General features: G+C 37.2%; 5 protein-coding genes across 5 annotated transcripts; 2 read left to right on the top strand and 3 right to left on the bottom strand.

The window, feature by feature from the left end:
• Nucleotides 1-15,374: 15,374 nt before the first annotated feature.
• OR10G7 (olfactory receptor, family 10, subfamily G, member 7) lies at nucleotides 15,375-16,310 on the top strand. The gene is given in 1 exon segment (NM_001194295.3): nucleotides 15,375-16,310. A coding segment is annotated over 1 exon segment (936 nt).
• Nucleotides 16,311-28,404: 12,094 nt separating this feature from the next.
• On the bottom strand, nucleotides 28,405-31,245 carry LOC709651 (olfactory receptor 10G8). Its single transcript, XM_028834115.2, has one exon. The coding sequence runs from the start codon at nucleotides 30,225-30,227 to the stop codon at nucleotides 29,292-29,294; it is 936 nt and encodes a 311-aa protein (XP_028689948.2). The 5' UTR covers nucleotides 30,228-31,245; the 3' UTR covers nucleotides 28,405-29,291.
• Nucleotides 31,246-36,228: 4,983 nt separating this feature from the next.
• OR10G9 (olfactory receptor, family 10, subfamily G, member 9) lies at nucleotides 36,229-37,164 on the bottom strand. Its single transcript, NM_001194430.2, is given in 1 exon segment — nucleotides 36,229-37,164. A coding segment is annotated over 1 exon segment (936 nt).
• A 21,207-nt stretch (nucleotides 37,165-58,371) lies between these two features.
• On the top strand, nucleotides 58,372-59,343 carry OR6T1 (olfactory receptor family 6 subfamily T member 1). The gene has a single exon (XM_015116158.3). The coding sequence runs from the start codon at nucleotides 58,372-58,374 to the stop codon at nucleotides 59,341-59,343; it is 972 nt and encodes a 323-aa protein (XP_014971644.3).
• A 2,254-nt stretch (nucleotides 59,344-61,597) lies between these two features.
• OR4D5 (olfactory receptor family 4 subfamily D member 5) lies at nucleotides 61,598-62,692 on the bottom strand. Its single transcript, NM_001194427.2, is given in 1 exon segment — nucleotides 61,598-62,692. A coding segment is annotated over 1 exon segment (957 nt). The 5' UTR covers nucleotides 62,619-62,692; the 3' UTR covers nucleotides 61,598-61,661.
• Between the last annotated feature and the right edge of the window lie 9,397 nt (nucleotides 62,693-72,089).

Below are 72,089 nucleotides of genomic sequence, written 5' to 3'. Positions count from 1 at the left end.
AAGAAAAAAAAAAGGAAACGGTGTGGAAAAGGTAGAAATAAGTCAGTTTATTCCTGTGGGACTACATAAGACAAAAGGACAAGCACTTCTCTCTTTCCTTCTCCATCACAAACCTTTCCTTGAGATTTAGCGTAAGTTTTATCAAACTGTATGTCACAGAATAGTCAGAATATCCTGTAGTTGGGAAATTCCCTTTATTCTGTTTTCTTTTGTTGAAAGTAAAACACGTGTCATGTTATTAATGCACAATTTCCTGGGCTAAAATTAATTTTGGGGACTTCCTGCCAAAGGAATTCAAGCCCCTTTCTATGGATGGGAAAAAAAAAAAAAAAAAACCCTCAAATTCCCTTCTCTGCTAGCTCAAAAGAGGAATGATGGGGGTATGGGCTGAAGCCGATCTGTTGGCCACATGCTTTAGCACCAAGTGGTTCTTGTGCAGTCCGTAAACATAGGCAGGGTCCTGTGACCTTTGCCAGCTGTATTTCCATCGAGACTTTCTCTATTCTTACCTGAAATACCTTGTCAACCCAATGGCTGCTTACACACAAAGAGCCGTGCATCTACTGACACCAATTTGTAAAAATTGTAGCAATTGACTGGTTATTTAACTGGCTATCTAGAAAGACTATAGCACAGGGTGGTGCCATCAGAAATCATAAGCATCACAGACCTCCCTAACACAGTTCTAATAATCATTTCAACCATTCTTTGTCATATTGATTCAACTCCAGGGTCTTTATTGCAAGCCACTGGTTAGTGAAGAGGAGTCTGGTTGTCAGTGCCCCAATAGTGCCATCTGCCGGCCAATATTAGGTATTTCACTTTAATTCGGAGTCCTGTTTCAAGGGTGGAATTTCAAAATCAAGAGTACTACTGGAAATGGAAATCATTGCCCTACCAAAATCAGAAATTAGAAGACCTCTGGACGCTTTTCCCCCCCAAAGTCATAAGGGTCTCCCTCTAAATGAAAATTCCTATAATGGTACACAATTTGTAGATGTGAAAGAATCGTCTAAAATGATCTAATTAAACCTCTTCATTTTATAAATGTTAGAACTAAAGCCATAGGGACAAAATAATTTATTCAGGACCACACGGGCTATTATTAGTGGAACCACTGTTAGAACTCTGGTATTTTGCTGATTCACACATAAGTGCTTTTTAACATACTGTAAGCAGGAAAGATATTTCTAGCTTTTCCCACTTCCTCATCTCAGGCCACTATGAAAGAACACTATTACTATTACTTTCCTACGCTTCCACCATGGGACCAGTCACACACACACACACACACACACACACACACACACACACGCTCATAGTCACAAAAGGATATTCTACTTATAATCAGAAATCCTCCTGAAACAAGAATTAATATTCTAAAATGTGAAAACCTACAAAAATAAAATTATTAAAAATAATTATAGTCTTTTGTTAAACTTTATTCTGACAAGAGCATTCCAAAACCTTCAGCAAACAGATATGTCAACAAGTAAACGGTTTTAAAAATGGAACTAGGCCAGGTGTGGTGGCTCACACCTGTAATCCAAGCACGTTGGGAGGCCAAGGCAGGAGGATCACTTGAGCCCAGGAGTTTGAGACCAGCCTGGGCAACTTGGTAAAACCTTGTCTCTACAGAAAATATAAAAACTTAGCTGGACATAGTGTCACATGTCTGTAGTTTCAGCTGCTCGAAGGCTGAGGTGGGAGGATCGATTGAGCCCAGAAGGTTGAGGCTGCAGTGAGCTAGGATTGTATCTCTGCAGTCTAGCCCGAGAGACAGAGCAAGACCCTCAAAAAAGTAACTGAACTTTATTTTTGTATAATTAAATACATTTGGTTAGGGCTCCATTTTATTCCATAACATGAAGTAGCGTGTGTGAATATGGTAACTGTGCACAAACTAGGCTGGCCATCTAAGACTTCTGCTCTACAGAAGGTAGCTAAATAGGCCTCAGGGACCAAACAGAGTGGGTTCTCCACTGGGAGAAAATGTGAACTGGATAACATTTAATGACCTTTTCACTATAAGTTTCATAATTCAATTTTTCTGCATAGTACTGATATGGGAGGGAGGCAAGGAAGGGCTGGGAGGAGAACGGCGGGCCCCTGGCGAGGGCTCCACCTCTGGACCTGTGCACATGGAACTAGGTGAGAACAGGCACTCCTGCCTTCAGGTCCAAATATTGCATTTCCCAAGACCACCCTGGCCCACCATGTCCCCATCCTGTGCCTATAAAAACCCTGAGACCCTAGTGGGCACAGACACAGCAGCTGGACATCGTGAGACACACATCAGCAGAAGACAGAAGCAGCTAGACAGCAAGAGGAACACTTCGGTTGAAGAGCACAACGACCGACCGGCACCTGCAGGCCATCGACCCGTGGAATGAAGCAGAGTTTAGCTGGAGCAGTCAGAGGAGAGTCACGCCGCTGAGAGTCACGCCGCTGAGCTGACTCCACGGGAAAACCACCTTCCCGCTCCCCTTCTGGCTTCCCACCCATCTACCGAGAGCTGCTTCCAACATTCAGTAAAACTTGGCGCTCATTCTCCAAGCCCACATGTGATCTGATTCTTCCGGTACACCAAGGCAAGAACCCCGGGATGCAGAAAGTCCTCTGCCCTTGCGATAAGGCAAGGTGTAATTGAGCGGACCAACACCAGCTGCCAACGGACGGCTAAACTGAAAGAGCACCCTGTAACACACGCCCACTGGGGCTTCAGCTGGAAACATCCACCCTTAGACGCTGCCTGAGGTCGGAGCCCCACAACCTGCCGGTCTGCACGCTTCCCCAAGAGGTTTGAGCGGCCGGGCGGGGCACCGAAGAAGCGAGACACACCCCCATCGCACGCCCTGCGAGGGGGCTAAGGGAACTTTTCCCACTTCAACACATAATCTACTTTGGATATAATTTAAATCAGTTCATTAAATGGGGAAGCAGGATCTGAACAAAGAGTGCCATATAGGAAGTCACAATAGATAGAATGAAATTGTTCCATGATGTTGTTATGCCCTGAAATATTTGATATCATTTCTGTAAGATTTTTATCAGTACGTCCACTCATTTCTCCTTTCCTCCTACTCAAAGCCGCCGTGTTATACCATCCTGTCTCACTGTGGAAATATTCCTTTTCTATGGCTTAATAAAAATTGATTTAGCACTCAACTTTCCATTCTTTTTGCCCACATTTCATTTCATAATTTTTCCTTATTAAGATAAGATTGGAAAGAATGAGTCAGAAAGTTAGACGCCGAGAATGGGTTGCTTACAACTCCTCCCTTTAAGTCCTTTATCTTTGCCTTTATTGTATTCTAACCACTCATCTCTTTGTCCTATATGCTAGAGATCCATAGCTCATTTCCTATGCCATGATTCCTGGTCTCCATGTTATTTCTCTTCTTGCAAACCATCAGATGATTCCCTTCTTCTCTGCTCCCAAATCAAATTAGATAGTCTGACATGTAGCTAGTTCTTTTAGCAGGTAGCCCCACCACCACTCAGGGTATCTGAGCTAGGGTCAAGGAATAGGGAAGAGCTACTCAACACAGCCTCAGATGATAGTGATGACACAGACCTAAATGTGTATGTGGGAACCAATGAGTTCTAGACCTGGAAATACAACCCTAGAATTGGGTGAATGTGGCTAGACAGGGTTTTCTTTGCTCCCACAGTTGCACGTAAAATCTAAGACCTTACTTAGTCTGTTAAAGGAATGAATTGTTTGAATGTATGTGTTGTGTAATTTGGCTCATTAAGCAATTCAATTTATTAAGTATAACACTGATGCTGAGATTATTGGACCTAAAAGATGTAAAATGAATTGAATGGTTATGTACAGAATTGAATGGTTATGTACAGAATTGAATGGTTATGTACAGACACAATGCATTTCACTTAATTAAAAAATGTACTTGGCAACCTAGATGCCTGAAATACAGAACTAATAATGCAGATTTCTGTCCACAGGAGTTCACAGTATGGTGTTTACGTGAATGTGGGCTGGGTAGGGTTACACGAACAAATTCCAAATCACTATTTTAAGCTAAATAATAATTATGTTCTAGACACAGTGATAGGAAACAAGAAGAAACCAGTGCAGTTAGGCTGGATTAGGGAGAATGTCCCAGAATAGGGGATAACAGAACTACGCTGGTAAGAATGGAATGATACAAAGTTGTCTTTTTCTGAGAGCCTATCACAGACCTGACAGTAAGACACTTTGTGCAAATTATCTCATTTAATTCTTATAACAACCAGAAGTCTATGAATTATTATAAATAATTCAACTGAGACTCTGATAATGATGAGATCAGAACAGTCACAGACTCTTGTCTCCAAAAATCATATGATTGTCCCACCATCATCTCTCAATGAGAGATTAGAAGAGAAAGTGAAGGATGCTTATGCAAAGATATAGAAACATGAATCATAAAATAGCTCTTTCAGCATTTTAGTGTTATGAAATGGCTGAAGTTTGACTGTGTATGAAAGGAGTGATGATGCATGAGAACAGATAAAAAGACAGGAGGCTGGTCTTTTAAGGACTTTGAACATGTTGTCTTAGGTCAGAGTTTCCTTTGTGCTAAGTGTGTGAATAGCCAGCATGGAGCATGCTCTAGAAAAACATTAGGCTGAGGACATGGAAGTGATGGGACTGGGCACCCATAAACCTATGCTTAATACATAGAAAGTAGAACCAAGGGTGTTACATATTCAAAGCTGAATAGAGAAGAAGGCAAAGCCAGTAGAAAACGGTGAAAAAATTGATGCAATTCTAATGAAGTGGAAGAGAAAGTCTAGTGAGAGAATGAAATGACAGACCTAAAAGTAAACATTATATTCAGAGTGAGATATTCATGTTTGAATGTTCAGAACTGGGCAGGTAAGGGTGAAGGCAGGATCCAAGAGATGGTCCTGGGTGGTGAATCTGAAATTAAATGAAGGTGAACCATATGCATGAGAGCTTTGAGACTTGGGTGATACATGGCTCATTGCCAAAGACTTTAAGCTCACCGAACGTTGTAGTAGGCTTGGGTTGCAGGAAAAATGTACCCTTTCTACCAAATATTTCAGTGAATATTCATGCATGATTGTAAGAATAGATGATTTAAAGTGACTAGGATAAGAGCTGCTTGGACTTCATCAGGAGAGAAGTTTTGGAAGACTAAAAGTAATGAACTAAAGAAGCTCGAACTTGGTTCTCTACAGGTGGGTTTTGGAAGATAGATTTACTTTTCCTATTAATTTCAATATTTTTAAAATGGTAAACTTACAAAAACATCTGCATTTCTGGGTTATTTGAAAAGTCAGAGGCATTATCAACAATTAACTTGACAACCAGTATGTAATAACATACCTAGTTTTTTGAACATACAGAATTTTAAGATGAAAAAAATACAAATTCTGTTTAAAGAAAAAACCTTTTTTTTTTTCAGTAAAGACAGAAAGTGGAAGTAACATTCTAAAAAGGTAAGGTTGTATGAATCTTTATTTACAACAAAATACAGGGAGAGTTATATTAGTCAGTATAGAATAGACTATGCCGTGATAACAAGTAAACCCAAAGCTGCAGTGAATAAACACAACAAAGATTTATTTCTCAGTCGTGAAAAGTTTTAGATGGAATGGGAGACTCCCTCAGTAGCTTTTGGAGTCCCCACGTCAGGGGGAGAGAGGACAGGAAGGTCACTCGGGTTGATTTTGTGAGTCATCCTCCAGAGTGATTTGCATCACTTCACCTTATATCCATATCCCTTTGGCCAGAACCCAGTAGTGTGATCCCAAAGCAACTATTAAGGAATCAAAAATACTCTATTTGTTTTCAGGGAAATAAAATAAAACATAATTTGGTTTACATATAGCATTGCCTTTGTCCAAGGGTTTTTACAAAAGACAATAGGAAGAGCTGGGAAATGGATCATCAGAGCATGGGAGAATCATTGTGGAAACAGCACAGAGCAGTTTGAGTGTGCAATTATGGAAGGTACAGAACTTAGGGATGGAGTTAGGGGAGGATTTCCGTCATTCACTCATGATGATGATTGAGAATAACCAGGACAAGAGCCATGGTAAAATTAAATAAAATTAAGGCTTTATGCAGATGCAAAAAGGTGATATTGGAGTCTTGGTAAGACTAGGAGAAAACAGCATGATCTGGGAAGTACTGAGATTAATAGAAGCTAAAAACATCTGCAGTATCTGATCTAGGTGATTCTAAAGGTAGAAACTTTCTATTTCATGCATAAATACTATGAGGTTTTGAATACTATTGGTTTCAGAACACTTACATGTTTTTATATTCAGCAACTGTTTTTGCTTATGATTATAAAAAAGGAAGAAAATAAGAAGAAACTTGCTATAATATGGCTGAAGGGTGACAAGCGGTGGAGGATGACACAGACAAACCTGTGTTTTAAATTTGTAGTATCTCACTCTTCACAGACACAAGGTAATTTAATATAACTAAAGTATGAAAGCCACTGATCTATATAAAATGGACTTTTTAATTAGAAACGTATTAATCACAAGAACAACCCAAGAAAAAAATTAAAATCTAAATAGATTAAGGCTCATGAAACAATTAAAAACCATTTTCCAAGAATTAAGTATAAAAATTATATTAGAATCAAATGACCTTGTAGTCTATTTCAAGAAACAGCTGTTCCTCCTGTGTTTTTCTTTCTAGAGCATAGAATGTTTATCCAATTCATTTTATAAGAGTAACAAATCTGAAACTAAAATTAATTCCAAAAACATGCCACTAAATCCTTAATTAAAATAGATGTGATCTCTGAAAAAAATTTCAAGCAAATGAAATATAAGAAACTAAATGCCCCATCCCAATGACTATTCAGTTTATTCTAGCAACCTACAGGTAATTTAATATTGGTAATGCATTAAATATTGAATAATGAAGTTGAGCATAGTGGCTCATGCCTTTAATCCCAGCACTTTGGGAAGGTGAGGTGGGAGGATCACTTCAGGCCAGGAGTTCAAGGTTACAGTGAGCTATGATCATGCTACTGCACTCCAGGCTGAACAACAGAGCAAGACCTTGTCTTTAAAATATAAAAAATTGAAAAAACGATAAAACAACAGTTTAGTTTTATGAGATAAGCAGAAATTACATTTCCACCTGTAATCCAGTAAATATCAGGTATATTAAAGAGTTTATTAAAACAAAAAAAACCTAAAACTCATTTTTTAAAATTATACTTTAATTTCTAGGGTACATATGCACAACGTGCAGGTTTGTCACATATACATACATGTGTCATGTTGGTATGCTGCACCCATTAACTCATCATTTACATTAGGTATATCTCCTAATGCTATCCCTTCCCCCTACCCCCTCCCCACAATAGGACCCGGTGTGTGATGCTCCCCTTCCTGTGTCCAAGTGATCTCATTGTTCAATTCCCACCTATGAGTCAGAACAGGTGGTGTTTGGTTTTCTGTTCCTGCGATAGTTTTCTGAGAATGATGGTTTCCAGCTGCATCCAAGTTTTATCAGGTTTGTCAAAGATCAGATGGCTGTAGATGTGTGGTATTATTTCTGAGGGCTCTGTTCTGTTCCATTGGTCTATATCTCTGTTTTGGTACCAGTACCATGCTGTTTTGGTTACTGTAGCCTTGTAGTATAGTTTGAAGTCAGGTAGCGTGATGCCCCCAGCTTTGTTCTTTTGACTTAGGATTGTCTTGGCAATGCGGTGTCTTTTTTCGTTCCATATGAACTTTAAAGCAGTTTTTTCCAATTCTGTGAAGAAAGTCATTGGTAGCTTAATGGGGATGGCATTGAATCTATAAATTACTTTGAGCAGTATGGCCATTTTCACAATATTGATTCTTCCTATCCATAAGCATGGTATGTTCTTCCATTTGTTTGCGTCCTCTTTTATTTCACTGAGCAGTGGTTTGTAGTTCTCCTTGAAGAGGTCCATTACATCCCTTGTAAGTTGGATTCCTAGGTATTTTATTCTCTTTGAAGCTATTGTGAATGGGAGTTCATTCATGATTTGGCTCTCTGTCCGTTACCGGTGTATAAGAATGCTTGTGATTTTTGCACATTGATTTTGTATCCTGAGACTTTGCTGAAGTTGCTTATCAGCTTAAGGAGATTTTGGGCTGGATAATGGGGTTTTCTAAATATACAATCATGTCATCAGCAAACAGGGACAATTTGACTTCTTCTTTTCCTAACTGAATACCCTTTATTTCTTTCTCTTGCCTGATTGCCCTAGCCAGAACTTCCAACACTGTGTTGAATAGGAGTGGTGAGAGAGGGCATCCCTGTCTTGTGCCAGTTTTCAAAGGAAATGCTTCCAGTTTTTGCCCATTCAGTATGATATTGGCTATGGGTTTGTCATAAATAGCTCTTATTATTTTGAGATACGTTCCATCAATACCGAATTTATTGAGAGTTTTTAGCATGAAGGGCTGTTGAATTTTGTCAAAGGCCTTTTCTGCATCTATTGAGATAATCATGTGGTTTTTGTCTTTGGTTCTGTTTATATGCTGGATTACGTTTATTGATTTGCATATGTTGAACCAGCCTTGCATCCCAGGGATGAAGCCCACTTGATCATGGTGGATAAGCTTTTTGATGTGCTGCTGGATTCGGTTTGCCAGTATTTTATTGAGGATTTTTGCATCGATGTTCATCAGGGATATTGGTCTAAAATTCTCTTTTTTGGTTGTATCTCTGTCAGGTTTTGGTATCAGGATGATGTTGGCCTCGTAAAGTGAGTTAGGGAGGATTCCCTCTTTTTCTATTGATTGGAATAGTTTCAGAAGGAATGGTACCAACTCCTCCTTGTACCTCTGGTAGAATTCGGCTGTGAATCTGTCAGGTCCTGGACTTTTTTTGGTTGGTAGGCTATTAATTATTGCCTCAATTTCAGAGCCTGCTATTGGTCTATTCAGGGATTCAACTTCTTCCTGGTTTAGTCTTTGGAGAGTGTAAGTGTCCAGGAAATTGTCCATTTCTTCTAGATTTTCTAGTTTATTTGCGTAGAGGTGTTTATAATATTCTCTGATGGTAGTTTGTGTTTCTGTGGGGTTGGTGGTGATATCCCCTTTATCATTTTTTATTGCATCTATTTGATTCTTCTCTCTTTTCTTCTTTATTAGTCTTGCTAGTGGTCTATCAATTTTGTTGATCTTTTCAAAAAAACAACTCCTGGATTCATTGATTTTTTGGAGGGTTTTTTTGTGTCTCTATCTCCTTCAGTTCTGCTCTGATCTTAGTTATTTCTTGCCTTCGGCTAGCTTTTGAATGTGTTTGCTCTTGCTTCTCTAGTTCTTTTAATTGTGATGTTAGGGTGTCAATTTTAGATCTTTCCAGCTTTCTCTTGTGGGCATTTAGTGCTATAAATTTCCCTGTACACACTGCTTTAAATGTGTCCCAGAGATTCTGATATGTTGTAATTTTATTCTCATTGGTTTCAAAGAACATCTTTATTTCTGCCTTCATTTCATTATGTTCCCAGTAGTCATTCAGGAGCAGGTTGTTCAGTTTCCATGTAGTTGAGTGGTTTTGATTGAGTTTCTTAGTTCTGAGTTCTAGTTTAATTGCACTGTGGTCTGAGAGACAGTTTGTTGTAATTTCTGTTCTTTTACATTTGCTGAGGAGTGCTTTACTTCCATCTATGTAGTCAATTTTGGAATAAGTACCATGTGGTGCTGAGAAGAATGTATATTCTGTTGATTTGGGTTGGAGAGTTTGTAGATGTCTATTAGGTTTGCTTGGTGCAGAGTTGAGTTCAATTCCTGGATAGCCTTGTTAACTTTCTGTCTCATTGATCTGTCTAATGTTGACAGTGGAGTGTTAAAGCCTCCTATTATTATTATATGGGAGTCTAAGTCTCTTTGTAAGTCTCTAAGGACTTGCTTTATGAATCTGGGTGCTCCTGTATTGGGTGCATATATATTTAGAATAGTTAGCTCTTCCTGATGAATTAATCCCTTTACCATTATGTAATGGCCTTCTTTGTCTCTTTTGATTTTGATGGTTTAAAGGCTGTTTTATCAAAGACTAGGATTGCAGCCCCTGCTTTTTTTTGTTTTCCATTGCATGGTAGATCTCCCTCCATCCCTTTATTTTAAGCCTATGTGTATCTCTGCATGTGAGATGGGTCTCCTGAATACAGCAGACTGATGGGTCTTGACTCTTTATCCAGTTTGCCAATCTGTGTCTTTTAATTGAACCATTTAGTCCCTTTACATTTAAGGTTAATATCGTTATGTGTGAACTTGATCCTGTCATTATGATATTAGCTGGTTATTTTGCTTGCTAGTTGATGCAGTTTCTTCCTAGCATCGATGGACTTTACATTTTGACATGTCTTTGCAATGGCTGGTACCTGTTGTTCCTTTCCATGTTTAGTGCTTCCTTCAGGATCTCTTGTAGGGCAGGCCTGGTGGTGACAAAATCTCTAAGCATTTGCTTGTCTGTAAAGGATTATATTTCTCCTTCACTTATGAAACTTAGTTTGGCTGGATATGAAATTCTGGGTTGAAAATTCTTTTCTTTAAGAATGTTGAATATTGGTCCCGACTCTCTTCTGGCTTGGAGAGTTTCTGCTGAGAGACCTGCTGTTAGTCTGATGTGCTTCCCTTTGTGTGTAACCCGACCTTTCTCTCTGGCTGCCCTTAACATTTTTTCCTTCATTTCAACTGTGGTGAATCTGACAATTATACGTCTTGGAGTTGAAGAGCTATCAATTTATATTCCTTATAAACAAATATATTAAAATTCTTAACAAAATTATACCAAATTGAATTTAACACATATGAAAAAGATGATTTGCATCATGATCAACCAGGTTGATTCCAGGAATGTAAGTATAGTTTAACATTCAGTACTCAAGCAATATAATTTGCCGTATTAACAAACTAAAAAAGAAAAACTATGTGATTGTCTCAATAGATGCAGAAAAGGCAATCTACAAATTGCAAAAGCCATTTCTGGTAAAAAAAAAAAAAAAAAAAAAAAATTCTCAGCTAACTAGGGGATAGAAGGAACCAATCTCACTTATTAAACAGAAAAACAAAACGAACACCATAAAACAACCCACTGCTGATGTCATGCTTAGCAGTAAAAAACTAGATATTTTTCCCTAAGATCAAGAACCTAGCATGTCTCCTGCCACCACTTCTATTCAACATTGAACTACAGTTTCTAGACAGAAAAATTAGCTAAGAGAAAGAAGTAAAAGGAATCTAGATTGTAAATGAGAAGTAAACTATCATGTTTGCACACAACATGGTCATCTATGTAGAAAATCTGATGGAATATCTAAAAAGGCTATAAGAACTAATAAGTGACTTTAGCTGAGTTGTATGATATAAGATTGATATGCAATAATTAATCAACTCTATATATTAACAACAAATAGTTGGAAGTTGAAATTTTAAAAGTACTATTTAAAATAGCATCAGAATAAAATATTCCTAGTGATAAATCTGACAAAATGTACTGGATATGAACACGGAAACTATACAACATTGTTCAGAGAAACAAAAGAGATCAACAGTATTTGTGATCAAACAATATGGAATTATTAAGATATCAATTCTCCCAAATTTATTGATAGATGGAATGCAATTCCAATCAAAATCACAGCAGGCTTTTGTGTGTGTAAATAAACATTTTTTTGTGTAAAATTTATATGGGCATGCAAAAGACTTTGAATAGCAAAAGTAATTGTGAAAAAAACAGAGAAATGGCTCAGTGGCAGAGGAGGCCCAATGATGAATATTGTTGGCAAACAGGAGTGCCTGGACTTCTACCCTTCTCTAGTCTTTGTTACAGTATCAAGAAGTGACCAGACTATGTGGGTGGATTCAGCTATGCCTTTTTCCATATGCAAAGAACTATCAATGAAGAATCCTTGATGGTGTTTAGAGGTTCTGGCTTGTTTATCATGTAGAATCCCCCTGGGTTTTAGTGAAACAACCAAAAATGATGGATAATTCCCTTTTTTTTCTTGAAGAAGTTAAAACTCAGTAAATGTTACTATTGACCTCCTCTTCCTGGAAAAAGGCACAGACAAGTCATCTAGCACTCACAACAGACCTAAGTAATTCCTAAACCATAGCTAGGTGGGCAACAATAGTGTTTTCTACCAATGCAGCAAGATAGAAAAGAAAGATAACAAATGTTTACTTTTGGAAAGAAAGACAAAAGTATCATTTTATAAAGATCATATAACTGTATACTGTATACCAAGAAAATTGATAAGTTAAACTGAAAACACAAGTTAATAGTATTCACAAAGGTAAGTACAGAAAATTGGATAGAAGTTTCAATTAACAAAAATTGATAGCATATATTTGATAAAGAGATTTTGAAATATAACTGGAGCTAAATTGTAAGTAATTACTAAAATAGTATTGTGATTTTACATTGATTAAATATGCCTTATACTATAAGTCAGAAAAATTGGTAATTTGGTAATTTAATTGGAAAAAATATTAATTCAGGGGACTTCAGTTCTTCAAATTCCATTCCATATAGGACTATATTTTCCATATGCAGATGAGAGCATTTCTATTAGCACAAAAAGCTCATGAAACTGCAATTGTCCTCCAAAACTAACAGTGTTTTGGGCATCTACGTTAAACCAGTTTTTCTTGTTGTTTTCATAAAAGCTTTTTCCTAATAACTAAGAAATATATTAATTATGGAAGAAAAGCATACCTTCATTCTCTTTAATTGTATTAATTAAAGCTAAAAAATAAAAGAAAGTTTCACAGAAAATTTAAATACATTTTAAAGTTTAGACGATATGAAAGTATAAAGACACAGTCTCTGAGAAGAACAGAAAGTCTCTGAACTAGCATCCATTCTCAGCCAGGAACTTGCACAGTAAGAGTCTGCCAAGCCCCAGAGAGAGGAAGTTTAATTAGGAAGATGTTTATCTACAGGGAGTAATACTCTGATCATCCCTGGAGCACAGAAAATCTGGAGCTTCTTTTTGTGACTCACCAGAAAGTTAAAGATTTATCAGAGAGACTATGCACCTCTTCAGATAATTATCTTCTTTATAACTAAAACCCATATTTTCTATTTTTAAATTTAAAGAAGAAATAGGAAAAAAATCATTTCCTGCACAAGAAGTTTTCAAATCCAGAGTGTCATAGTTATTAATTTTGGAAGTTGATTTTTGGCTAAATAAAAAGGCTTATTGAATGATGGCCATCAAATGCAGAATCAACTTTAACAGATGCATTTGGAAAAAATTCTAAGTGTTTAATCATTACATCAAAACATTATCTTCATTCATAAGGATTCTAGAGCCAAGAGTGTGTCTCCTAAGATATCAAACTCGTATTAAGTTCTATTTTAAAAGAGTTTCTTCTGTGGTTTCATCTTTGCAAGAAAAGAAAAATTATATTACTCATCAAGAACTGACATTTTCTTTAAATCTTGAATTTTGCTTCATGATCCAAAACCTAGTTGTAAAATTGGTAAGTAGCAAAAACTGGCAACACTTCAGCATTTTTCATTATTAGATACTTTTTGAGGGGAAGTAATTGCGATGTATTTATGGTCTTAGTTTTGTTTCTCTTCATTTTTCATCAACTTTGGCTAATGAAGCTAGATTATCTTAGTCATGACTTACAGAGCCAATTTTTTGTGGTTCTGTAGAAGACTAAAAATGTTGTGAAACCATAAATCAGTGAAGTGCTTTTTCTATAAACCTTAGCATTGCAACTCTGAGTTTCCAACTCAGTTTCAGCTGAATTCCATGATGGAAAAGTCTGCTTCCATCAGATCCCCCAAAATAAAAATGTATTGCTGATGTATGACAGAAGCATTTTAGAAATTAATGAAGAAATGCTTCTTTTCTCTTCTATCTAGAGGTCCAGGTCTCCAACCACGTTTCCCTACATTTCTTCATAAATTTTAATTTATTTTCTCTTGAAAATATAATGTCTGGGACATTGCGTCCATACGTTAAAGAAAAAAAGTAAAACTTTGAGTCTGAGCTTTGAAATAATAGAAATCCTAGAAATAATGGAAACAAAATAAACTTTTTTATTTTTAGAAGGTCAATTGTATTTTTATAATAACTGTATTATTATTTTAATTCAGTTCTGAAACTCAAACATCAGAGAAAGTTTAGTCTTTCTTACTACTCAAGCAGCTTCAATTCTTCTTGGCTATCTCAAAATGTATTGTGAGATTATTTGATCATACTTTAGAAAGAGAAGGCTTAATTGCCTGAAATTCTAGGGAAGTAAATAATAATAAAAACGTATAAATAGAAAGAGACATAGAATAAGGGAAGTTAAAGAAAATGACGGTACTGTTCATTATTGTGTTAGTTTGGGGGTCAAACTTTGTATATGACCAGGAAGGTATGATCTAGGGCAGCGGTACCCAACCTTTGTGGCACGAGGAACCAGTTTCTGGTTCAGAGGAAGACAATTTTTGCATGGACTGGGGTGGGGTCTGGGGTGGTGAGGGGGAGGATGTTAGATTCTCATAAGGACCACACAACCTAGATTCCTCACATGTGCGGTTCACAATAGGGTTCCCACTCCTATGAGAATCTAATGCCCCTGCTGATGTGACAGGAAGCTGGGCTCAGGTGGTGATGCTTGCTTGCTGGCAGCTCTCCTCATGCTGTGCGACTGGTTCCTAAAAGGCCACCGACCGGTACCAGTCCCTGACCTGGGGTTTGAGGACCCCTGATCTAGGGTAAGACAAAGGAACAGAAGAGTGGCTCCACATAATGCTAAACCACTGCTGGAATCCTGCCTTAGTTATGCAGCTGGCCAGAGAGCTCTGAGAAGGCGGTTTTCTCCCCTTCTCTCAGCCAGAATGAAGATTGCTTTAGAAATTTGTATTTGTAATAGAGATTCTCTAATGATCAAAGAGACTGAATCTGTATGTGTGAAAGTGTTTGTGTGTGTGTGTGTGTGTATGTGTTGACAGAGAGAATGTGTGTGCGCATGTATATCTATATATGTGTGTGTTTGAGAGAAAAAGAGAGAAGATGCTTGAATAAAGGCTTATCCCGGGAAAGAGCTTCCCAGCACCTAAGTGTTGCTAATTTGAGTATATCTTTTTCAATTCTACACAAAACAGGATACAAAATTTGTTATTCTTTTCAACATTTGGCTGATTTTATGTAAATCGCCTCCTCTTCTGTATAGCTTATTCTGGTACTGGAATAAGAAAGTGCTATTCCTGTTCAAAGACCCATACTGAAGCAAAAGGAATTTATAAAATATAAAAAATAATTTAACCCCAGTGTTCTCAATCAGAAAAATATAGTTGCCATATTTCATATAAAACATGCTCACAGTAAATGCTGCCTCCCTTCCTTTCTGTAAGAACAGAGCCTCATATATGAGAAGAAATGTCCAACAGCAGCCTCGTGACAGCGTTCATCCTCACGGGCCTTCCCCATGCCCCAACGCTGGACACCCCACTCTTTGGAATCTTCCTGGTCATTTATGTGCTCACTGTGCTGGGGAACCTCCTCATCCTGCTGGTGATCAGGGTAGATTCTCACCTCCACACCCCCATGTACTCCTTCCTCACCAACCTGTCCTTCATTGACATGTGGCTCTCCACTGTCACGGTGCCCAAAATGCTGATGACCTTGGCATCCCCAAGTGGCAGGGCTATCTCCTTCCACAGTTGCGTGGCTCAACTCTACTTTTTCCACTTTCTGGGGAGCACCGAGTGTTTCCTCTACACCGTCATGTCCTATGATCGCTACCTGGCCATCAGTTACCCGCTCAGGTACACCAGCATGATGAGTGGGCGCGCGTGTGCTCTCCTGGCCATCGGCACTTGGCTCAGTGGCTCCCTGCACTCCGCTGTCCAGACCATATTGACCTTCCATTTGCCCTACTGTGGACCCAACCGGATCCAGCACTACTTCTGTGACGCACCGCCCATCCTGAAACTGGCTTGTGCAGACACCTCAGCCAACGAGATGGTCATCTTTGTGAACATTGGAGTAGTGGCCTCGGGCTGCTTTCTCCTGATAGTGCTGTCCTATGTGTCCATCGTCTGTTCCATCCTGCGGATCCGCACCTCAGAGGGGAGACGCAGAGCCTTTCAGACCTGTGCCTCCCACGGTATCGTGGTCCTTTGCTTCTTTGGCCCTGGTCTTTTCATTTACCTGAGGCCAGGCTCCAGGGACGCCGTGGATGGGGTTGTGGCCATTTTCTACACCACGCTGACTCCTCTTTTCAACCCTGTTGTGTATACCCTGAGAAACAAGGAGGTAAAGAAAGCTCTGTTGAAGCTGAAAAATGGGTCAGTATTCTCTCAGGGTAAATAGTCAAGAAAAGTCAGATATAGCTAACTTTTCTTTTTTTATTTGTAAATAAATTAAACCTTCAATATGAGCATTACATTTGAATGGAGCATTGCAATTATCCAGTCTTAATTTTTAATCAGACAGTTAATTAATCTTTCATTTTTTTCTGCAGAGTGTTTGTTAGAATCCTAGTTAAAGCAGCCATTTCATGGTGATAATCTAAGAGAAAGGATAATAGTCTATTCTTTTCACGTTCCATTAAGTAATCAGAAAAGTAGTTTATTTTTCTTATATAAATATTTTCCACAATTGCTATTCAGTATAATGTTCTTACAGTTTATTTTGTGTAATTTAAGTCAAAGCCTTATGAAAATCTTTCATGTTTTAAATTTTCTATATTGAAAAATTCATTGTAACATTCATAAATAACTACATAATTTAATACCCATATTACAAACTTTTTACTTTAGAAAATACTAGACAAAAATGCTTGGTTCTCAAGAAGAATGGCTTTATTCACATTCGTGAACCAATAAAAAGCACATAACTCTTTAATATTTTTTTCTTACTTAGACCTGAAAGATCTCTGAGAGTAAATATTTGTCCATTTATGAACTTTATACACTGCACACATTGTATTGGTCGCTGATAACAACTGTCTAGACTTTCCTTCCATATTTGTGGAGCTGCCAATCTCTTATCCTCAATGCCAAGTTTCCATTTTTAGCAATTTTAAAATTATTTTTATAAGTTACCAGAGGATAAATAATAAATATACAAAAATGATCAAATAATCTTAGAGACAAAAATACGCAGTCAAAAAATTTGAGAGTATCCCTCAATTTAGAACAAAGTACTAGATAATATTTCCCATGTAATTAGACTATGTCTGTAAGTCACATCCATTTGACTTAAAGTATATGAAATGGACTCTGGACACTCTCTGGGTAGGTAAGTCTTGGACCATGAACCTTATAATCTGTCATCCAAATAAATACATATATTTAAAGTGTAAATAATTTTTCTCAAAATAAATGCTTAATTTAAATACCACAGGTATCCTGGTCATGCCAACTCTGCCTAGCATACCATGAAGAGAAAAACAAAACTAGAAGGCAGCTGCTAGAGCTGAAAAGCATTTCTCAAACTCCTCAGGTTTGCAGCAGCTGCATTTCAAAGATGCTTTAGCGAGAATGTTCCTTCAGTGCTAACTTTCCGTATCTTACTCTAAGTAAACTGTGCAGTGATATTGAGAAGAAAAACATACTGACTTGGTAAGCATAACCTATGTAAATCATGACACGATGATCAATATAAGAGGTATATTCTTGGTTTTCACACCAAGAAATCAGATTGGTATGGACCAATTATATAATTCAGCTCATTTCTCAAAGGAAAAAACTGAGGTAGAAATAAAGCAAAATTACTTAGTCATTGGATTCACTTGGATTCTTACACTTCTCTGTAACATCACACTGTTATATCTAACTTACGTTTACCTAAAATGTTATGGGATATTTATTGGGTGTTAAGTTACATGCTAAACAGTAGATACACAAAAACAACAGACAAGGTCTCTGCATTCACCAAAGTCATTGTCTGGCAAGGGGGAAAATATGTTGCATTATCCAGGTTACAATGTTGTAAGTGCAATGGGTGCCCAAGGAGAGATCCATTATTAGTTTTGACTTGGAAAGATGCTAAAGGATTCAAAATACTGTAGCAATATGTATCACACACAACCATTTTGAAAGTAAATTATTGACAAAGATATATAAGATGAATGTCAATATCTTTATTTAATTGAAAACATTATTGAAATAATTTTAGAATCACATGAAGTTGTAAGAAATAACACAGTGAGAGTCCTTGTTATACCTTGCTCAGTTTCCCCTAATGATAACAGTTAGCAAAATTATAGTGTAATATCACAACTAGGATGTTGACACTATTATAATCCACAAATCTTATTCAGATTTTTCTAGTTTTACTCACTTGTATGTGTGTGTATTTGTTAAATACTATACAGTTTTAACACCAGTGTGTGTTAATTAATTTTAACCTGGCTCAATCTACCTATTTATCCATTCAATAAATAAATATACACTTAGTGGCTATCGTGTCCTATGTACAATGAGTACAAAACAAAATAAGCAGGCAAAGACCTCCTTTTAAGAAGTTTCTAGTCCCAATATACAAGATGTATAGTCTTCATAAGTTTATGAGTTATAAAAATCAAACAAATCTTGACAAAATTTGTATACAATACTAGGAAGAAGGATTTTTATCTTGCAAGTTCTGGAGAGTTATTGAAATACTGTAATATAATAGTATTTTTATTTCGGGACATAACCGATGGTAACATGGAAGACAGACGGAAGGAAGGTGAATTTTAGGGCAGCAACTAAAGAGCTTTTTTGACTGTATGTCAAGAAAGAAAAACACCAAAGTCCAAGTTCAGACAACAGCAGAGAGAATTGGGAGCAGGGAAAGGGAAGGCAAATAGGAGCCCACTGTGTAAGGAAGCAAAGCTGGTGGAGAAGTTCATGTGATTTGGCCATTGTGATATAACTTATCAAAATAGAGAAAGTAACAAGGATATGTTCTTAGGGTAGAATGAAAGTGTCTGACTTTGGAAATGTTTGGTTTGAGCGCCTGTGGAAGTTTCAGGTAAAATTATTTGGTTGAAGGTGTAGCTTGGGAGAGGCAGAAGCCTACACAGTTAAGTAAGCAAGAGGACTGGTCACTGTATTCCTTGTTTTGTGCTGGCGGTTAAACATCTGTTTCCTAACATGGAGAAGGAAACGTCTCTTATTCAATAGTAGCATGAAGAGAGGTCAGATCAGGGAAAAGTAACCACCACCCCTCCTACATTTCTCGAGTAAGTCCAAGAAAGGAAACCTTCAGGAGTTTTATACAAATCTGTTATTGGACCTTTCCTTACAGTATTATTTCTCACAATAACACTCAAAGACCTTTCTAGAGGTTGTAAATTCAAAGAATTCCAGAGACAGTACTTATAAAAGCAGCTGCTTCTTGATGGCATGGTCATGAAAGACAGCAAAGGATGAAAGGGCCACCACTGTTGCTCTTTCAGTTCCCTGATGCTATTGAACTCCTTTGATAGGTTAGATCTTAATAGCATTGAGGGGATACTAGAAGGAAGTTAAAAGAAAATCAAGTGTCAAAAGGATTAATTTAAATAATAAAAGGGCCGCTTGAGGATTTGGGAAATAAAGGTGCACACTGAAGGCACACAGTGCACACAGTAGGCACAGAAGCATAAAACCTGTGTGTTTAAAGATGGAGATAATATGTGGACGAGTGGAACAGAATATGGAGTCCAGAAAGAGACCTACGCATAGCAGTCTGTTGACTTTTAGCCAAAGTGCCAAGGCATTTTGAAGAAAAAAGTGTGATACTTTCAACAAATTATGCCTAAAAGTCTGTCTATCCCTGAGTAAGAACCAAACTTTGAATCAATTACTTCACTTTATATACAAAAATTAACTTAAATGAGATTATTGACCTAGATGTGAAAGCGAAAACTATTATATTTCTAGGACAAAAAAGTAGGAGAGAAGCTTTCGTAAACTTGGGGTCGATATAGATTTCTCAAGGAGGACAGAAAACATGAACCATAGAAATAGGTCAAAATTTGGACTTTAGCAAAATTGGAAATTTGTGCTCTTCCAGTGATATTAATAAGTAAATGAGTAAGCAAAAAACACACTAGATATAAATATTCGTAATGTATATATCCAATAAAGAACTGAATTAAAAAATTATAAAGATATACCACAATTTAATAATTAAAAACAACCCAATGAGAAATGGGCAGAAGATCTGAACACATGCTTCTCCAAGAAGGATATTTGAATCACCACCAGGAAGATGAAAAATTGTTCAACATTATTAACCATTACTGAAATATAAATTCACACATAATAAGACCACACACATATAATCAAATGACCAAAATTTAAAAACCTAAAATCAATACTATTGAGAATGTGGATCGATAAGAACTTTTATGCATTTCTGGTAGATATATAACATGGTACAGCCAGTTTGGAGAAAACTCGATTTTTTAAAATATTAAATATACATTTGTCATTCAAATTATCATTCAACTTTACAAATCTATTTTTTAATGTTTACCCAAGAGAGTTTAAATCATATGCCTAACAAATATTTGCAAATGAATCTATGTAGCAGTTTTATTAATAATATCCCCAAACTGGAAGCAATAGGTAATAGATTATGGCATATTTCCATTACTGATACACACAAATGCATAAATAAACAAAAAAATTAGGATAAACAAAACAAGTCAGACACAAGACAGTGTATACTGTAGGATCCCATTCATAGGAAACTCTAAAAAGGACAAATCTAATCCATAGTGAGAGAAAGCAGATCAGTAGCTATCTGGGGCTTCAGGTAACAGAGGACTGATGAGAAGGGACACGGTGGATTATATGTGGTACTGGAAAGGTTTTTACCTTGATTGTGGTGGTAGATACATAGGTACTTCCATTTGTTAAAACATACCAGACTGTGCACCTAAAATGGTTACAAATTGTACCTCAATAACGTTTTGCATTTTAAAAACAAATTCTTTCCCAATAAAGTTTTTAAAAGCAGGCAAAAAGTCAAACTACAAATTAAAAACAAAAAAGAGAAACTTATTTCTGAAGAGCCATGACAAAATAGCTGGTATAGACCTAACCTCCCTTTAAAACTGTATAAAATGTAGTCACACAGTATACAAATTACTAAAAGATATTCTAAAATTGAATAAAATAATCCTAGATAAAAGGATAGAAGTGCAAAATAAATCAGTCCATAAATACCACAGGAAAAGGTGAATACATACATAAACATACAAGAAGATCTTTGACTGTTGAAAGCCCCAACAGTAACATCTTGTCTGGTTTATAACATTGTTAGAAATTAAATAAAGGACAAAAGTATTTCTAAAAATATGTATAAAACCATTACATGGAACTAAAAGTAAAATTCTTGGATTATTCAGGATATGGTAAGGTACTAATGCAAATAGATTATAATGCATTGAAATGATATTGACTTTACCATAAAAATATAATAAAAAATAAAAATAGTTAAAAGTAATGAAAAATGAAATAAAGTAATCAAAATACTTGATTAATACATTAAATATTTTGAAAAATACAAAAGGATTGAGAAACATGAATAAAGAAAAAGGAATGTAATTTAAGAATAGAAAACCACAAAATATTAGACTATTACAGGTATAATAACGCACTACAAATAAAAGACAAATAAATAAAACAGACAGCTTATAAAAGAAGCAACATCTAATTATATCTGGTTTAAAAGAAATGACACTAAATACAAATACACACACATACACACACACACAGAAAGTTAAAGGGCAGAAAATTTATTCCAAGAAAATACTAGGAAAAAAACTAATATGACTTCATTATCAGCAAATAAAGTGTACTTTCAAGTAAGAAGTATTATCAGAAATATAAAGGACATTTTTAAAATGTCTACTCATAAAAAAGCTAAAAGGGTCAATTTATTTGAGGTGGGGTCCTACACGTTTATGGACTTTACCTTCATGAACCCCACTAATTCCTCCAGTTTCCTATCGTTAAAAGCTAAAAATAAATAAATAAAATAATTCCCTCTTGGCTCTGGTAGAGTTAGGGGATAGGTAATCATTGTGAAACATCCCCAGAGCTTCCTCTACAACAGATGTCTGTTCTCTGCGCAAAGGCTTTGTCAGATTCTTATCCCAAATGGGGGAAGGGCATTTCTCCTACTTGAGTTTGACTCTTATAGCCCTCCTGTCTTACTTAAAGGGGAAAACATGTTAAGCGGGTCAGTTTTAGAGGAATTAGATTGGGAATATTGAAAGTAGCTGGAGAGGAGAATGGGAGAAACAGGGAATTGGGATGGGAGGTACTTATGAAAACACTTGTGAAGGTCACAGTTCTAAAGACAGGCCAACTAAAAACACAAGCATTGAATCAGAAGTTTACAGGACAATGCTCCTCCCTCAGATCTTACAATCACACCATCAGGGCTCCAGTAAATAACAGTAAATAAAAGAGTTGAAAAACGGAAAGAGTTACTAGTCACAGACTCTCTTTGAGGACTAATACTTAAGGATACATAAAGTAAATGGGCAAGGCAAAACAAGATACTAGAGGAATTTGAAGCCTTTGGTCCCTACAAACATGAAACACAGTCCAACTTCTAGCCAGATTAGATTACCATAAATCTTCCTTCTAATTGTCTATTTATCTCAGTTCCTATTACCTGACACAACATGTCTAGATTTCAACAAAAAATTATAAGACATGCTAAAAGGTAAGAAAGAAAAGCACAGTCTACTGAAACTATAAAAATGCTAGAAAACCTCGGGAAAACTCTTCTGGACATTGGTCTAGGCAAAAAATTCATGACTAAGACCTCAAAAGCATGGGCAACAAAAACTAAAATTGACAAATAAGACTTATACTAAAAAGTTTCTGCACAGCAAAAGAAATAATCAACAGAAAGAACAGAATGCAAGAAAATATTTGCAAACTATGCATCCAATAGGGACGGATATCCAGAATTTACAAAGAACTAAAATTACTCAACAACTACAAAAAGCAAATTATCTCATTAAAAAGTTGGTAATGAACAGACATTTTTCAAAAGAAAACATGTAAGTGGTTAACAGGCACATAAAAAATGGCCAACATCAATAATCATCACAGAAATGCAAATTAAAGCCACAAAATCAGTCAGAATCACCATTATTAAAAAGATAAAAAATAACAGATGTTGGCAAGGCTATAGAGAAAAGGGAACACTTACACACTGTTGGTGGGAATGTAAATTAGTGCAACCTCTATGGAAAACAGTGTGGAGATTTCTCAAAGAACTAAAAATAGAACTACCATTTGATCTAGCAGTTCCACTACTGGGTATCTACCCAAAGGAAAAGAATTCATTATATCCAAAACATACCTGCCCCTGTATGTTTTTCACAGCACTATTCACAAGAGGTAAGATATGTAATCAACCTGTTTCCATCAATGAATGATTGGATAAAGAAAATGTGTATATATACACCATGAAATGCTATTTAGCCACAAAAAGGATAAAATTATTCCTTTTGCAGCAATATGGATAGAGCTCAAGACCATTATCTTTTTTTTTTTTTTTTTTTTGAGACAGAGTCTCGCTGCTCTGTCACCTAGGCTGGAGTGCAGAGGCACAATCTCGGCTCACTGCAAGCTCTGCCTCCTGGGTTCTTGCCATTTTCCTGCCTCAGCCTCCCGAGTAGCTGGGACTACAGGCACCCACCACCAGGCCCGGCTAATTTTTTGTATTTTTAGTAGAGACAGGGTTTCACCGTGTTAACCAGGTTGGTCTTGATCTCCTGACCTCGTGATCCGCCTGCCTCGGCCTCCCAAAGTCCTGGGATTACAGGAGTGAGCCGCTGTGCCCAGCCAAGGCCATTACCTTAAGTAAAACAAATTAGTCACAGAAAGACAAATACTACATGTTCTTAATTATACGTGGGAGCTAAACATTGTGTACACGAGAATGTAGAGGGTGGAATAATAGATAACTGAGACTCAAAAGGGTGGAGAGATGAGGGGGGTGAGTGACAATAAGTTATTTAATGGCTACAATATACATTTTTCTGGTGGTAGACACCCTAGAAGCCCTGATTTCACCACTATGCAATCTATCCACGTGACAAAATTACGCTTGTAGTCCATAAATTTATATAAATAAAATTCTTAAAAAAAGAAAAACAGCCTAATCTAAAGAGATAAAACAATCATCAGAAACAGTTCCACATATGACATAGATGTTAGAATTATCAGAGAGGGAGTATAAAATACGTCAAAAAGTCTAATAGAAAAAATAAAAGTCATAAAAGAACAGATGGGTAATGTGAGCAGAGAGTTGAAAACTCTAAGAATCAAAAGGAAATGCTAAAGATAGAAAACACTGTAACAGAAGGGAAAAACTCCGTCATGGTCTCGAGATTTCTCCTATTTGTCAACAAGTCTTAGTTAAGTTTAAAATCATGCCAGCTGGATAGAAATTGACTTGTAATGGCAACAAATTCTTGGAGTCTACCATGAACGTTTCTGAACACAAGAAAAGTGTATCAGCAATCCCTGTGTATTGCATTCTAAGTGCTAAACAGAACTTAGAATGGCCTTTGTCAAATGATTACAGCATTGTTCTTGCATGTTGATTTTTAGAGCTTCATGTACCTGTAAATGGCTCAACACACTTCATTAATCCTTTGAAATACTCTAAGACCACAAAATCAAACATGTGAACATATAACTAGCCAGGGGGCTGCCTTTAGAGGAGTAATAGAAAGTCTCATATGTCTTATCTATTAATATTTCACTTCAGCAGAGTCTCTCTTTTCTATTTGTATCTAATGATTCTAAGTGCTGTCATCAATATATCTGACCACTCCTGACTTGTGGCTGCACAAATCTCAATCAAGTGTTCAAAATTCCATTATGGCTTTCCACTGCTTCCACTGACCGTGGATGCATTAGATGGATAAGGTGATATTGAACCTTTAGGGTTTCACGAATGTCCTTTTTGATTTAGTAGGAATGGTCCCTGGTTATTTTGATAGTATGGATGCCCTAAATCTGAAAATAAAGTCCATTAAAATATTTTGCCAATGATAACTTTGAATTAGGGTATGATAACAATTGTCTTGAAAATGTCCCCCTATTTTACCCTTTAAGGAAGAGATATCTTTTTTACTTTTAGATTTTAAACAATGTTTCCCACTGTGTGAGAAAAATTTAGTTACACTGTAAACATCTTAATGCAGTCAGTGTAAAACTCCCTCCTCTCTACCTGCAGAGACATGGAGGTCCTGGCCAAAATGTATGCATTGGATGAACATTGAGATTATGAAGAAATAAAAGAACATGTGCAAAGCTTTGGTTTTAGCATCTTCTGCTCAATTTTCCTCTTGTTAGAATTCAGATTCAAATACAGGAAGATTTGGCATGGAAAATGAAAGCTCCGTGAACCTGGGGTACACCTCAAAACAAATGAACTTTAATCAAGTTTATATTATTTATAGTGTACATATTAATTATAATAAATTATTTAATCAGGGAGGGCCTTTGTTATTTGTATGTGTAATTCTCTGAACCTTCAGATAGTGGTTCACTCCGTTACTTAATCTGTGTTAGATGACACGTGGTTTACTATAGTGCCTCACATACACTTTATGACACTTTGAAGTCCATCTGTTCACTTATGTGCTTTGCACTGGACTCTAGAGTTCTGGAACATAAATCATGTCTTGAAGTTCTGTATCTTCTATGCCAGAAACATAGTAGTCAATCTAATTGAAATGGTTGAAGGAATGATTGCATTGATTAATTAATTGAGAAAAAAGGACTGAACTGATAAACAAGTATCAGCTTTGGGATGGTGATAAAAATTACCCTATTCATTTAGAATTTGAACCAGATTCTTCTTAGGTATTAGCTATTTACCTTTTATAATTTAAACTCTTTTCAACTACTAATTAAAGCAGAAAAATGTAGCTCCAGGGAATCAATCAGATACATCATTTCCACATCCATACAATATTTTAGAAATACAAGTTAACAGAGAAATGACACCACTAATAATGAACCTCTGTGGATAACCTCTCAGTTCAGAGCTGCTATTTTGAGGAAAAACCCAAGAGAATACATCAAAACATAGTATAATGTGGTGAAATATTTGCTGAGTTTTTTCATACCCTATATGAAATGCAAACATCAATTTTGATTCCTTTGTTTCTTTTTCTCTTTAGAAAATAGTACTAATGGATCTGAGAGCATAATAATAATGCAATAAAGTATTTATAAAATGACATTGCCCTAATTATTATTTAATAATGTAAAAGATTCATTATTGAAGTATTAACATTAGCTCTTCTTTTCTAGAGCTTTTACTAATGTTTCATGGCATCCCACCACCCTTGTCCTCTTCTTTATCCTTTCTCTTACCCCTTTTCCCATTGCCTGAAGAAGAAATGTCTGAGGGAGGATTATAGGCAGGGCCTCCAAGTTTCAGGGTATCTTTTATTAGGTTTATCATGGCATATAAAAGACAAATAATGGAGCTGCAGAGGAGAAAATAAAAGGTTTTGTTTTAGACATGTGGAGTGTGAAGCAATAGCATTATACCCAATGGAAATATCTAGCAAACTAAAACTATTATGAATTCAAATCATGAAAGTCGGAACTTGGTGGAAAAAAAGGAAGTCATCTGTTTTGGAGCGATATCTAATGTAATGAGTGAGGATCAGAAGGTGGGTCCCTGAGAAAGTAAGTAAACATTTATGGAGATGAAAGGGGTCAGAAGTCAGAGAAATGTTCTAGAAAAAACAGACAGAGATTCATATAAATTAATTACTATAGCACTAATACAGAATTTTTCTTTGAGGAGTCTGAAGCTTAATGTGGAGCACATATGAAAGCAGACGGGATGATGCAGTCTAATGAGGTATTTAGAATTGAAGTCAGGTGGAGCTAGAAGAGTGGATAAGATGCCTTTTATATTATATGGGGAAAAGGTAATTTAAAAATCCACCTTGATATATAAAATATATGTAGCTATAGAAAAATAAGTGCTTTGTTATGTCTATGATTCTTGATATTTATTAATCTTGCCCTCTCCCTCCCCCCTAAAACAGAAAGTTCTTGAATTTGTGATAACAATGTAGCATAGAGGTTAACACCTTGGATCTTGGTGCCAGATAGTCTGGAATTAAACTTTGACTATATTCCTCACTAATCGTGTGAATTTGGATAACAGTGTTATCTTCTAGGTTCTTGTAGTGATTAAACTGATATAATCCTTATAAAATGTCTAGCATTCACAAGCTTAACACTGTTTACTATTTTACCGCTTATTTAAGCTAGAATAATTACATTTAGCATGATTAAGTGGGACTGTATCAAACTAAAAAGTTTCTTCACAGCAAAGGAAATAATCAAGAAAATGAAAAGGCAGCCTACAAAGTGGGAAAAAGTATTGAGAAACTATGTGTTTGATAAAAGATTAATATTCAAAATATGTAAAGAACTCACAAACTCAGTAGAAAAAGGAAAACAAATAAATAAAACAAAAACAAATAACCTAAACACAAAATGGGCAAAGGAGTTAGATAGACTTTTTTTCCAAAGAAAACATACAAATGGCCAAAAGGTATATGAAAAGATGCTCAACATCATTAATCATCACAGAAGTACAAACCAAAATTATAATGAAATGTCACCTCACACCTATCAGGATGGCTCTTATTAAAAAGTCGAAAGATAATACATGTTGGCAAAGATGTAGGAAAAAAAGAGAATCTTTGTATATTGCTTGTAGCAATGAAAAATTGGCACAGCCATTACAGAAAGCAGTATGGATGTTCCTCAAAAAATTAAAAATGGAATTGCCATATTTTACAGGAATTCCACTTCTGGGTATATATCCAAAAGAAAACAAATCATTATGTTGAAGCGATGTCTGTACTTTCATGTTCATTTTGGAATTATTAACAATAGCCAAGATATGGAAATAAACTAAGTGGCCATAAACAGATTAATAGATAAAGAAAATGTGGTACTCATATACATACATTATTATGCCTTAAAAAAAGGAAATTCTGTCATTTGAGGCAACATGGATGAACCTGGAGGACATTAAGCTTAGTGAAATAAGCCAGATATAGAAAGACAAATACTGTATGATCTCACTTATACATGGAATATGTACAAGGGGATTCTCCTGCCTCAGCCTCCTGAGTAGTTGGGATTACAGGCGCGTGCCACTACGTCTAGCTAAGTTTTATATTTTTAGCACAGACAGAATTTCACCATATTAGTCAGGCTGGTCTCGAACTCCTGACCTCATGATCCGCCTGCCTCGACCTCCCAAAGTTCTGGGATTACAGGCATGAGCCACCATGCCGTACCTATTTTTCTACTTTCTAAACAGCAAACACAATTTGTCCTACTCTGTAGTGTGGGACATCCCTGCCCTGGAGCAGGTGCAACTGGAGTTTGGTGCGACTGAATTTCCAAGACACTAAGAGCGTTGTGAAAGGAGCTATCTGGACAGCATGACCAGCCACGACTGTCTGCAGGAAGAGGACTCAGCGTCCCTGCTTTGTGCTAACTATAGGTATCTGGTTAGGTAGAACAGGGAATTCAAAGTCAGAATATATGAGTGCAACTCGAGGTATGTGCTGTTAACTTCCTCCTGAAAAAATTTGAAGGGCTCTTGCAAGATGGCAATGGCCCTAGTTATTGAAAGGCACACGTTAGTGCCAGAGCTGGTCCTAGCAGTCCTGCTTAAATGATAAAAGGCTGATGGGAAGATTAAGACTTTTTTAACGCAAGAGCGATAACCAGGGACAAGATATGCTGGGAAGGAGAATTAACACTTTGAAACCCACTTTCACAAGCAAGCACACGTGCGAGCACACACACACAAAGGCACAAGTGCAAAAAATATTAAGAAGGCATTTGCACAGCCGCAGCCGTGAGTAAATGACCTCTGATATTTGTTGCTCTCATTGAACAATATCCCTATGATTTCAGATTCCTTGGTTTGTGTGCATAAGAAATAAACCAAAATATTTAAACATATTACCAACTAGGACATATGAATAACTCAACCTGGTATCCGAGATTAAATTGGAATATTTATTTTTGTAAAAGGGGAAAATTAGCCTATTGCAGGAAACAAGTCCATATTCAGAATATATGCACATTCATCATAACTAAAAGAAATCTAATTGTGACTTTACAATTCCTTAGAAATCTCTGTGAAGCAAATATTCCTGAGCCAGTAGTTTTGAATAATGTTTAACACTCAGAATGGGGTATTCATGCAATAAAATTCATGTTAATAATGAATTTTAGTGTTAATTTTGAAAAAATGAGGGTATTTATTCCCTAGTGTTTATTTGCTCTGAGAATGTGCTACTTTGTATTTCAGCTTCAACAGAGCTTTCTTCACCTCCTTGTTCCTCAGGGTGTACACAACAGGGTTGAGAAGGGGCGTCAGCACAGTGTAGAAAACAGCCACAACCCCATCCACAGCTTTCCTGGAGCCTGGTCTCAGGTAAATGAAAAGACCAGGACCAAAGAAGCAAAGGACCACGATGCAGTGGGAGGCACAGGTCTGAAAGGCTCTGCATCTCCCTTCTGAGGTGTGGATCCGAAGGATGGAATAGATAATGGACACGTAGGACACCACTATCAGAAGAAAGCAGCCCGAGGCCACTATTCCAACAGTCACAAAAATGACAATCTCAATGGCTGTGGTGTCTGCACAGGCCAGTTTCAGGATGGGCGGTGCATCACACAAATAGTGCTGGATCTGGTTGGGTCCACAGTAGGGCAAATGGAAAGTCAATATGGTCTGGACAGCAGAGTGCAGAGAGCCACTGAGCCAAGTGCTGGTGGCCAGGAGAGCACACGAGCACCCGCTCATCATGCTGGTGTACCTGAGCGGGTAACTGATGGCCAGGTAGCGATCATAGGACATGACCATGTAGAGGAAACACTCGGTGCTCCCCAGGAAGTGAAAGAAATAGAGCTGAGCCACACAGCTGTGGAAGGAGATAGCCCTGCTGCTTGGGGACACCAAGCTCATCAGCATTTTGGGCACCGTGACAGTGGAGAACCACATGTCAATGAAGGACAGGTTGGTGAGGAAGGAGTACATGGGGGTGTGGAGGTGAGAATCCACCCTGATCGCCAGCAGGATGAGGAGGTTCCCCAGCACAGTGAGCACATAAACCACCAGGAAGATTCCAAAGAGTGGGGCGTCCAGTGCTGGGGCATGGGGAAGGCCCGTGAGAATGAATGCTGTCATGAGGCTGGCGTTGGACATTTCTTCTCACCCTTGGTTTCTCTCCTTCTGGGGATATAAAGAGCACGCAGCATTTAGCACTTAATTGAGAAATGAGAATCCATTCTCTACGTGGAAACTGCATCAACCAGGTAGATAATTCTGGAGTTATCGTGGACTTTGCTTGTTACAAAACTTCCTTTATAAACCAATAAAGTGATTTCCTAGTCTCTCTCTCTGTCTCACATATGCACACACAGAGACACATGTGGAAGAAATTAGGAGAAACACATTATCTTATATTTCGATAGGTGTATAAATTACCACAAACTTAACTGGCATAAAACATGCAAATGTATTGTATCGCCCAGGTCAGCTGGGCCCTCTGTTTAGCTCTCATCAGGTTTTAATCAACATATCACCAAGGGCTGCAATCTCATCTGGGGCTGGGGATCATTCTCCAAGCTTCTTGTGGTTGTTGGCACAATTCAGTTTCTTGCAGTTTAGGACTCAGATCACAGTTTTCTTGCTGTTTGTTGGCAGGACATATAACTCTCAACTTACTGACGTCACCCAAGGTCCAAGAAAGTCCTAGCTACTTGGCCTTCTTAAAACACCACAGGTGTCTTCTTCAAAACCAATGAGATAAACTCTCTCCAGTTTGCTATGACAAACTATTACATAATGTTATGTAATGCAGTCACAGGGGTGATATTCCATCGTATTAACAGGTCCCAGGCATACTCAAAGGATGGTTATTAAACAGAAAGTATATACTAGAGGGCAGGAATCTTGAAGGCTACTGCAAATTCTACCTACCACATTCAGTTTTGCTTCCTTGCTCATGAGAAAACTTAAAAAAAAAAAAAAACAAAAAAAAAAAAACAAAAAAAAAACACCAAGAATTTAATTGCTAGTGGCTGGGAATATTTGAAAACTGAACAGTACAGCTAAATCATTTTCTAGTTTCCTCGTATGTTATTTGACATTACTAACATCACCTACCTCACTGAGAAGTTATAAGCATTAAATAAGATGATACATATAAAGTACTAAGTACTGTGACTGGCAGGAAATAACTGCTCAGTAAATGACAGTGAGTCTTACCATATTGTGCCTTGCAGCAGTATTACAGAATTTCCAGTTTTGATCTTAGGGAGAAAGAGAGTACATATATTCTTTTAGTGTTTTCAGAGAGTCCTTCTGAATCTAAGAGCAAGGTCTTTGTGGACGATTTTATGCCTGATACTGTTACTAATGTCCTCACTACTGCCTGCCCTTAAAGGGCTCCTCTCAGAGCAGGTAAGAATCTCAGCGCAACTCCATAATGGGATTCCCACGACCTCCCAAATGATCCAGAGAGCACCAAGCCTCATGCATGACTGCCGCCTGCCCCCATTTCTGTTACCCTAGAACACTTCCTATGCGGTTCTGAGAACATGGCATTCATACATGCTCTGCCGAACACAATCTACTGGGTAGGGGCCAGCTGTCTTTCATACTTCTTCTACCCTAGGTTTCTAAATATACTCTAATATTGGCTTTGTTAGATATTATGTGTTGCCTCCACCATCTTCCTTTACTCCTCATTCTCATAAACCCAGGTGATGAATGATCTCACAAGGAAGACAGTTCCATCAAGTCTGTGCATCTTAATTAAGACCTAGAACCTGAGACAGGAAAAATGGGACCAATGCAAGAAGAGGGGCCTATGTCACCTTGATGTCAAGAGAAGCTGGGATTCTGTGTAATGGAAATTGGGGCCAAAATAAGGTTCTTTGCTTAATACTAATATTAATACAAAATGTTGTCTTAGTTCAGGATTCTTACTAATTGTTCAGTGGGCAGACACTATGAAACTTGTTCACCAGTGTGAGAAGAGCCGTGATCTCTGCTCTTCAGAAATCCCAGAGAAGATACCTCCAGGGAATGTGGCTTAAGCTACTTCAAACAAAAGTTTTTGAAATATGTAAATAAATAGCAGAAAGGAGATTACTGCAGTCACCAATATGGATATCAGAACTTTTTTTTTTTTTTTTTTTTTTTTTTTGAGACGGAGTCTTGCTCTGTCACCCAGGCTGGAGTGCAGTGGCCGGATCTCAGCTCACTGCAAGCTCCGCCTCCCGGGTTTACGCCATTCTCCTGCCTCAGCCTCCCGAGTAGCTGGGACTACAGGCGCCCGCCTCCTCGCCCGGCTAGTTTTTTTGTATTTTTTAGTAGAGACGGGGTTTCACCGTGTTAGCCGGGATGGTCTCTCGATCTCCTGACCTCGTGATCCGCCCGTCTCGGCCTCCCAAAGTGCTGGGATTACAGGCTTGAGCCACCGCGCCCGGCCAGAACTTTTAAAATAGAACCAAGATACTCTGAAATTTCTACTGCACCAGGAGGAACAATTCCCAGAATAGCTTCATGATCAGATTTGATGAAATGTGAAAATCCTCATCCAATGAAGTCCAAGGTAGCCTGAGACCTAAAGCAAGAGTCTCAATCTGCAGGGTCAATGTTTGAGCTGCATATTAGCATATAGAAGTATACATAGCAACTTTGTCTCTATATGTATCCCATCAATTATTATCTTTCTATGTACCTAACTGCTTTTATAACAAAGTCTTAACAATTCTCGAGTATCTTAGGTCTGAATGGAAGTTTGAGATAAAGTAAAGAAGAAAAGCAGGAGAAAATAAGTTAAATCTACATTTCTAAGAACTCATCTTACAGTATGTGATTCATTTCAATAGTAAAACTCATCTGAGTTTTTGCCTCAGTTTGTCACTTTCCACGTGCTGTGTACAGGTGCTAAGTTTGCAAGATACCACTCAAAGAACAGATACAGTGTTAAGGAGGAGTGGTCTTTTTCTATTTAGGGACCAAACTAGTTAAAGTGCAGGGAATGGAAATGAATATGGGTAGAAACTTAGGTTGATTTATGCCTCAGAGGATAGGATTCCTCTTCAGCTTTTAGGTTCCCTTGATGTGTACAAAACCAACAGGAAGAGATCAATGAAAGGTTCTTCATAAGCATGCATGCATTTCCTTAGAGTTTTTTATTTAGCCTCCTGAGACGAGCCCATGTCTTCCTGGAACCAATATTTGTACCTTAGAGGAAATAACTGACTTACCCTTTTCTCTCACCAGTGACTGAGAGACACTCACAACTGCTTGCTCTCAATTCAGAATTTTCCATAATCTATAATGGTCCTCACTTGTTGGCGCTCTCCAACTCAGCATCACTCACTCACTCACTGTCTATGGTGGTTTTAATCATCCAAATTCCCCAGCTTTTTCTGTTGTTTACAGTTTCAGGGTGGCTTTTCCCCAGAGATCTACCTATCTAACATAACTATATCCCAATTGTATAAATAATCATTAGATATTATTGCTGTCATAATTTTCATTGCTTTCACAAGCATGAGTAAACAATTTTTATATTTCATGCTTACGTCTCCTTTTGTAAATTAACTTTTTAGAATCTTTATTCATTGTTTTTTTTTGTGGTAATAGTCTTTATCTTATTGACTTATCTGAAGTTTTACAAATTGAAAACACTATTTTTTTTTATTGTAAGGTAAAATGTACTTTGAAGTTTATCATCACTTAAATACTTTTTAAGTTTGCATAGATATTTTTACTGTTCTAGGAAATTTTATAAATTGATTCTAATATGTTTTCTGATATTGGTATTTTGCTTTAAAGGAATGTTCTTGGTCAAGTGCGGTGGCTCACGCCTGTAATCCCAGTACATTTGGAGCCAAGGCAGGTGGATCGCTTAAGCCCAGGAGTTGGAGACCAGCATGGGCAACATGGTGAAACCCTGTCTCTACAAAAACTACACAAATTAACCAAGTATGGTGGTGGGTGCCTGTAGTCCCAGCTACTCAGGAGTCTGAGGTGGGAGGATCACTTGAGCCTGGGAGGCCAAGGTTGCAGTGAGTTGAGGTGACACCACAGCACTCCAGCCTGCACAACAGAGTCAGACCCTGTCAAAATAAAAAATAAAAATAAAAAAATGGAGACCATTTTCTTATACACAAGTTTATCAGTATTCACTTATGTAATATTTAATGTTTTAAGTTTTTTCCTTCATTTAAATCTTTACTTCATCTAAAATTAATTTTACTTTATATGTGACATAAGGATGTTTTTATTTTCTATATAATTTGGGATTATAGCTGTAATTACGTCATTAACTGAAATTTTTTTTTAAGGAATTTGGTTTAAGTTCCCAATTATTTTTGTATTCTCTTTTACACTCTATATATTAACCTCTAGTTTTATTATATTATCATCAAAGAAAATGAGTGGCAAAATTTCTATTTCAAAATGTAATAACTTTAGTCTCATGTATTATTTTTGTGATTAGCTTCCTCTGTTTGTTTCTTTTCTTTAAGAATATGTTTTTAATTACTTTTTTTCCAAGAGGGTTTTGCACTCCTATAAAATCTCTTACATAAATAAGTGTCAGACAGTCCACCACATTCATATCTCCTATCTACTATAATTGAGTCTTTTATGTGTCTAGTATGACACAGGGTCAAGACTAATTTTTTTATTCTGAATACTCAGATACCTGAACATAATTTATTGAAGAAAGCAATCTTGCTTTATTGCTCGGCAGTGTTATCTTCGTCATACAAATATGTATCAGTCTATTTCTGTATGCTGTATTACAATTTTCTATTTGTCTAACCCCGTACAAATACGACACTCCTGAGATACCGTAGCTTTGTCACAAGTTTTGATAACTAGTGTTGTCAATATTTCAGTTAAGTTTTATGTCTTCAAGATAATATTGACCATTTGGGGACTTATTCAATCCACACTTTAGGATCCACACGTCCATTGCTGTAAAATCAGATGCTGGGATTTTACTTGGAATAGTATTGAATGTATAGATCTATTTGAATAGAATTGGAATTTTAAAAATATGAGTCTCTGTGTGCCCGTTGTAATCTTAAATTCGTTCAGGAAATGTTATATTTATCTGAAAATATTTTATTTCTATTGTCGTGGTCTTACACATGTTACTTAAAATTAAATTCAGCTCTGGGTTTCTCATCCTTAGCACTATCAACATTTTGGCCATGATAAGCTTTGTTGTGAGGGTCTCTCCTGTGCACTGTGGAATGTTTAATGCCCCTGACCTCTAGTCACTAGATGCCAGCGCCTGTGACAAGCAAGAATATTTCCAGACATTACCAAATGTACTGGGGGACAAAACAGCCCCAAGTGATCTAGATATTTAAGAGATTTAATGTTTTATATTGAATCTTAACAAACATAAAAAAATGGGTGTTTGTGATAAGTACATAAACTATTATATATGTAGCTGTAGATCATACATTATCATTGCTGGATGATAATCTATTCTGTGAACACACAATTTCTATTTGATTCACTGATAATATTTAAATATTAATAGCTTGCTATTTTTGCCCATTAAAAATAGTGTTTCTAGAAATGTTTTCAGATACATATATGTAAATAGACAGATACATATGCATACATAAATATGTGAAAACCTGTATGTTCAATAGGCTAAATGTTGCATACTTTCTTTTGTATACATGTTTGGATTTGTATATACAAATACATTAAAACCAAAAAGAAATTTGAACAGCTACAACCACAATTAGAAAAATGACCTCAAATATTTGTTGCTATTTTTGAACAATGTCTCCATAATGGTAAATTGTTAAGTTTGTGTGCACAAGAAATCAAACAAAACACAAAAGCTTTTTATCAAGTTGTAAACATGAATGACTCGACCATCTATCTTGGAGATTCGATTAAAATATTTTTTTAAATTAATATGAACCTATTGATGAGAAATGAATCAATAAATCAGAATATAAGCATATTCCTCATAAATACAAGTCTAGCTGTGATGTTAAAACTCTCTTAGAAAATTTGTGGAAGAATTATAACTGTGCAGGTGTTTTGGAATAATGTTTAACACTGAGAACTATACATATAATCAATTTCACATGAATAACTAAATTATATTACTATTTTAAAACAAACTAGTGTATCTACTTCCTAGTATCTATTCTTCCTGAGAATATGCTACTTTGTCTCTCAGTTTCAACACAGCTTTCTTCACTTCCTTGTTCCTCAGGGTGTACACTACAGGGTTGAGAAGTGGTGTTAGCACAGTGTAGAAAACGGCCACAACTCCATCCATGACGTCCCTGGAACCTGGTCTCAGGTAAATGACAACACAGGGAACAAAAAAGCAAAGGACCACGATACAGTGGGAGGCACAGGTCTGAAAGGCTCTGAGTCTCCCCTCTGAGGTGCGGATCCGCAGGATGGAACAGACAAGGGACACATAGGACAGCACTATCAGGAGAAAGCAGCCCAAGGCCACTACCCCAATATTCACAAAGATAACCATCTCATTGGCTGAGGTGTCTGCACAAGCCAGTTTCAGGATGGGCGGTGCATCACAGAAGTAGTGCTGGATCCGGTTGGGTCCACAGTAGGGCAAATGGAAAGTCAATATGGTCTGGACAGCAGAGTGCAGGGAGCCACTGAGCCAAGTGCTGGTGGCCAAGAGGGCACACCTGCTCCCACTCATCATGCGGGTGTACCTGAGCGGGTAACTGATGGCCAGGTAGCGATCATAGGACATGACCGTGTAGAGGAAACACTCGGTGCTCCCCAGGAAGTGGAAAAAGTAGAGTTGAGCCACACAGCTGTGGAAGGAGATAGTCCTCCCGCTTGGAGACACCAAGCTCATCAGCATTTTGGGCACCGTGACAGTGGAGAACCACATGTCAATGAAGGACAGGTTGGTGAGGAAGGAGTACATGGGGGTGTGGAGGTGAGAATCCACCCTGATCGCCAGCAGGATGAGGAGGTTCCCCAGCACAGTGAGCACATAAACCACCAGGAAGATTCCAAAGAGTGGGGCGTCCAGTGCTGGGGCATGGGGAAGGCCCATGAGGATGAACTCAGTCACGAGGCTGGTGTTAGACATTTCTCCTCACCCTTGGTCTCTCACCCTTTGGGGATATAAAGAGCACCCAGCATTTACCAGTTAATTGATAACTGAGAATCCATTCTCTATGTGAACACCAGGTAGATAATTTGGAGTTTTCCTGGACTTTGCTTTTTACAAAGCTTCCTTCATAAAGCTAATGAAGTGGTTTCCTAGTTTCTCTCTCTCTCTCTCTCTCTTTCTCTCTCTCTCTCTCTCTCTGTGTGTGTGTGTGTATGTGTGTGTCACATGTCACACACATGTCACACACACATACACACAGAGAGAGAGAGAGACACGTGCAGAATAAATTAGAAGAAACACATTGTCTAGATTTCAATGGGTGTATAAATTACCACAAACTTACTGGCATAAAACATGCAAATTTATTGTCTCACCTTCTCTGTGGGTCAGGGTCAGGTCAGCTGGGTTCCTCGTTCAGGGTCTCACCAGGTTTTAATCAACGTATCACCAGGGGCTGCAATCTCATCTGAGTCTGGGGATCATCTTCCAACCTTAAGGGAGTTGTGTGCATGATTCAATTCCTTGTAGTTTTAGGCCTGAGGTCCCAGTTTTCTTGCTGTTTGTTGGCAGGACATATCACTGTCAGCTTATAGTGGTCACCCTAGGTCCTAGAAAGTCCTAGCTACTTGGTCTTCTTAGAACACGACAGGCTACTTCTTTGAAACCAACAAGATAAACTCTCTCCAGTTTGCTATAACAAAATGTTATATAATGTTATGTAATGCAGTCAAAGGGGTGATATCTCATCTTATTAACAGGTCCCAGGCATACTCAAAAAAGGTTATTAAATAGAAAGTGTATACCAATGGGCAAGAGTCTTGAAGGCTGCTTGGAATTCTACCCACCACATTCTATTTTTGCTGCTTGCTCATGGGAAAACTTAAAAAAAAAAAAAACACGAAGAATTTAATCATTAGTAGCAAGGAATATTTGAAAACTGAACAGTACAAGTAAATCATTTTCTAGTTTCCTCTTATGTTATTTGGCATTACTAACATCACCTGCCTCACTGAGAAATTATAAGCATTAAATAAGATGATACATTTAAAGCACGAAGTACTGTGACTGGCAGGTAGTAACTGCTCAATAAATGACAGTGAGTCTTACCACATTGTGCCTTGCGGCAGTATTACAGAATTGCTGTTTTTGATCTTAGAGAGAAAGAGAGTACATATATTCTTTTAGTGTTTTCAGAGCATCCTTCTGAATCTAAGAGCTAGGTCTTCTTGTACTATCGTATGCCTGATACTGTTATTGATGTCCTCACTGCTGCCTGCTTTTAAAGGGCTTCTCCTAGGTCTCTCAGAGCAGGTAAGAATCTCAGCATAACTCTGTAGTGGGATTCCCACATCCTCCCACCTCCCAAATGATCCAGAGAGCACCAAGCTTCATGCATGACTTTCCCCACCCCCATTTCTGTTACCCTAGAACACTTCCTATGTGATTCTGAGAACATGGCATTCATATGTGCTCTCCCAAACACAACCTACTGGGTAGGTGCCAGCTGTCTTGCGTACTCCTCCTACCCTAGGTTTCTAAATATATTCCAACATTAACTTTGTCAGATATCACATGTTGGCCCCCCACCATCTTCCTCTACTCCTCATTCTCACAAATCCAGGTAATGAATGATCTCACAAAAGAAGACCATTCCATCAAGTCTGTGCCTCTTAATTAAGACCTAGAACATGAGACAGGAAAAAATGGGACCAATGCAAGAAGAGGGGCCTATGTCACCTTGATGTCAAGAGAAGCTGGGATTCTGTATAATGGAAATTGAGGCAGAAGTAAAATTTTTTACTTCATACAAAATGTTGTATTAGTTCAGGATTCTTACTGATTGTTCAGTAGGAGAACACTATGAAACTTGTTCATCAATATAAGAGAAACTATAGCCTCTGCTCTTCTCAAAGCCCAGAGGAAATACCTCCAGGGAATATGGCTTAAGCTACATTAAAATAAGGTTTGTCAAATATGTAAATAAATAGCAGAAAGGAGGCTCCTGTAATCACCAGCATGCATATCAGAACTTTTAAAATGGAACCAGCATTACTTTGAAATTTCTACTGTACCAAGAGGACCAATCCGCAGCAGAGCTTCATGATCGGTTTTGATGGAATGTGAAAATGCTCATCCCATGAAGTCTAACGTAGCCTGAGATCTAAAGCAAGAGTTTCAATCCACAGGGTCAATGTTTGACTTGAATATTGGTGTATAGTAGTATATGTAGTGACTTTGTCTCTATCCATCTGTCTATCTAACTATCTAACTGATTTTATAACAAAGTCTTAACAATTCTCTAATTGTCTGAATGGAAGTTTGAGATAAAAGAGGGAAAGCGAGAAAAGAAGTTAAATCTACATTTCTAAGAACTCACCTTATAGTATGTGATTCATTTCAATAGTAAAACTCATCTGAGTTTTTGCCCCAGTTTGTCACTTTCCATATGCTGGGTACAGGTGCCAAGTTTGCAAGATACCACTCAAAGAACAGATACATGGTGTTAAGAAAGAGTGGTCCCTTTCTATTCAAGGACCAAACTCGTGGAAGTGCAGGGAATGCAAATGAACATGGGTAGGAACTTAACTTGATTTATGTCTCAGAAGATGGAATTGCTCTTGGGATTTTGAGTTCCCTTGATGAGCACAAAACAACAGGAAGAGACCGATGGAAAGTTCCTCAGAAGCATGCATGCATTTCCTTAGTGCTTCTTATTTGAACCCTCCTGAGAAGAGCCCAGCGTCTTTCTGGAACCCATATTTATACATATGAAGAAAGAAGGAGGACTGACTTATTCTTTTCCCTCACCAGTAATTGAGAGACACTCCCAACTGCTCACTCTCAACTCAAAATTTTCCATGATCCATAACGATCCTGGAAAATTTGTTGGTGCTCTCCAGTTCAGCCTCACTGTCTCATTCACCATCTTTGCGTGGTGGTTCAAAAGATCCAAATTCCCGAACTTTTTCTGTTGTTTACAGTTCCAGGGTGGCTTTTCCCCAGAGATCTACCTACCTAACATAATTATATCCCAATTGTGTAGTAATCATGAGATATTATAGCTGTCATAATTTTCATTGCTTTTACAAGCCTGAATAAACACTTTTGATATTTCATGTGCACATCTCCTTTTGAAGATTAACTTTTTAGAATCTTTATTCGTTGCTTTTTTTGTGGTAATAGTTTTTATCTTATTGATTTATCTGAAGTTTTACAAATTGAAAACATTAATTTGTGTTTCACTGTAAGGTAAAATGTACTTTCAAATTTATCACCATTTAAATATTTTTAAATTTGTATAGATATGTTTACTGTTCTAGGAAATTTTATAAATTAATTTACTATGTTTTCTGATGTCAGCATTTTAGTAGGATTTTATTGGCCAATCTTGGTGGCTCACACCTATAATCCCAGCACTTTGGGAGGCCAAGGCAGGCAGATCACTTGAGCCCATGAGTTGGAGACCAACCTGGGCTCCAACATGGTGAAACCCTGTCTCTACAAAAAATACAAAAATTAGCTAGCCATGGTGGTGAGTGACTATAGACCCAGCTACTCAGGAGGCTGAGGTGGGAGGATCACTGGAGCCTAAGAGACCAAGGTTACAGTGAGCCGAGATGGTGCTACAGCACTCCAGCCTGAGCAACAGAGCCAGACCCTATCTCAAAAACAAACAAGCAAACAAACAAAAAACAAAACCGTCGTCTTGCACACAGGTTTATCAGTTTTCACTTACGTAATATTTAGTGCTTTAAGGTTTTTTTCCTTCATTTAAATCTTTACTTCATCTGAAATTAATTTTACTTTATGGGTGACATAAGGATGTTTTTATTTTCTATATAATTTGAGATTGTAGTTGTAATTACCTCATTAACTGAAGTGGGTTTCTTCTTAAAAAATTAGGTTTACGTTCCCAATTATGTTTGTATTCTCTGTTATACTTTGCTTATTAACCTCTAGTTTTATTATATTATCAACACAGAAAATGAGTGGCAAAATTTCGATTTTAAAATGTAATGACTTTAGTCTCATGTATTATTTTTATGGTTGGCTTCCTCTGTTTGTTTATTTTATTTAATTTTTTTTTGCAAAAAATGCATGTCATCACTGGTCATTAGAGAAATGCAAATCAAAACCACAATGAGATACCATCTCATGCCAGCTAGAATGGCAATCATTAAAAAATCAGGAAACAACAGATGCTGGAGAGGATGTGGAGAAATAGGAACGCTTTTACAGTTGGTGGGAGTGTAAATTAGTTCAACCATTGTGGAAGACAGTGTGGTGATTCCTCAAGGATCTAGAACTAGAAACACCATTTGACCCAGCAATCCCATTACTGGGTATATACCCAAAGGGTTATAAATCCTGCTACTATAAAGACACATGCACACATATGTTTATTGCAGCATTGTTCACAATAGTAAAGACTTGGAACCAACCCAAATTTCCATCAATGATAGACTGGATAAAGAAAATGTGGCACATATACATCATGGAATACTATGCAGCCATAAAAAAGGATGAGTTGATGTTCTTTGTAGGGACATGGATGAAACTGGAAACTATCATTCTCAGCAAAGTAACACAAGAAGAGAAAACCAAACACCGCATGTTCTCACTCATAAGTGGGAGTTGAACAATGAGAACATATGGACACAGGGAGGGGAACATCACACACCAGGACCTTTGCGGGGTGGAGGGCTAGGGGAGGGATGGCATTAGGAGAAATACCTAATGTAACCAGCAAGTTGATGGGTGCAGCAAACCAACATGGCACATGTATACCTATGTAACAAACCTGCACGTTGTGCACATGTACACCAGAACTTAAAATACAACAATAAAAAATAAATTTAAAATATATTTTTAAATTAATTTTTTTCCAAGAAGATTTTACATTACTAAAAAGTCTCTTACCTAAACAAATGTCATACAGTTCACCACATTTATATCTCCTATCTACTATAATTGAGTTTTTTATGTGTATAGTATGAAATAGGATCTTAACAAACATAAAAAAATGCATGCAAATATATAAAGTGCATAAACCATTACATATGTAGTGGTAGATCATTCATTATCATTGCTGGATAGTAATCTATTCTGTGAATAACAATTTCTGGCCAGAACTTCCAAAAATTATTCCAAAAAATAATTTTTTTATTCTGAATACCCAGATACCCCAAAATAATTTATTGAAGAAAAAGCAATCATGCTTTACTGCTTTGCAGTGTCATCTTTGTCATACGTATATGCATCAGTCTATTTCTTTACCCTGTATTCATTTCCATTTTTCTATTTGTCTAGCCTCATACAAAAACAACACTCTCTGAGTTACTACAGCTTTGCCACAAGTTCTGATAACTAGTGTTGTCAATCTTTCAGTTATCCTTTATTTCTTCAAGAGAGTCTTGACGATTTTGGGCCTCATTCCATTTCAATCCACACTTTAAAATCCATGTGTCCATAGCTGCAAAATCAAATGCTGGGATTTTACTTGGAATAGTATCAAATCTATAGATCAATTTGAAAAAACTGGCATTTTTAAAATATGAACCTCCATGTGCACTTTATAATCCTAGATTCATTCAGCAAACTTTATGTTTATCTGAAAATATTTTATTTCTATTGTCGTGGTCTTAGACATATTACATAAAATTAAATTCAGCTTCGGTTTCTCATCCTCAGCACTATCGATATTTTGGCCATGATAAGATTTGTTGTGAGGGTCTCTCCAGTGCATTGTGGAATGTTTAACTCCCCTGACCTGTAGCCACTAGATGCCAGTGCCTGTGACAAGCAAGAATGTTTCTAGACATTGCCAAGTGAACTGGGAGACAAAACAGCCCCAAGTAATCTAGATATTTAAGATATTTAATTTTTTATATTGGATCTTAACAAACATAAAAAATGGGTGCAAATATATAAAGTGCATAAACCATTACATATGTAGTGGTAGATCATTCATTATCATTGCTGGATAGTAATCTATTCTGTGAATAACAATTTCTGGCCAGAACTTCCAACACTATGTTGAATAGGAGTGGTGAGAGAGGGCATCCCTGTCTTGTGCCAGTTTTCAAGGGGAATGCTTCCAGTTTTTGTCCATTCAGTATGATATTGGCTGTGGGTTTGCCATAAATAGCTCTTATTATTTTGAGATATGTTCCATCAATGCTGAATTTATTGAGAGTTTTTAGCATGAAGGGTGTTGAATTTTGTCAAAGGCCTTTTCTGCATCTATTGAGATAATCATGTGGTTTTTGTCTCTGGTTCTGTTTATATGCTGGATTACATTTATTGATTTGCATATCTTGAACCAGCATTGCATCCCAGGGATGAGGCCCACTTGATCATGGTGGATAAGATTTTTGATGTGCTGCTGGATTCGGTTTGCCAGTATTTTATTGAGGATTTTTGCATTGATATTCATCAAGTATATTGGTCTAAAATTCTCTTTTTTTGTTGTGTCTCTGCCAGGCTTTGGTATCAGGATGATGTTGGCTTCATAAAATGAGTTACGGAGGATTCCCTCTTTTTCTGTTGATTGGAATAATTTCAGAAGGAATGGTACCAGCTCCTCCTTGTACCTCTGGTAGAATTCGGCTGTGAATTTGTCAGGTCCTGGACTTTTTTTGGTTCGTAGGCTATTAATTATTGCCTCAATTTCAGAGCCTTTTATTGGTCTATTCAGGGATTCAACTTCTTCCTGGTTTAGTCTTGGGAGAGTGTATATGTCCAGAAATTTATCCATTTCTTCTAGGTTTTCTGGTTTATTTGTGTAGAGGTGTTTATAGTATTATCTGATGGTAGTTTGTATTTCTATGGGGTTGGTGGTGATATCCCCTTTATCATTTTTTATTGCAACATACCCCCTGTTCTAAAGCTCACCTATACAGGCAGCACCATTAATGAGCTAGTCATGCTTGCCAACATTGGCATCGTGGCTGCAGGCTGCCTGATCCTCATCATTATTTCCTACGTCTTCATCGCGGCAGCTGTGTTGCCCATCTGCACAGCCCAGGGTGGGCAGTGGGCCTTCTCCACCTGCACTGCCCACCTCACTGTGGTGCTCCTGTACTACGTGCCACCTGTCTGTATCTACCTGCAGCCTCACTCCAGTGAGGCAGGAGCTGGGGCCCTGCGATCCTCTACACAATCATAACTCCAATGCTCAACCCATTCATTTACACTTTGCGGAACAAGGAGGTGAAGCATGCTCTGCATAGGCTTTTGTGCAGCAACTTCTGAGAGTCTACAGCAGGTAGCCCACCCCCATAGTCTGTGCTATCAAAACTCACAATTTGCCTGCCAGGAAAGCAGCTATTCACATCTCAAAATGAGTAGGGAAAATCATTCAGGTGGAAATCAGAATAACGGAGTTGCAACTCAGCCACACACTTGCCCCCGGCTTTGGCCAAATGGTCTACCTCACTCTCCCCATCACAAACACTTCATCTAGAAAATGGGAAGACTGGTTTAGATGATGTCTAGAGTCTCTCCAAAATCTAAGTTCTATGACTCAGAGGTATGTGAAATGCTGTTCATATCCTCATTTGTATTAATAAATGATTGTTTTATTTTTTATGAAATAACTTTATTAAATGCATAAAACATATTAAAGAATACTGTAAACAAAAGTATAAAATACAATGAAAGGAACCTTTGTATATGTATTTCCCAGCAAGAAGAAACCACATTTTTTAAAACGATAAAATACAAGGAGAAAAGTGACTTATCCAAGGTAACTTAGAAAGTGACATGATCTTTATTCTCCCACTCAAGGTAGTATATAATTAAGGCCACACTGAGAGATAGAAATAACATGGGCTTTGGTGTCAATTGAACCTACCAGTATTCTAATCCGGATCCAACCAGTCCTAGCTGTAGAATTTTGCACAAATGTCATAATTGGAGTTTTAGTCTCCACTTTTAAGAGTAAGATTTAAAATAATTGCTTTGTAAGAATGAGGTCTAAATAAAATAATTATATTAAGTGTCAGGTAAAATAGGTGCTCCAGTTTCTTACTAAGCCGGCTGAAGAAATCAAAGAGAGCTTATCATACAAGCTAAGATTCAAATTGTTTCTGAAGGATTAGCAAGGTTTTAATACCTTAATTGAATTTATAGGGCAACTATGAAAGAAAGGGCATTTCTAGACTCCAAAATTATAAAAGATAACTCAAGGTTTTAGTTATAGCAACTTACCATACAAGAGGAAGGAGTTGATTATAGTCACCAAAACTATTCTATAAAATGAAAATGTCCTTGAATGCCAATCTAAAGAACTCAGATTATGCCCTAGGCGTCCTACCTGTTTATTTTTCCTCCTCCTTGTCATCTATAGAAATACCTTTATCCTGAGAAGCCACTTCTTTAAATGCTAAACCATGAGATAAATTAGAAAAGAATGCAACAATATCCCAAATAATTTTCTTTCATGTGTGCCTTGTTCTTGATCCTAGGGGAAAGCATTTAATTTTGCAGGATATTTGCTAGGTTAGGTGTAGGATTTTCATAGATGTCCTTCATCAGGTTGAGGAAGTCCCCTTTTACTTCTAAATTATTGAGAGTTTTTATTAATGGATGCTGGCTATTGTCCACTGCTTTTTCTCCATCTGCTGACATGGTCATATAATTTTTCTTTAAGTCTGTTAATATGGTGACTTGCAATGTTTGATTTTCAACATTAAACCAATCTGCATTCCTAGAATGAACCCCAGTTGTCTTCATGTATTATCCTTTTACATATTGTTGAATTTGATATGCCAGAAGTTTGTTAAGTATTTTTGTATGTATGCTCTTGAGAGATGCTGGCTTATATTTTTGTCTACTTTGGGTATCAGAATAATAGCGTCTTCATTAACTGAGATGGTAAGTATTCTAAACTCTTCAATTTTTGGTAACTGGTATTATATCTTTCCTTAAATGTTTGATACAAAATTATTAATAGATTGTTCTCATACACTGTACTTCTTCTTATACAACTTTTTAAAACTCCACAATATATTGTTATTGTGGGTTTTTTGTTCTGAAAAAGTCATTATTTTTAAAAGATATTAAGTAATAAAAATTTTGTTTTATCATGAAATTCACCTAAAGGCCCATCAATGATAGACTGGATAAAAGAAAATCTAGTACATATACAACATGGAATACTACACAGCCATAAAAAAGAATAAGATCATGTCCTTTGCATCATGTCCTTTGGAGCAACATAGATGGAGATAGAGGACGTTATCCTAAGCAAACTAATACAGGAGTGAAAAACCATATATATATATATACACACACCACATGTTCTCACTTATAAGTTGAAGCTAAACATTTAGTACACATAAACACAAAGAAGGAAATAACAGATACTGGGGCCTACTTGAAGGTGGAGGGTAGGGGGAGGGTGAAAAATGAAAAACTACCTATCAAGTACTATGCACACTACCTGGGTGACAAAATAATCTGTACATTAAACTCCCGTGACATGCAATTTACCTATATAACAAAGCTATACATGGAACCCTGAACCTAAAATACAAGTTTTTCTAAAAAAGAAATATTTCACTTTTAAAAAAGAAACTAAAAAAAGAGAAAATGGCTTTATATTTACCCATCTAGTTATCATTTCTGGTAACCTTTATTTATTTTTGTATATACAAGTTATGATATAGTATTATTTTCTAATGTCATGAACACTTTTTAATATCTATACCACCTCTTACCCTGGAAGTCTGCTGGTGATGAATTCTTTTAATTTTGTTATTTCTGTAAAAGTCTTAATTTTACATTCATTTATTATTACACTTTTATTTTTGATAAATGTAGATTTACAGGTAGTTGTAAGAAATTACACAAAGAGAACATCAGGAAGATGGCAGGAGTTTCCAGCACTTGTCCTAATATGAAAAACATCAATTTTAGCAAGTATTCACATATGAAAATACCTTCACAAGAACTAAAGAATCCATGTGACAGCACCTGAGTGAAGCACAGAAATAAGAAGGTAGGAAGGACAGCTTTACATCATCCATGTCACCCTTCCCCCAACTCCAGACAGCACAGGAATGAGAGATTCTCATTGTGGGGAAGGAGAGTGATGAAAGCCCCAGGCCTGTCCATGGACCTGTGCACCAGGACCAGCCCAGTAAACCCCAGCATCAGGCCAGCCCATATAGTCTCAAGCTTCAGGTTCATCCCCACAGATGCAGACTTCAGACCCACACCAGTTAGCAGAATGAAGAATAGTAAGTTCAGAGCAGAAATGGATGAAATAGGGACTAAAATATATTAAAAAGATCAGTGAAGCTAGAGTCATTTTTTTGAAAAGATACACAAAAAAACCTTTAGCAAGGTTTTCTTTAAAAAAGACTCAAGTAAAATTATAAATGAAAGAGAAGATACAACTGATACTGCAGAAGTACAAAGGATCATAAGAGACTATCATGAACAAGCATTCATCATCAAATTAGATATTATAACCTAGAAAAAAATTGATTTCCAGAAACATACAACCTATCAAGATTGAATCATAGGCCAGGCACAGTGGCTCATGACTGCAATCCTAGCACTTTGGGAAGCCAAAATGGTCAGATTGCTTAAGCCCAGGAGTTCAAGGCCAGCATGGACAACATGGCAAAGCCACATTTCTACTAAAAATACAAAAATTAGCCAGGCATGGTGGTGCATGTCTGTTGTCCCAGCTATCTGGGAGGCCGAGGGTGGAAGATCTCCTGAGCCTGGGAAGTCAACGCTGCAGTGAGCCAAGATCACACCACTGCACTCCAGTTTGTGTGACAGGAGTGAGACACTGACGGAAAAAGAAAAAAAAAAAATTATTAATCATGAAAAAATCTCCCATTAAAGAAAACCTAGGACCTGTGAGCTTCTCTGGTGAATTCTACCAGATATTTAAAGAGAAATCAATCCCAATCCTTCTCAAATTTTTTTAAAAAAAACCTAGCAAGAAGGGAAAAGTTCCAGGCTTATTTTATAAAGCCAGCATTACCCTAATACCAAAGCCAGAAAGAACACTACAAGAAAATTACAGTCCAATATTCCTAAGGAACATAGATGCAAAAAATCCTCAACAAATACTAACCAACTGAATTTAACAGCATATTAAAAGGATCATACACCATGATCAAGTGGAATTTATCCCTGGGATGCAAGAATAGTTAAAAATACCCGAGTCAATAAATATAATACCGGCACTGAAAGAATAAAGAAGAGAAATTAATAAGATCATCTCAATACATGCAGAAAAAGCATTTGACAAAACATCTTTTCATGATAAAAATTCTCAACAAATTAAGTACAGAAGAAATGAACCCCAACACAATAAAGGCCATATACAATAAGCCCACAGCTAACATCATATTCAACTGTGGAAAGCTAAAAGCTTTGCCTCTAAGATTAAGAACAAGACAATGATGCCCACTTTCTCTACTTCTTTTCAATGTAGTACTGAAAGTCCAAGTCAGAGGACTGGGAAAGAAAAAGAAATAAAATGCACCCAAATAAGAAAAGAAAAACTAAGATTTTCTCTGTGAATGGCATGATTGTATATATAGAAAATGCTAAATACTCCACCCACACAAACACACATGTAAAAGAAACTGTTAGAACCAATGAGCTAATTTGATGAAGTTGTAGGATACAAAATCAATGTACAAAAAGTAGCTGTATTGTTGCGGGAAGTCAGGGACCCCAAATGGAGGGACTGGCTGAAGCCATGGCAGAAGAACATAAATTGTGAAGATTTCATGGACATTTATTAGTTCCCCAAATTAATACTTTTATAATTTCTTACGCCTGTCTTTACTGCAATCTCTGAACATAAATTGTGAAGATTTCATGGACATTTATCACTTCCCCAATCAACACTCTTGTGATTTCCTATGCCTCTCTTTACTTTAATCTCTTAATCCCATCGTCTTCATAAGATGAAGCTATATGTTGCCTCAGGACCCTGTGATGATTGTGTTAACTGCACAAATTGTTTAAACAATATGAAATCAGGGCACCTTGAAAAAAGAACAGGATAATAGCAATGTTTAGGGAACAAGGGAGATAACCTTAAAATCTGACTGCCTGTGGGCCAGCCAGGACAGAGCCATATTTCTCTTATTACCAAAAATGGGTAAGATAAATATCGCTGAATTATTTCCCCAGTAAGGAATATTAATATTTAACAGCCCTGGGAAAAGAATGCATTCCCGGGGGGGGGCCTCTAAAATGGTTGCCCTGGGAGTGTGTGCCTTATGCAGATGAAGATAGGGATAAAACACGACCTAGTCTCCTGTAGCACCCCCAGGTTTGTTAGGATTAGGAAATTCCAGCCTGGCAAATTCTAGTCAGACCGATTCTCTGCTCTTGAACCCTGTTAAGATGTTTATCAATGACAACGCATGCACAGGGGGACATGGAAGTTCATTAGTGATTCTAGTTTCACCCTGATCTTGTGATCTCGCCCTGAAAAAAAATCTACCAAGCAATCAGAAAAGCAAAAAGGGCAGAAGTTGCTATTCTAATTTCAGACAAAACAGACTTTAAACCAACAACAATTAAAAAAAAAAAGGACATTACATAATGGTAAAGGATTCAATTCAACAAGAAGATTTAACTATCCTAAATATATATGAACCTAACATTGCCGCATCCAGAACCATAAAACAAGTTCTTAGAGACCTACAAAAAGACTCAGATAACCACACAATAATAGTGGAAGACTTCAACGTGCACTGATAGTGCTAGACAGATCACTGATCCAGAATCCCACTTGATCCAGAACTGAGTTCAAGGTCTGAATGTCTTTGTTAATTTTCTGTCTCAATGATCTGTCTAACATTGACAGTATTTTGTTAAAATCTCCCACTACTATTGTGTGAGAGTCTAAGTCTCTTTGTGGGTCTCATGCTTTTTGAATATGGGTGCTCCTGTATTGGGTGCATATATATTTAGGATAATTAGCTCTTCTTATTGAATTGACCCCTATATCAATATGTAATGCCCTTATTTGTCACCTCTAACTTTTTTTTAAGTTGCTAGTAGTTCGGGGACTGTTGTGGCAAAATCAATAATACACTATTTTTTAATGTTTATGTTACTTATGTAACAAATAAAGCATATTTTGATGGCCAAAATGAAAAGATAAGAAACATTCCACAAGAGCATTTAAACAGCCAATAAGTTATCTTGTTTAGGAGAAAAGATTCACGAAAAGGATCTAGAATGTTACATACTTTATGTAATTCAACACATATTTTCGATTTGGGTAACATCTTAGAATAATGTAATGCTGCAGTTTAGCTTTTGAGGTAACTCAGTTAATCAATAGACATTTCAGTTTTTCCTAACCCATTCATATAGATTAACCATATTAAGTAGGCGTGTAAAAAATGTTTAAAGAAGATCCACTTTTTAAAAAATAACAGTGACACCAAACCACTCTCAGATTGATATCCTTTTTTTTTTTTTTTTTCCTAAAATGAAGTATTGTCACATAGGGGCATTATTTCTCAAGATGAATGTAAATATCATTAGATATGTTAATGAGAAATCTATTTTGAACTCATTTCTTGGCTGTTCCTATAAGGGAAGGTTTCAGGACAAGTAAGACACCAAAATATCCTCTAGATAACATGATTATTGTCACAGTTCACAGAAGTTCCTCTTCATTGGCATGTATGTTATTTAAGGTTCAGTGAAGGAAACAGAAATGATTTTAGGTATTTTAAGCAAGAAAGAACATAGGTAATTAAGTGCTTATAAAATCACTAGGTGTGCTTAGGAAGTGAGTTTTAGACTAGAACTCCAGGATTGACTCCCAGTTCTCTATCAAAGTGATCCAGCAGGAAAGGTAGAATTAAGGTGGAAACAGTGTGCCCATAGTGCCCAGACTTGTATTTGACACTTTTAAGGCATACTTTATCTAATTCCTGAAAAGGACAGCAATGCTGGCTCTTCACTGACCCCCTTTTCCCACAGAATGTGGATAGTTTTTATTGAACTTACCATTCTATCATATTTAAGAAGACAAGATTTGGAAATCCTAGAATGACTGAAAACTTTCTTTATACAGATAATTCTTATCAGTGTAACATTGTCCGTTACCTATTTTAAGCCATAATATCTTTAGCATATGATATCCTAAGAGTAGCATAAAACAGCTTCTAGAGAAGGAGAAAAAAAAAACATAATTTAATGCAAATAAAAATCCCTAGTACACATTTTGACATAACTTCACATTTTTAAATTCCAATCAAGGTTGGACAATCATTAATAAAGTTTTTAAATATCTTTAGATTTTTATTGAATCTCTTTTAATCCAACATTTTTCATTAATTTTACACTTCAGAGTATGCGAAATATTTCAATATAACCTATCTAGAAAGGTAAACTCATAACAGTTTACAGTATGGTTTTGATGAACTACAAGTTCAGCATTTTGGTGGGGAAGGGGTGAAGTAGACAGATAATTTGAAAAGTAGGTACTTTGAACTCATTTCTTGTTTCTCGTATCATATACTAAGTAGATACTTTGAGCTTATTGAAGGTACATAAATGAGAAGAGAATTTTTATTTGTCCTTCTTGATAATGAGCAAGATTCAAATATTTTTTCTAATCTCCACTGATAGCCTGGGTGCAAATTATACATAATTCTTTCTCTTAAAGTTCCTATGAAACCCATTTTACAGATGAAGAAACTGAAGCTGGGAATTTAAGTAACTTACCCAAGTTCATGCCAAGTATTATATACCATAATTAGTATGTGACTCAATGTTCAATCCTCACTGAAAAAAAAGATCGGATTTTTAAGTTAACAATGATCATATATATACACACACACACACACATATGCACATATGTTATAATTTCATTACATCATCAAGATACCCAAGGCCTCACTGAGTCACTACCTAGCTTAAGAGAATTTCTTAAAGTTCAAATACAGTAACAAATTTTCTTTTACTTCTATACCCAAGAAATAGCTCTACCTTTTTTTGAAGAAGTACAATTCATACTCTATGACAAATCTCAAACATCTCACCCCCTAAAGCCTCGAAGGACTAATTACATTAGTGTATTTTTAGAGAACTTTGGTCAAAGTTATTCCCTGTTGAGATTTCCATTCAAAGCAAGTTAAAGTGAATTTTAATTGATTGGAGGTACAAGGCAATAATCATGCAAATGTATGATAACTTCTCTTTCAACACTGAGAAAGGGTTTTGCTTGGTATTACTTGAACCATAAAGAACTGCAGATTCAGGAAGCCTTCTGTGTGCTCCATTGACCACAAACAGGATCCTGATAGAACCTTTGAGTGCACATTCTTCAAACTGGCCAGGGGAAGAAGCCTAAGAAATGCAGTATTGGAACAGGTAAAGGAGATAACTTATATTACCTCCTATGTCAGGCAACTTCATATACCCAAAATTTATTTCTATTCTTGACTTAAAACTGGACTCATTGGAATCAATGAGTTTTGTTTATAAGTAATTTAAGGCACAAAGATTTACAGTACCAAAACTATGATACATTTTATTGTACACAGTTATACAATTTCTATTTACTGATGGAAGATAGGAATGAGAGCTCTTCAGTTATATCCTCAGCTATTGAGTTCTGCATGGATAAACCAACACTTGAGCCCATAAAGTACAGCGTTGCATTATGAAAAACTCTGATTTTCATATTTTGAGTAGCCAGAAAGTGACCCTAACAACTTTCTTTTTTACTAGGGACTGAAGTACAAAGCCTCCAGCTTTTGGAAAGTTTATCTTTAAAGTACTCACTTAAGTTTCATGGAAAGATAAGGTCTTACATGCAGAGGAACAATTGGTAACCTATTACATTTGAGAGAGCACAAGACATTGTACCCTGACCAAAACAGACAATTTCAGAGACTTTTTTCTTATTCTTCAATTACAATGTTAGCCATTTTATCTAAAGCCTTCATGACAAAGTATTTCTACATAAAAAGCAAACAGCTCAAAATATTCACACATTCTAAAACTACATTAATAAGATTATTTGACAATTACTAAAAAGCAAGAATATTATTATACTACTACTGGAGATGAGAAAGATCCAAAGATAATTGTTACATTTTGTTTATCTCAAAAGCCAATGTAGCCCATGCTCTAATGAGCCTTTAAACTCATCAGGTTGAAATAGTTTTCTAACTGAGCAAATAGCATGCTCTGTTCTTGCTATCTTCAAAGTAGGATGTACTATGTATAACTATGAGTATATTTTGAACAGTAGTTTGATAATCTTCATAACCTTATTTTCCTATTTAAAAACTCAAAATATTTGGTATTTGGCTACTCTAAACCTAAAAGACTTATGTGTCCACTTGGTCTGGAAAAAAACTTATTCTATAAACACCCAGTTAAATGTTACTAACCTTTTGAAATGTCCCATGCTGACTCCAAAAAAAATTTTTACCTTCCTTTCCTCTTCCCCCATGATACCATGATTTTACTTTTGTCATGGGTTTAATTGACATATATATATAAATGAGAATATAATTTTTTATTTGTCCTATTTAATGATAAGTATGATTCAAATATTTTTTCTAATCTCCGGTGATCATCTGGGTGTACAATTTGTACCCAAGTGATCAATGGAGATTAGAAAAAACATTTTGAATTTTTCAATAGGAAAATAAGATTACAAGGATTATCAAACTACTGCTCAAAATATATTTATAGTCATTACATAAGTATATCCTGCTTTGAAGATGGCAAGAATGGAGCATGCTATTTGCTAAGTTAAAAAACTATTGCAACCTGATGAGTTTAAAGGCTCGTGGAATTTGAGTTAGAATGGAATTTATCATTTGCATGTATCTAACCCTTATACACTATGAGCTCCTCAGTAACTTATTCAGCTCATTCTGCTAGGTGCCTCCCATACCTGGTAGGTTATCCAGCACATAACAAGTGTGCGATCTCACCCTTGTTAGAGTACTTTGCTAGCTCACACCTGAAAAAAAAAAAAATAGCCTCTGCATGCCTGTGGACATATTAGAGCCTGCGACAGCCATCCACACATGTTGTGAGAATTCAGAAAGCTAGATTTATTGCTGCTCTGGGTCAGATATTTAGTTCTATCACCACATTAAAAAGTTGATGATGGTTTTAGTTTAGAAACCTCAGCCTCCCACATGCAGGCTCTTCTAGATCTGACCTTCAACCTATCCCTCCCTTACACCTCAGTCCTTTACCCTAATAATACTCAAACCTGCTCAACATTTTTCCTTCTCGCAAAAACCAGTATTTCTCAACCTTTTGGTTAAATGAGAATAACCCAGATAAACTGATAAAAATTTATATTCCTGAGCCCTAAACCCTGAGAATAATTGCAATTTTATAGGTGGAGCCTAGAAATCAGCAATTTTAAGAAACATACCAGGTGATTCCAATGCAGGTTTTCCATACTCTTAGGAAAAAATTCTATAAACCTAAATTCACCCTTGATTAATAAGGTGTAAAATCCATTTAAACTTCAAGATTCCCAGAGTACATCTACAGAAGGGAAAGAGAAACAAAGCAAGCAATAGAGTTACCAGTAAAATGGGAGGGATTTGGCAAAAGAAGGCATGTAAGGACTGCAAACTGAGAGGTAAGAAGGTTAGGCAGACTAAATACACACATTACCAAACATCAGTCAGCCAACGAGAAATTTACATAAGCAATTGGTCCAGGTGGATGAAGGACTTGAGAGAGGTGTATGGTATGCCCTGGCAGGGAAGTTCCATCTTACAAAAGGGAGATAGGATGATTTTGATGATTCCATCAAATGTAGGAAAACAAGCAAAATGTAGTAATGCCATAAGGGAATACTTACTGAGGACTGATAAAATAAGTATGTATTTATATGTGCTTCTGGATCTATAACTGGTTAGTGGTTAGAAATAAAGAGTATGGGGCTGGGTGCGGTGGCTCATGCCTGTAATCCCAGCACTTTGGGAGGCTGAGGCAGGCAGATCACAAAGTCAGGAGATCGAGACCATCCTGGCCAACATGGTGAAGCCCCATCTCTACTAAAAATACAAAAAGTAGCTGGGTGTGGTGGCACATGCCTGTAATCCCAGCTACTTGGGAGGCTGAGACAGGAGAATCGCTTGAACCCGGGAGATGGAGGTTGCAGTGAGCCGAGATCGTGCCACTGCACTCCAGGCTGGTGATAGAGCGAGACCCCATCAGAAAGAAAGAAAGAAAGAAAGAAAGAAAGAAAGAAAGAAAGAAAGAAAGAAAGAAAGAAGGAAGGAAGGAAGGAAGGAAGGAAGGAAGGAAGGAAGGAAGGAAGGAAGGAAGGAAGGAAGGAAGGAGAGAGAGAGAGAAAGAAAGAAAGAGAGAGAGAGAGGGAGAGGAAGGAAAGAAAGTATAATTAACACTTCGTCTTTGTTGCCAGGTAAAATGCTTCCATTTCTATGTGATATCAATGCAGCACATCCTAAAATAGAACTTGAAGGACAAGAGGAAACAAGTTTCAACAACTTATTCAATATGGTGGGGTGTCTCCATCTTCTGGGAATGGAGAGTGGTGATTAGGACTATAACATCTACTGTCCATTGCTCTGGAGGAGGCGCTGAAAGACTGTTGCATAAAACTCAATCTATCCCATATCCTGGGGGATGTTTTCATTTTATCAGGATCAAATCTTTAAACTCTAACAATTCATTTCTATATGTAGAATTCCTATCATTAGTTGACAGATGAAGTATGATGACAAGTGGAAATTGATATCAAATCAAATTTATAATCACAAACTCTCTCATATAAGATATTGTGGTTTAGCAGTTAATAATTCAGGCTCTGAAATCAGACTGCTAAAATTTTATTCACTGATTCCACTACTCATTAATGTGGGTCGTTAATCCCTCTAACCCTAAACCTTGCCTGTACGATGGAGAGAATAATAATGTCTACCTTGTATAGTTGCTGATACATTTCACAATGAAATGAATAGAAAGTCTCTGGCATATAGTAACTACTCAGTAAGCTCTAGCTGTTATCATTAGGAGCATCATTATATTACAGCATTCTAAATCTATATCCTTTTTTTTCCCTTGATAGGTTCAAGTTTCATGGTCTTATCTACTAGTGCCATAGACACACACCAGAGTCAGATAAGCTTAGATGTGTATCTTAGCTTTATGTTTCAGGGTGGGTTTTCTTTTTCCCACACTGTTCTAGTTTGCTCAATTGTAAAGTGGATAATAATAATAGTTATCTAATTGTGTAAATTAGATCATTATGTCCATCAAAAATGTGTGCATGTGCGCCTCTCAAAGTTCTAATGCCCTTCACTGATTCTCATCTTGTTAAGCAGTATTTTTAGTGCAAAATACATAGGAACAAAAACCATTTGCAACTATAATAAAACAATTTCTAACTGTGTGACATTAAGCAAATGATTTAAGGCATTAAGATTATTTTGAGGTTGAAAATGACAAAATTTTAAACATGCATATATAGAGATTATATTGTTATGGTCTGGCGTTATGAGAGACAGTCAGCCCACTGATGAGGCTCTCCAGAACTGATAAGCAGTTATTCAGGTTGGCAAAGGGAGGCTGGAGAACAGACTTTAGTGCATGTATTTTGTAACAGTAGCCACAAACTGATTTTGTGTGTTTGACCGGCTTCATAAGTTACTTTTAATAATATTTACCTGATGTTTTGAAAACAGCCACAGTAGCACATTGTCCTAGTCTGAAATGATTATGTTATCCTGAAATAGTGCGCTGGCCTCCTTTGCTGGGTTTTATTATGGTATTTCTTTGATTTTGGAGACGCAAGCCCTAGACTAGCAGAATGAAGCATTAGTATTACCTAGCTACTTAAATGCCAGACTTATTCTTTCCAAAATGGATGTAAACAGAACATGCCTCTCTTCTTCATCCTTCAAACCTGGATTCCTTGCCTCGGTTCAATACTATCTGTTAAAGTAGCTTCAGACAGGACGGAGAATGTCTGTGCTCCTCTTCTTTAACACTGTTGGTCTGAAGTCATAGATATTCCTCAGTGAAACTGTCTAAACTCTCAACACTTCATTCCTTGTCAATTAAACAATGTCACTTGATGCTCATTTTCATTCTTTTTGTCTTAGAATATTTTCCATTTTCCCTAATTAGGCCGAATCTATGTGATTCTGAGTATTTGGTGCTAGATGTTAAAAAAAAAAAATCCCGAAAACCCAAGATCTCTAATTGTCTAATGAAACCCAGTCCTTCAAAACATGTAGATACATTTTACAGGATTCCAAAAGCTCCAAGGACAAGATGAACATATCTCCAAATTAAGGCAAAAGTTGAGAAGGCAAGTTGATATATACCATCTCCTTTGAGACCATTCTCCCTTATTCCACATTTTATACTGTTAGAATATTGAGTGAGCTGAAGCTGAGAGAAGCTAGTAAGCATTCCACCAGGAAGAAGGATTTCTAGCATTCTATAGGAGTCTGGATAGGGGGAAAAAAAGAAAAATAACACTTTATGACAGGACTAGGGCTTTGCATAGTCCAGTCCTATTTGGCTTCGTGGCTGACTAATGAAAATTAAATCTCTGAGGATACCGAGAGCCCAGATTTTTAAATTCTGTTATTTTATGTCAAGCCGGGACACAGAAGGACCATAAACACTAAAATAAGAGTTCTTAATACCAGTAAAATTTGTTCATGGTGCATTTATTCTGCAAAGTCTTCTCTGACCCCTCTACTCCTCTGGATTGCTCTAAGACCACACTACTCACACGGTTCTCTGCCTTACCACAACAGTATCAGCAGCATGCGTCGGAGCCACAGAAGCTCGGTATGAAATCCTGCCTCTACCACCTGTTTCCTACCTGATCATAGACAAGTCACTCAAACTCCCTTTTCTTACCTTTGAAAACAGTAAAACCTAGTTTTAAGAGTAGCTGGGAGAAGAGATACTGTGCACAGTGTAAATTTTCGGATACATAATTGATGTTCAATATTGCCATGCTGCTTGCTATTGTAATTTGTTTCTCTCTTTGTGCATCACTTGCAGACCAAAATATAGATCACCATATTCTCAGAACGTAAGGAAGTGTTGGGTATTCAATATTATTTTACCGATTGGTTAAATGACGATTGGTAGCTATAGACCAGTTACAGAGTTCTGTTCCATTTCCCCTGCAGCTGACTGAAGATGAACTCTGAAAACTGGACTCAGGTAAGAACCTTTGTTCTTCTGGGTTTTCCCAGTAGCCACCTCCTACAGTTCCTGGTGTTCCTGGGGTTAATGACCACCTACATTGTAACAGCCATAGGCAACCTGCTAATTATTGTGCTCAGCTGGATAGACCGACGCCTGCACACACAGATGTATTTCTTCCTGTGGAATTTATCCTTCCTGGAGCTGTTGCTGGTAACTGTTGTGGTTCCCAAGATGCTTGTCGTCATCCTCACGAGGGATCACACCATCTCATTTGTTAGCTGCATCATCCAGTCCAACCTCTACTTCTTTCTAGGCACCACTGACTTCTTCCTCTTGGCCGTCATGTCTCTGGATCGTTACCTAGCAATCTGCCGACCACTCCACTATGAAACCCTGATGAGTGGCCATGTCTGTTCCCAGCTAGTGCTGGCCTCCTGGCTAGCTGGATTCCTCTGGGTCCTTTGCCCCACTGTCCTCATGGCCAGCCTGCCTTTCTGTGGCCCCAATGGAATTGACCACTTCTTTTGTGACAGTTGGCCCTTGCTCAGACTCTCTTGTGGGGACACCCATCTGCTGGAAATGGTGACCTTCATGCTCTCTACGTCAGTGTTACTGGGCTCACTGACTCTGACCTCAGTTTCCTATGCCTGCATTCTTGCCACTGTTCTCGGGGCTCCCACAGCTGTTGAGCGAAGGAAAGCGTTCTCCACTTGCGCCTCGCATCTCACAGTGGTGGTCATCATCTATGGCAGTTCCATCTTTCTCTACGTTCGTATGTCAGAGGCTCAGTCCAAACTGCTCAGCAAAGGTGCCTCCGTCCTAAGCTGCATCATCACACCCCTCTTGAACCCATTCATCTTCACTCTCTGCAATGACAAGGCGCAGAAAGCACTGAGAGACGCCCTGGGGTGGCTCAGGCTCACTGCTGTGATGAAACTGAGGGTCACAAGTCAAAGGAAATGATCTTATTAAATGGGAGATTAAATGTTTATTGAAAAATGTTTAAATGTGCGGGAAGTTTAAGGGATGTAGGCAACACTGTGCACTTTTCTCAGCTAATGAAAGAACAGTCTTCTTAAATATACAACATGATATATGGTGGTAAACCTTCATTTTCCCTCCCTACAACCTTCCTTGTGCCTCCTCCTCCCCACAGAGAAGGCTGATCCAATTGGTTAAATTTCTTTCAAGTGGGATCCCTGGATTGGAGAGCACATGTGAGCATGTGACCTGCATACAGGAAGGCTCCTCTTTCTCTTCATGTGTGTGCTTAAACACTTTTCTTACTGCATCAGTCTCCTGTGTCATGTAGCCAATCAGAAGATGCTGAAATATGGAGATTCAAATTTGGAGCTCAGTGGGGAGTAAGAGGGCCTCTGAGGTCTTCCAAACTAGCCTGGGTATTGCAAATAAAATTAACCAGAACCTCTGTATTATTAGAAAATCCAATTCTGGCTGCAGTAATAAATGGTTCTCTGATTCACGTTTGTTATTGCTCCCTATGTAACTAGCAGGTCCTATATGAATCTCATAAAGGAAGAATGTTAAGACCAGTGAAACATTTGGATAGCCCTAATTCCTAAGTCAAACTCTACTAACAAACTCAAATATGGCAACAAACTCAAATATGGCAACAATCATTTAATCATTCCTTTAAGAAATATTATTAAATCTCTAATATGTTTCAGACACTGTGCCAGGCAAGGCTCCAACTAGGGTGAACGAAGGGAGATGTCTACAGAATACATTTTAAAGAGACATGCACTTTCAGGAGAGTGTAAGTGCAGGGTCAGGCTACTTACAAACTCAATAGCAAATCCTTACTCAGTGTTGACATGAGGCGCCTATGTTGCTGCACCCTCATCTAGGCTGTGGTGCTAGGCTTGGAGAATACAGTATTAAGTGAGCTAAACACGGTTCTTTCTTTTATAGAATTTATAGCATAGTGGGTGATGACTGACAAAATATATTAATAAATAAATTCATAAATCAGTATGTAATTGAAATCTGTGATAAATACTTTTGAGTTTTGTTAGAGAAACTAATAAGGACAAATTAATTTGGATTAAAGATCAGCGAACACGTCTTTGAGGAAGAGACCTTTAGACCCAGGATTGAGATTGAGCAAGAGTTTGCCGGGCAAGGATGAAGAGAAGAGCGTCTCAGAGGTAGCAAAGAGTATTTGCAAACTCAAGAAGTAAGGAGAGACTGACAGAAGTAAATGTAAATAGAGGGTTAGAAAAGAGTGGAGTTAGAGAAGTGAGATTGGAGAGGTGGGTGGAAGCCAGGTCAGACATCTTATCTATAACAGTCATGTGGATTTTTTTTTATGGCAATGGAAAGCCTCTGAGTGGTTGTAAGGGAGTGAATGACCAAGTCATATTTTTAAAAATGAATCCAACGCCAAGTCTATCTATGATGTCAGTATAACTCACGATGATATAAACTCTATCCATGATAACATAAACCCACAGATCCTTAGAATCTATAAGAAGTTTTAGGTATTGTTGAGCACTTGGGCTCTGACATTGTATAGACTTGGGTTGGATTCCAGAAAACAAGCTCTGGAGCCTTAAGTAAGTTATTTAATGTCTCTAACTTGTAATCGACTCATGTTTAAAGTAAAGATGATACCTATCTCCTAAGAATTTTGAGAAAATTAAAATAAATAATAAAGGTAAATCACCTGGTTTTTGGATGTGTCTGGAACATCGTAAGTTCTAACTAAATGTTATTTCTATGATGATGATGATGACACTGATAGCAACAACAGTGACCCTAGGAAACTATGAAGAAGAAAGTGATTTGCCCAAGGTAATTTCCTTTTTCTTCATTGGCGAACATTCAATCAATCCATCAGTCTCCATTGGGACTCAGGGTCCAATATTTCAAGAGGACCCCTGTCTCAAAGAATTTTAAAAATATTATAAGGTCTTCCAATGTATTTTGTGTCCAAAAAGTGACATCAGGAAAAAGACACCAGATTTACTAGTTGAAACTTTCTCAGCAATGCCAACATCATTCTTACCTGGGAAGGTGGTCTCTGAGCCAAACAGTACTTCTGCATAGAACTTGGTACTTTTTATCTAGGAGGCACTTAGAAGCAGTTCTAAGACACTCATCCCATCTTCTATTGTGGCTAAGAGTTCAGGTCACCAGAACCTAATTGAGGTTAAGAACAATGGAGAAGCAATAGGCATAGAGTTTTGTCTACTTTGAGGGTCCTATCCAGCAGGCTAATACCCTGAAGCATCTTTCAGATTCTCAGGTCACTGCCTGTGCTAAGGTAAGGGTCTGCGCTCCAGGGGACCGATAAGGTCCTTTTTCCTCCTCCACAGCTTCTTCATGGCCATGATCACTTCCTTGTTTCTCAGGGTATAGATGGCAGGATTCAGCATGGGGGTGACAATTGTGTATAGCACAGACACTGCCTTGTCCATGGGGAATGTCCGAAAAGGCCTTGCATAGATGTAGATGCAGGGCACAAAGATTAAGGTCACCACAGCAATGTGAGAGGCACAGGTGTGCAGGGCCTTGCTGCGGCCCTCCCGTGAGTGGCTTCGGACCATGACTAACAGTGCTGTGTAGGATCCCAGAAGCACCAGAAAACACATCAGGGTCACCAGGCCATTGTTAGACACCATTAAAAGCTCTAAGACAAAGGTATCTGTGCAAGCCAATTTGATCAGCTGAGGCACATCACAATAAAAGTTGTCCAGCTCGTCAGGCCCACAGAATGGCAGCTGGATAGTCAATGCAACCTGTACTATGGAGTGGATGAAGCCCCCTACCCAGGAGGCTGCCATGAGGAGTGCACAGACAGTCTGATTCATAATGAGCGTGTAGTGCAGGGGCTGGGAAATGGCAACGTAGCGGTCATACGCCATGACAGTCAGCAGGAAGATCTTGATGCCTCCAATGAAGTGGAAGAAGAAGAGCTGAGTGAGGCATCCCCCAAAGGAAATGGTAGGGTTGCCTGAGAGCAAGTCGAGCAGCATCCTAGGTGCCGTGATGGAAGAGTAGCAAAAGTCCAGGAAAGAAAGATTGCCCAAGAGAAAATACATGGTCGTGTGCAGGTGTGGGTCAGAGGTCACTATGACCACAATAAGAAGGTTTCCCACTACAGTCATAAAATACATAGTAGAGAAAACAGTGAAGAAAAAAACCCGAAGCTCCCAAACCTGAGAGAGCCCCAGCAGAACAAATCCTGTCACCTGGGAGTGATTTGCTGGATTCATCTGGTTGGTATGATCTTGTCAGTGAACCTGCTAAGGAAAAAGGACATATTATTCAAGGGATCTGCAAATTTCTCTAAAATAATTCCCTCTGCTTCCTCTGTGAAATTCTTCACTCTTTCATTTTCCATAAGGAGAATGTTGTAAATGGTTCTGCAGGACACCAAGCATTTGAACATCATGTATTGGTGATATCAAACTCCAAAGGCATAAAACTCCGGATAGCACTCATACTATTTTTGATTTACGAGAATCAAAAAGAATAAGTCCTCAAAAATTGAAAAATGGGATGTAGAAAAGAGAGTGTTAAACTGAAAATGAATTTTGATTCTTCCAGTAACTAGTTGTGTAAACAGAAACAATTACCTGCAGTTCTTTAAGCCTCACTTGCCTCCTCTATGACAGAAAATTAACCAAAATGTCCTCAAAGTTTCCTTTACTTTAATATTTGATACTACATGTGGACTTAATTTAGAAAACCTGATGCATCCCTCCAAGCCAGACATTCAGACGAAGCTTCCATGGGTTGACATATCTCTAATATTTATCCCAAAACAACAGAAAGTGCAAGTTGTACATTATAGTCCTGAATAAATATTCAGTTGCCTTCTGATATAGCTCTATCTTGGATATACATTTTCAAGCCCAGCAGGATACTGAAGTGACGGGTAAGGGAGCAGAAAAGAAATCACTGGGGCCGGGCGCAGTCGCTCACGCCTGTAATCCCAGCACTTAGGACGGCCAAGGTGGGCGGATCACCTGAGGTCAGGAGTCCGAGACCAGCCTGGCTAACGTGGAAAAACCATGTCTCTACTAAAACTACAAAAATTACCTGGCGTGATGGCAGGCACCTGTAATCCCAGCTACTCAAAAACTCAAAAATTGAAAAATGGGATGAGCCGCAGGCCGAGGCAGAATGACGTGAACCCGGGAAGCGGAGGCTGCAGTGAGCTGAGATCGCGCCACTACACTGCAGCCTGTGAGACGGAGTGAGACTCTGTTTAAAAAAAAAAAAAAAAGAAAGAAAGAAAAAGAAAAAGAAAAGAAATCATTGCCCCCTGCACTTTAAAAGGGTAGTGAAGAACTACTAGTCTCTCTAAAATTAGATAAGAAAACATGTGATAGAAAAAGCTTCCTGTCTTGTGGCTCTGGGAAACACAGAGAAACTATAGTCCCTGGGGAAACATAGGAGAAGGCAATAAGAATATTAAACCACTTCCGAATCATTTGAATGTCAATATTAATTTCAGAGACATTACCCAAAGAATAATTTTTATTCATAGGGGAAGCAGCAAGAGGAAGCTATAAATATTAATTAAAATTTTAAAACCACCATCTAAAAATGCAGAACTACCTAGACATTTGGAAACCTTCAAAATAAAAGGGGTGTTTTTATACACAAGTATTTTAAAACATACTCAGAAAGATGACTAAACAAATTCTAAAATAAAAGCCTTCCTGTTCCTGAATAGAAATGTAAATGTCATTTCAATTTAACTTAATATTAAGTATGGATTTCAATTATATTTTCTTTCCTTTGTCTATTCATTCAGCAAACATTTATTCAGCACCTTCTACTTACTAGGCACCGTGCTAAATACTAAGGAGTTAAAGAGTAAACCACAATGATTTAATGCATCTGTAAGTGTGTAACACTCTGCATAGGAGTGTTCCAACACCTGCCCACCTATTAGTTTTCATCAAACCATATTGATATGGTTTGGCTCTGTGTCCCCACCCGAATCTCTTCTCGAATTGTAATCCCCACATGTCAAGTGAGGGACCTGGTGGGAGGTGATTGGATCATGGAGATGGTTTCCCCCGTGCTGTTCTCATGATAGTGAAGGAGTTCTCACAAGATCTAATGGTTTAAAAGTGGCAGTTCCTCTGCTCTCTTTCTCTCACCTGCCACTATGTAAGATATGCCTTGCTTCCCCTTTGCCTTCCACCATGATTGTAAGTTTCCTGAGACCTCCTCAGCCGTTTGGACCTGTGAGTCAATTGAATCTCTTTTTTTAAATAAATTACTCAGTCGCAGGTAGTATCTTTATATCAGTATGAGAGTGGACTAATACACATATGTAGCCTCTTTCACACATAAACTATGATCTAGAGCACATCAAACTACTTGAAGTTCCCAGAACTTACGCTCAACCCATGCTTCCTTGATTTCCCTTATTCATCTCTATGTATTTGTTTTGCTTTAGTTTTAATAACATTAAAACTAAATCTGTGTCTCTAAAATACACAAATAATTTGGAATTTTCAGATTCAATTCCAACATGTAAGACTTTGAAAGTCAATACTCCTATCCTTAAAACAAGAAAAAGCTGAATAAACTGAAAGTCAGTGGCTTTTCTTAGACCAAGCAGAGACATGAGGTCACAGGGCAAATGAACACCTGAAAATCTAGAGAGAAATCTAACAAAATACGTACAAAATGTACATGAGAAAAACTACAACACTCTGATAAAAGAAATTTAAAAACTAAATAATAGGAGAGATATTTCAAGTTTATGCATAAGATGCTTCAATATTATCAAGGTGTCAGTTCTTCCCAACTTGATCTATAGATTCAATGCAATATCAATAAAAATCTCAGAATGTTATTTTGTGAATAGCAACAAACTGATTCTAAAGTTTATATAAAGAGGCAAATCATGTAGAATAACCAACACAATATTGAAGGAGAAGAATAAAGTTGGAGGACAAACTTCACTAGACTTCAAGACTTATAAAGCTATAGTAATCAAGACACTGTGTTATTGACAACAGGCTAGACACATAGGTCAGTTAAACAGAATAGAGAGCTCAGAAATAAATCAACAGAAATATAGTCAACTGATCTTTGACAAAGAATCAAAGGCAATACAATGAAATAAAGATAGCCTTTTCAACAAATGGTGCTAGAACTGGTCATCCACCTGCAAAAATAAAAATAAAAAAAAAATCTAGACACAGACCTTACACCTCACAGAATGAATCAGATAGTTGGAGATTTCAACACTAGTCTGTCATTGATTAATAGATCAAGAAAACAGAAAATCATAAGAATATTGTGAACCTGTACAGCACAATCAATTAACTGGTTCTGGTTGGCATTTATACCATATGCCATTGAACAACAGCAGAATACACATTCTTCTCAAGCTCACATGGAATGTTCTCCATGATAGACCACATCATAGACCTGAAAATACACCTTAACAAACTGAAAAGAATAGAAATCATACAATGTATGTCTTCAGACTACAATGGAATTAAACTAGTAATCAATGTGATAAAGATAGCTGAGGCCAGGTGCAGTGGCTCACACCTGCAATCTCAAAACTTTGAGAGGCCGAGGTGGGAGAATCACTTGAGTCCAGTACTTCTAGATCAGCCTGGGCAACATAGGGAGCCTCCATCTCTATGGACAATAAAAAATTAGCCAGGCATGGTGGAGCGCCTGTGGTCCCACTTTCTTGGGAGACTGAACTGGGAAGATCGCTTGAGCCCAGGAGGTTGAGACTGCAGCAAGTTATGATTGTGCCACTGCACTTCAGCCTGGGTGAGACAGCAAGACCTTGTCTCAAAAAAAAAAAACAGGGGGGGAAATGCCAAATATTTGAAATTTAAAAGAAGACATCTTTAAATGACACGTGGCTTGAAGGAGAAATCACAGAACAAATGAAATGTTTTAATATAAGTAATACATTTAAACGGAAATACAGCATATCAAATTTGGTGTCATACAGCAAAAACAATGCTTAGAGAGAAATGTAAGGCATTAAATACATATATTAGAAAAGAAGAAATATTTGAATTAATAACCTGTTTCCACCTTAGAAAAGTAGAGAAATAATCAAAACTTAATCCTAAAGAACCAGATGAAAAGAAATAAGAAAGATTATAGCATAAATCAATGAAATTAAAATTAAGAAATCAATACAGAAAAATCAATGAAACTAAAAGCTCATTCTTTAAAAAGGTCAGTAATGGATCAAACCGTAGCCAAGATAGCAAAAAAAGAAAATTGATACGACACAAATTGCCAACATCAGATGAAGAGGGGGTTATCATTGCCAATCTCATGGAAATTAAAAGGATAATAAAGTAATACTGAGAACAAATTTATACCCACAAATTTGATGACTTATATGAAATAAACCAATTCCTTAAAAGACCAAAACTTACGCAAGGATAAATGAACAATCTGAACAGATCTATATCTATTTAAAAAAAGAAATCAGTTATTATATAACTTCCAAAAAAAAAAAAAAAAGATTGCAGCCCAGAGGTTTTTACTAGTAAAAGCCTATGGGAGGCTGAGAAAGGCGGATCACTTAAGGTCAGGAATTTGAGACCAGCCTGGCCAACACGGCGAAACCCCGTCTCTACCAAAATATACAAAAACTAGCCAGGCGTGGTGGTGAGTGCCTGTATTCTCAGCGACTCAGGAGACTGAAGCAGGAGAATCACTTGAACCCAGGAGGTGGAGGCTGCAGTGAGCTGAGATTGCACCACTGCACTCCAGCCTGGGTGACAGAGAGAGACTGTCTAAAAAAAAAAAAAAATCACATATTGATAAAAGTTTGGAACACTTGGATGAAAGTAAATATTCTTATGATTTTCAGAGGCTAAAAATACAGATGTCCAAAAACGAAATAAGAATTAGAAAGGCTTTGAACCTCTTAACAGCAGCACTGGAAGGTAGAGCAATGGAGAAATACCTTCAACATTTTAATAGAAAATGACTTTCTTCCTCAAATTCAAGAATTGGCCAAAATATTATTTGAAGGGGAAAGTAGAAAAAAAGACATTTCAGCCACTCAAGTCCTCAGAACAATTTCCAGAAACCTACTAAAGATGTGTTCTTGCAAAATAGAGCAAGCCAAGATAAAAGAAAATGTAAGCCAGGTGCAGTGGGTGCACACCTATAACCCCAGCTACTTAGGAGGCTGAGGTAGAAGGATTGCACAAGCCCAGGAGTTCCAGACCAGCCTGGTCAACACAACGAGACTCTGTCTCATGCAAAAAAAGAAAGAAAAGGCTGGGCACAGTGGCTCACGCCTCTAATGTCAGCACTTTGGGAGGCTAAAGCAGGCAGATCACGAGGTCAGGATTTCGAGACAAGCCTGGCCAACGTGATGAAACCCCCTCTCTACTAAAAGCACAAAAATTAGCCGGGCATGGTGGCGCATGCCTGTAATCCCAGCTACTCAGGAGGCTGAGGCAGGACAATCGCTTTAACCTGGGAGGCAGAGGTTTCAGTGATCTGAGGTTGGGCCACTGCACTCCAGCCTGGATGAGTGAGTGAGACTCCATCTCAAAAAAAAAAAAGAAAGAGAGAAAGAAGAAAGAAAGAGAGAGAGAGAGACAAAGAGAAAAAAAGAAAGAAAGAAGAGGGAAAGAAAGAAAAGAAAGAAAGAAAGAAAGAAAGAAAGAAAGAAAGAAAGAAAGAAAGAAAGAAAGAAAGAAAGAGAAAGAGAGAAAGAGAGAGAGAGAGAGAGAGAGGGAGGGAGGGAGGGAGGGAGGAAGGAAGGAAGGAAGGAAGGAAGGAAGGAAGGAAGGAAGGAAGGAAGGAAGGAAGGAAAGAAGGAAGGGAAGGAAGGAAGGAAGGAAGGAAAGAAGGAAGGGAAGGAAGGAAGGAAGGAAGGAAGGGAAGGAAGGAAGGAAGGAAGGAAGGAAGGAAGGAAGGAAGGAAGGAAAGAAAGAAAGAAAGAGAAAGAAAGAAAGAAAGAAAGAAAGAAAGAAAGAAAGAAAGAAAGAAAGAAAGAAAGAAAGAAAGAAAAGAAGAAAGAAGGAAAGGAAGAAAGGAAGAAAGGAAGAAAGAATATATATGTGTGTGTGTGTGTGTGTGTGTGTGTGTGTGTGTGTGTGTATGTGTGTGTGTGTATGTGTGTGTGTGTGTGTGTGTGTGTGTGTGTGTGTGTATATATATATATAGTATACAAGAAAGTGACTGTATCTCAAGGATATCCACTATGTAGGCCTAGAGGACCTAGAAATGCACCTGGGGTGTTGCTCAAAAATGACTCACCGTAAAAAATAATAGGTAAGTGAAGCGATGGATATATTAATTAGCTTGATTTACTCATTCTGCATTGTATACATATATCAGAACATTGCATCGTGTCTCATACATATATACAATTATAATTTATCAAGTAAAACCAATATTTATTTTTAAAAGTAGACCCCAAAAGTCCAGTAAACAGAGGAGTCCACTGTACTTCCAAATGCGGCATGAAAGACTCATCCAAAATCTAGGCTTGTCCTGGATAAGGTAGAGCCTCATCAGAAAATCTACATTCTCAGCATTCTCAAAAGTGCCAAACGTGGAAACAAAATTGAGATATATGGTTGTTTGTGTAAGCATATTTGACAACCAAAGGCTCCTAGACTGCATCAATAGTATTAAAAGAAAATTGCTTGTTAAAACAAGGGAATTGTGAAAGGAACATAATTATAAAATTAATTGACATACAACTGTATTTGGACCTTTTAACAAACAGAAAAAGGTCTAGAGAACTCTACCAAGAGCTTTTTTCTGATAAGCCAAACTATAAAGGTCATACTCAGACTGCAGTCTTTTCCTCTGTATTCTCCCGTTGTGGCGGTGGGATTGTGGTTCCAGAAGTGACTACCAATGGTTAACAGCAGTTTCAGTGAAGCAGTGGTTAAAAGAGAACAATTCCATCTCTTCCTCACACTAAGCAAAATACACCTGAGTAATGAACTATAAAAATCATTCCTGAAAATAGATTCTTTACCACATTTCTACAGCCTCTGCTGGAATATAAAAACCACTCATATTTCACCAACAGAAATATTTTTCTCAGGTTACATTCCATAATACATATAGCATAATGAGTCTGTCAAATGTCAGTGTTCAAAAAACTACTTTTATTCATAAAATTTCTAGAAACTCTTCAAATAATAGTGTGTACAATCAACATACTGTTTCTTGATAGCCAATTATGCTGAAATTCCTTTCCAGCAAGTAAGGCAGGTTGCTTAAGCATGTGGATATCTTCTGACCTCAAGGGACACTGGAAAACTGACTCCACCCACAGCTGACTTTATCATGAACAATAAAGCAAGATTTTTTTAAAAAATTGTATCACTTTCAGTAAGTTGTATTTCTCAAGGAATTTGCCCATGTCATCTAAATTGTCAAACCGATTAGCATAAAGTGGTACATGATACTGTCATTCTTCATTTAATCTTTGTAGCATTCTGGTTGTTGAGCCAGAATATTAAAGAAAAATGAGTGAACCCATCTGTTAAAGTTAATATTTCTCTTACTTGATAAATATAATTAGCTGTCTTGGAGAATCAAGTTTCCCATAACATAAATATTCATCTATTTAAATAAAAATGGTGAACCAAAATTGAATACAAATTCAATAAATGAAGGGCTAGGAAAATATTAACCAGGAAAATGGTTAGAGAAGAAGCAACTGGAATAATAACAGGAGGTAGGATTAATTATATATATTTTATTAACAGGTATTGAGAAAAGATATCATCTTACAAAAAGATGTAGCAGTCTTGGAGAGTTATGAATCTAACAGTGTAGCTTCAAGCTATATAAAGAAAAGTGCATTTGAATTATAAGAAAAAAATAAATAAGTCCAGATGTCAAAATCTACTATATTATATAAACAAAAAATCAGTGAGTGTATACAGAATTAAATAACACTGTTGACCAGCCTGAACTAATAAATCCATAAAACAGTGAGCTCCCCAAAACAGAAAGTGATATTGTTTTCAAATACTCGTGTGTCTTTCCCCCAAAATGCCACGTAGTGTGTAACAAAAAATTTGAATAAATTCCAAATGGCAGAGTATATGCTATACCATTACAGATTGGTAGTGAAAAATTAGTTAAAGTGAATCCACTAAGAAATTTTAAAATGCATTTTCACTAACTCTTCAGTTTAAAAAATTCAAATAAAATTCAAATGTAAAGTTAAAATATAGTTAGTTAGAAACCACGTGTCAAAATTTGCAGGCCAGGTGTGGTGGCTCATGCCTATAATTCCAACACTTTGAGAGGCTAAGGCAGGAGCCTAGGAGTTCAAGACCAGCCTGAGCAACATGGTGAGATTCTGTTTCTACAAAAAATTTAAAAATTAGCCAGCCTTGGTGGTGTGCACCTGCAGTTCTATCTACTCAGAACTGGCAGGAGGATCGCTTGAGCCCAGGAGTTTGAGGCTACAAAGAGAGATTGCACCACTGCACTCAAGCCTGGGTGACAGAGTGAGACCTGTCTAAAAAAAAAAAAAAAAACAAAAATTCTGCAGACAGAAGACAAAGGAGTAAGAAGAGAATGATAATCGCCATTTAATGTATTTGTAAATAAAAAGAAGAAAAAATGTAACTTAAGAGTCTCACAAAAGACCCTATAAAAAGGAAAAATATAAAGAGACAACAGTAGAATACCTCTCCCACCCCAGCAGCACTCCAAAAAAACCCAAAAACTATGAATATAATTAAACAAAAAAACTCTTTCTTTGAATAAAACAATAAACAACCTGGAGACTAATATGTGGCAAGTTAGAACAAGACAGAAAAGGAAACACACACACATTCAGTAGGAACTATCCAGAGAACAAACTATAATAGAAAAATGGCAGTCTCTGCAATAAAGAGTGTTGGGAAAATGGATATCCATATGCAAAAGAATGAAATTGAACCCTCATCTCACACCATCCACAAAAATCAACCCAAAATAGATTTACCACTTAAACATGAGACCAGATACTCTAAAATGACTGAAAGAAAAGATAGGGAGAAAACTACATGACATTGGTCTGGCCAATGATTTCTTGAAACTGACCCCAAAAGCTCAGGCAACAAAAGCAAAAATAGACAGATTGTATTACATCAAACACAAAAGCTTCTGCGTAGCAAAGGAAACAACAGAGTGAAGAGACAACCTATGGACTGGGAGAAAATATCAGCGAGCCAAGCATCTGGTAAGGAATTAATATCTAAAATATAAAAGGAATTCAAACAACTCAATAGCAAGAAAACAAATAACCTGATTTCAAAAATGAGCAAAGGACCTGAATAGACATTTTTCAAAAGAAGACATGGCCAACAAATGGCCAACAGATACATGAAAAAATGCCCAACATCACTAATCATCAGATTAAAACCACATGCACATGCACATTAAAACCACAATGAGACATCACCTACGCTTGTCAGAACGGCTATTATCAAAAAGACAAAGATAACCAGGGTTGTGAGGATATGGAGAAAAGGAACTCTTGTATGCTATTGGTAGGAATGTAGTAGATCCATTATGGAAAACAGTATGGAAGTTCCCCAAAATATTAAAAATAAAAATATCATATGATCCAGCAGTTCCACTTCTGGATATATATCTGAAGGATTTCAAATCAGTATGTCAGATACCTGTGCTCTCATGATCAGTGCAGCACTATTCACAATAGCCAAGATTTGGAAGCAATTTAAGTG

This window comes from Macaca mulatta, chromosome 14 (assembly GCF_049350105.2).
Source record: "Macaca mulatta isolate MMU2019108-1 chromosome 14, T2T-MMU8v2.0, whole genome shotgun sequence".
In the NCBI taxonomy this organism is placed as follows: Eukaryota; Metazoa; Chordata; class Mammalia; order Primates; family Cercopithecidae; genus Macaca; species Macaca mulatta.
The sequence above is the reverse complement of the archived record's forward strand: the minus strand, read 5'-3'. Positions and strand labels throughout refer to the sequence as shown.

Bases quoted from the DNA above. Each gene is read 5' to 3' on its own strand.
- LOC709651 (XM_028834115.2), bottom strand. From the start codon at position 30,227: ATGTCCAACGCCAGCCTCATGACAGCATTCATTCTCACGGGCCTTCCC.
- OR6T1 (XM_015116158.3), top strand. From the start codon at position 58,372: ATGAACTCTGAAAACTGGACTCAGGTAAGAACCTTTGTTCTTCTGGGT.